Genomic DNA, 54,974 nt, shown 5'->3' with positions numbered 1-54,974 from the left:
TGTGAGACGTATAGAGGACTTGTAAGCAACAGTCGGCTGTTAGGTAATAATTACCTTCAGCAATGAGGGGTTAGCAACTTTTGCTATTTCGTGTATCAATTATTTGTTTCCAGTGTATTTGATGGTAAAACCAATTTGGTTCCAGTGGTAAGACATGTAAGGGACTTGTAAGTATTAATCTGCTGTTAGGCTACAGTGATGAGGGGTTTGCAACTGTGCTAGTTGGTGTACCCGTTTATTTGTTTCCGGTGAACTTGGTGCTATCACGGGAGAGGGACTTATAAGTAAGAATCAGTTCACTTTGGGCTAGAAATTTGTGCAAATTGGTGCACATGGTATTCGATCTCTTTAATTCTGACAGAATTAAGTGTTTACGCAACGGGTACAAACGATAACGTAAGACAATGAGGTAGTTTCGTAATAATTAGTGTCACCTATGGTATTTTAATCCTGAAAAGTTACGGATAGCTTTATAATACCATTTGATTATATAAGATATTGTTCCAAGTTTTCATCCGTCACGATGTCTACGATTAAAAAGGATAAAGTTCAACCTGCTGTAAAGTCAATTTTGTCCCCTATTTCTATATTATTTGTAGTTGTTGTTTTTCCGACGCTGAGGAATAGCCTTTGGTCATGTGATGACTGATCGTGTTCTTGTTTGAACATACCGTTTTAAAAACTTCGATATGCTGACAACTTCATCATATAACCGATAGTGAAGAAACAAGCACAAACGATAACGTAAAACAATGAGATAATTTCGTAATAATTAATAGAATGTCATCTATGGTATTTTGATCCTGAGAAGTTAGGGATAGCTTTATAATACCAACTCGATTATATAAGATATTGTTCCGAGTTTTCATCCGTCACGAGGTCTACGATTGAAAAGGATAAAGTTCAACTGGCTGAAAAGTCAATTTAGTCTCTTCTTTTGATAATATATTGTTGTTGTTTTTTCAACGCTGAGGAATAGCCTTTAATCATGTGATTACTGATCGATAGCGAAGAAACAAAACCAAAGTGTTGCTCTCGCAACACTTTAGTCGGCGAAGCCAGACAAAGGCTGCCGCAATACTTCACGTTGCCCAGGCAACGTAGGTCTAGTTTCTGTTCGTTTTGGGTTTTAAGCATTCTATAATAGTGACTTCTGGTCTTTTTAAGTTTGAATTATTATAGTTTTTATTAATGCTAATCCTAAGTTTAACATGGCCTTTATATTTCTTTGAAAAACTTCTTTTTTCGGTTTTTTTTTATTAATATTACACAGAGATGGATGTTCCATCTTAAAAAATTACTTAATCCTACGACATCTGTACCAACCCTCATACTTAAGCCTGCCAATATCAATATTGCTCCTGCAAATAGCAGTAACTCTCCAAATCACCCATCTAGGGAAAAGAAGTCACGCTTCAAGACTTCAATATCTTTTCGATGCTATTTGGATGCAAGAATCATTCCCTAGGAGTGGAAAAATTCAGTTCTCATTCGTATGGTGAAAAGAATCAAAGAACTTCCGTTGTATATCCCTTATTAGCCAAGTTGTAAAGATCTTTGGCAGTGTTCTCCTAAATTGCTGGATTATTGTATTCAGGGCAGGCATGGGTTGCACTGATTAGCTTTTCACGCTACGACAGATGTTTGAACACAGGTCAAAACATCAGCAAAAAACAACAGCAGTGTTCATATATTTGTCACTATATTTGACGTGGTACTACTCAAGATAAAATACTGCCCAATATCATTCGTCTAATCTAGAAATACTACAAACATACACAAGCCTGCATCCAAGTCAACGGGGAGTCCGAGTCTTAGTTTCGTATTGAATTCAGTATCAGAAAAGGCTCTATTTTCTCCCCAGAGCTTTTCAACTTTGTAATGGACTGGATTTTGAGGAAAGCCATGCAAGACTGTGTTGTAATTAGCATGATCCTGGAATTCAATCTCACCGATGTGCACTACCCAGACGATGACTCGCTACTACACAGTTGTTCCCTGGAAGTGCAAGGCACACTCTAGAGGATATCTCTAGAAGATGCCCTAGAGGAATTGAAGATCATTATCGATATACATTAATAACAAATGCAGCAGTGAAATCAGCACCCTTGTTTCGGTGGCCTCCTCTGTCTTTTCACAACTGTGGGGACCACTCTGGCGAAGGAGAGAGATTAGAATTAAGACAAAAATTCAAGGCCCATGTTCGCTCATCTTCCTATAAGGATGGGAAACATGGCTAATAAAACTACCCAAAACTCAGACTATGAGTTCGCTCAACCAACAGTGCATAAGAAACACACTCAGGCTGAATTTACTTGCTCAAGCCCCAAACGAAATAATAAGTCAAGTTGCAGACAGAAGTTTGACATGGAATTCATGATTCGTCGTTACCATCGCTCCTGGTTCGTTCATGCCTGTCACAACCCTGATAATTCCTCTGTTTGAGGGTGCTTTGTTGCAAACCACTCCCAAGCTAGGAAAAAGACCTAAAAGCCAGTCTAACGATCATATATAACTTCAAATCCATTATTTGGGCCAGAGAACACAGCCCCCGAAAGAACCTCCTCTACTTGCTTGAAATCGTTGCCCCTTTGACCCTTGAACGCACACAATAAAATGCTACCGTCTGCTCCCTTCTAGCACAAGAAGAATCTGAAAAGCTCCTGTCCTAAGATTTGAAGTACAATTACAAGGTAAGTTCTTGCTTCACTTAACCCCCCATGCCTCGTCTAATGCTCCCTCAATATTCCACAAAGATCTCTTAGGCCACTCTAAACACGACAGTTTCTGCTCCTGAGACATTTAGATATGATATTTTAGTAGCCTAGAATAAAATAGTTTCAATTGACTTTGCTCTACCATTTTCTATAAGCCTCCGTTTAGGGTTCACTTACGATATCGTTTACATTTACGAATAAGATCTGCGTTCAACCTCGTTCAACATTACGTTTAAGCCGTGAAAATCTTCTGTTTATTTACATTTTTGTTTCCACTAAGTTACTAATTAATAATTAATACAAACAGGCTTCTTAAAGAGAGGGTGTATTCCTAAAAAATACCTTTTCAAATTCGCAAAAGTCCGAATGTCTTCTTAAAGATTCCAAGTAATTCAGAGCATTTATGTAGTTCAAGGCATACCGATGAAATGCTTGTGAAAGCGATGTTGCCTTGGTAGACTGAAAAAAAAATATGCTCGTTAAAGAATATATTGCAATAAATCATTAATATATTTATATAATTTATAAATTCGCAGGACAAGAAATTCAGAATATAAGTTTGGCCAATAAGCTAGAAACATATATCGCGAATATTCTGTCTGTTTAAACAACAAGACGAGCTAGATTTTACCCTTTGTGACTTATAGCTTGAACAACATCACATCAAAGAAAAAAATATTTTTCTAAGAGCCAAAATGAGCAAATTGTATTCCTACTGGCACGCTGTACTCTTTATGTAATATAATGCCATCTTTACTACCACATACATTTATGCTACTATATATCATTTTATACAATGCCACCTATGCTACCTTATGGTAGCTACCTATGGTATGCTACCGAAACTAGTAATAAGTATCCGCAATATTAGATATTTTAAAAATTCTTAGATATAAAATCATTGAGCTACTGCCTCAATTTTAGACTCAAATTTGACGCAACTTTTCAAACTTTTTGATTTATATTTACAGAAAAACCGTCTTTAGTTTTACCAGATTCCACTTGGGAGGAGGAAAACAGAATAAGGGGGGCAGAATATCCCTCAAACTTATGCCACTGCACTTGCCGTTTCAGGTGTAAAAGCAAATGAAGATTGAACTGCGTAATGTTATATGGGTTTTCCCCAGAATCTCAGAAATAATAAAGAATAAAGAAGCACTAAATTAAATCACAAAGTCTAAGTGCAATTCTCATCCAAGGTTTAAAATACATTAAGACTGAGTTGTTTTTTTGTTTTTTTTTTTTTTTTTTTTTTTTTAGAATCCCAGACATCTTCTGAATAAAAGCATGAATTTCAATATTCCGAGATAAGTACCAAAATTCAATAGAAAAACTAAGTGTCCTTTTCAGTTCAGGTGCAAAGTAAATGAAAATTGAATTACCTTTGAGTAAAGTTTTTCCAGTATCTCTGACACAGGAAGTTCTCCAAAGGGACCAACATTTTCTAGTAAAAGCCGAAGGAACTCCTTACAAAAAGCATAAGTGAATGTGCAGAGTTCATCAAGATTCCCAAATAAGATCTCTGGTTCGGCATACATTATATATCCTTCGACTTGAACATTTTTTAATGGATCCATGAAAACCTAAGACATTGCAAAAACATTTTTAGTGATTAGCAAGCTTAAATAGAGATGAAATTAAGAGGTATATTTATTCAAAAATTATTGAAAATCCACCTTAAAAAAGGATGGAGAATAGACAAAAATAAAAGCAAATAAAAATCAAACAAAAACAAATGAATAGAAAATAAAAAAAAAAGCATCAAACGTAATTAAACTACAGTTAGATCCTGCATTAAATACAGCAAATCACTTTAATTATTAAATATGTTTCAATCATTGCACTAGGAGTAGACCTAATTGGTAACCTGCTTTTTGTTATGTTTTGCAATAACCTAAGAAATAACTAGTAAACATTCTTCGCTTTTCTATTTTTGAACTATTAGTGTGTTTCAAAAGTGCCAAGTGGCATTTGTGACAAGTTAAAAGTGGCAAGTTATAAGTGCCAAGTGGCATATTATAAAAATTTTACAAATTTTACCGGAAAAACAACGTAACATTTTACAAAACGGAAAAACAACTAACAGATTTTAGATTGGTCTGATTTCATGAAGATTTTCCAGAATGAGGTAATGTATAAGATATAAGGGAGGGCTACTGCGCTGGAAAGACTAGCTTGCAGATGAAGGCTGAAAATAAATTTATACGTTATAATAGAAACTCAAGATGCTGAAATTTGACGGTTAAGATAGTCAATGAGAAGCAGCCTCGTGTGCTGTAAGGAGGACCCAATGGGGTGGCCCAAATACACTAAATGATTTTTTGTATCATTAGTGTTTTCTAATGGTGTATTTGTATCAGTAATGATACACTGCTTGATTTTCGAGTTTTACTAGGGGGATGGGTGAGCATTTCCACTTGAACAGAACAATTTTGGACTTCTTCCGGAAACTGAAGCCAATTCCTGAGGTATTCATCTTGGAGGATGCCGGAAATTTCACTTATCCGCTGCAGCATACAAATGAGATTCAAGATGTCATTTGCGTAAAACGATAAGTAGAGACTGATAGATTCCAATGACAAAGAAGAAGGGAAATGGTCGTGAGACTCCAGGACATAATTGTTGAAAAAATTAGGCTAGGAGAGTCTGAGAACCCTCAAAGACAGGTAAAAGCTTTCTCCGAGGAGAGTGAGGTATTTTCTATCTGGTGGGAGGTTGAGATGAATAAATAACGGTGATTAAATATCCCTGTGTGGGAGAATCATATTTGGGTTTAAGCTACGATTGGCAGTCTTAAGAAACATTGCAGAGCGTATAAGTAAAGCAAATCCCCGTGTAACATTGTGAGGAGAAAGAACTATATTCGTCCCCGCTGATTACACGTGCATTTACTACTACAGTAAGTCTTTCAGCATAATCAGTTCTGTGTTTAAATCCAAACTGTGTATAGCAAATTACTTGCACCTCATCTTGAAAAAGATGTTCAAAAAGTTTCCAGAGAGAGATTTCAACAGTCAATTTGGAATGATACATAGAAAAATATTCTATAAAAATTAGGGAAGGGGGTTTGTGTTGGATATATTGTAGAAGGTGTTTAAGTTGTTTTCTTAAATCCAATTTTGTATAATCATATTGAAACGTTCGTCGATGCATTAAAGAGCATTGACTTTTTTTATTTAAGGACATATTCCTCTGCGTCGGGACACGATCACCTCATAGCACCAAAATAGTGTTAAAACCACTTATCTAGCACTAAATCTATTTAACCACTTAATTTCTGCTATTTTTTTTACATTTTATACCGTATTTTTCCAAATAACTTGCTCTTTCCTGAAGACAATTATTTGTACTTATTAATGAAATTATTTGGAAGTTTGTGCTCTTTCATATAAAAAAGATGTTATTTCTCATTGATTTTACTCTAAAATCAAGATAACAGACAAGCAGGTACTTTTTTTGATTACAGTCACTTCTGGCCTCCGATAGTCAGGCAAAGATATCTGTCTGTTTATCAAGTATTACCAACTAAAAATAAAATTTTAACAAAATGAAAAATTTGAATTCTTGATGTCCTGGAATAAAAACAAAAGCCAATCACCCAGGATGAATTTTTTTCAGTTGGAAAATGTCTAACTTTAGAGCAATACGACCAAAATGTGTTACTGTTTTTTCTGATAAAGGCTCTTCACATAGAATGAGTTGTCGTAGAAACCTTGAAAGGAGCTCATTCGATTGGAAATTGAAAGTTCTAGTGTATATTTTAAGAATAAAAATTAATTGGAATTCAATCAAACATGCTGATTGAAAATCAACCCCATCCCCCGTCATTTTTTCAAACAAATCCAATCAAAATGTTGATATTGTCATTTTGTTCAGGACAGTTGAAAGGTCCAGTAATCATGTTTTGAGGGTGACATCCCCCACCATAGCCCTCAGAAAAGGGCCTATGAGTAGTAGCCCATTATTAATATAAGGTTTTTATGGAAAGGGTGGTCGGAGAGGGCTCATTGGATTCGAAACTAGAAGTTCTAGTGCATTTTTAAGAGTCATAAGTGACCAGAAGGCAATTAGCAATCCCCTTTCGTTCTTTTTCACCAAATACTTGTGAAAGAAAGTTTGAGATAGTCATTTTGCTAAAAAAAAAAAATACAAAGATCAAATAAAAAGACCTTTGGGCTTCATATGACCCCCCCCCCCCAGAGGCTAGTGATAAGGGTAATAAGTTATTCCCCGGGTGTATATAAGGTTTTTATGGAAAGGGTGGCCGTATAAACTTTATAAAAGGCTCTTTTGATTTGAAAGTTCTAGTTCTCTTTAAGAATTAAAAGCGATAAAAGGACAACTAGCCCTTCTCTCAAAGCCCTCTTTTTTCTCAAACGCATCTCATCAAAATTTGAGATAGCAATCTTGTTTAAAATAGCTGAAAGAACTTGTAAAACTCAAAATTACCAGAAATAATAGGCGGCGCAATAGTACAGCTAATGTGGACACAATGTATTTCTTATTAATTTTTTTCTATTTTTTCCTTATCAAAGCATACTGAAAGAGTTGTGGTAAAAACTTCGAAAGTAGCACAGTCGATTGTAAAACTGAAAGCTCTACTACTCTTTTTTAAGAATCAAAAGTAATTGACATCTGGAGTTCTGGAATAATAATTGACTCCTTGATTTTACGTTAAGACATACACAAGAAGTACTCTGATTATCAAAAAACTACCAACGGACGCGGAAATGTTTCCCCTCATGCTGACTATACCTGTCCGGAAGGAATTCTCGTTGGAAGGTAAGCCTTAGACTCCCACAAGTAGTTTTTTTTAGCTGTTCAACTTATTTAGTGCTTTCGCCCTAATTTATTCTGTATGGGTGAATTAAATATTTTTTTTATTTTCATTATATTTGCTGTTAACTGGCTGCATTAGAAAAGCCTTACAAAGCGTATTTTGATAAATAACATAGTCTTGAAAAAGCTATTGAGTGAGATTGACATATTATAGACAAAATATGGACATAATTTGGCTGAAAATGACTCATTTTTAAATGTTCTGGGGACATCTTCACGGAGCAGAAAGTAGGCAACCGTGCTGGTGCTTTGATGCCATGGCCCAGTTGCTTTTTGCAATGAATGTTTACCATTTTACCTGTCTATCAATTTGTACTATATAGTATGTAGGATGATAAGGTATACAATTTAAATCACAACGAAATCGAGAATTTTGTTCAGAAAGGAGGGAGGCTTATTAAAAATTAAAGCTTTTTAAGGGGAAGAGGGTACCAACAGAAGGAGCAAGAAGGGGTTTGCCTCTTGTGGACTTTGTCCGAAAGCTTCAAACAGGTTTTTTGTTTGCCTGCATATTTGAGACAAATTCACTAGTCAGAGAAATATATTTTTAGTTTTCTAGGAGAAATAGTCCTCTACTTCCATAATTACAACCGATTTAATAGTCAAATAAATCATTAAGTGAGCAAGGGGTTTGAATCTGTTAAATCCATCCCCTTTTTTGTCCTGGTAGCCCATTGAATATGACAATAAATTCCAAGACTAATTGAAATATTATCATGGGTTGCGAATTCAAATTACCATAGTTTTCTCTCAATTGCTCCTTCTCATTGTAGTTTCAATTGAAGCAGTAATTAAAGCCATCAGCATAGCCGTTGTACCGACAGCACTCCGAGGTCAAATATTTCATATATTTCAAAATTTTGACTTCTTTACTAAATAGAATATATCCTGTACTTAATCAATATTCCAACTTCAAGTCAACGGGAAGTCGAAAATAAAAAGGTATGAAAAAACTACTTGGCATGCATTTTGGTCACGGGTTGGTAGCATCGGCAGGTTATCGAGGACCTCAGGTTTAATTTAGCTTGAATTAGAGTTCTAGCCTAAGACCTTAGTGCAAAATTGTGCTACCACGAAAATATCACTTAATCACGATTTTGAAATTTTGTTATGTTTTAATTTAAACCGCGAGCATTTAGCCTAAGGCGATACAGTTATTGACCACAATGTTTTCTCCCAAGTAATATTGGGCTATAGATATTCACCTTTTGTATCAGGTCATGCTCCTTTTCTAGGATAAACGAATTTTGAAGTAAAGAATATGATAATAATCTATAAATGATAGATTTAGGAACTGAAATCATATTCTACAGTTTAACATGCATTATTGAGCGTCGATTTTTCTCAACATTTCTTTTTGCTAAATTGTTGGTAAAAGTGTTTCTAGAAAAATACAACTAAAATACTTTCAATTAGAACCAGACAGTTAGTACATATGATATGTCAAATGCTGTAAGAAAGCGTTAGATAAATAAAAACAATCTTTCCTCAAACAATTTGTAGTAACGAACTGTAAGTAGAGAGCGGCCCACGCAAATGATAACTGAAAATCTAAAGGCCAAGGAATCTTGATAACAATACATACATCAAAAGTAAGAGCTTTTCATAAGGTTTCCAAATTGTGAAATATATTGAGTTTGAAAACAATCATCCAAAATAATTAGTCTGAGAGCATTTGCATAATTGCTGGAAGCGGAAAGAAACACCCCCAAAAAGTGGAGTACTCTTAATGAAAGCATAATTTAACTTAGATTTTCTAATGGTAGCAAAGAGTGGATTTGAAACTTAAAAGGAACAGAAATCACTGTTTTACAGCTTATACAACATATATCTATAAAGCTACTGCAAACAAGCCAACTGATGACATTTCCCTCCGTTCACAGAAAAAATATAGCACTGAAAAGACAAAACTCACATATCAAGAAACATTAATGCTCTTTTTACAGCGTAAAAACATTTCGAAATGCTTTACATTTACTACAGTGTAAAATTCTATAGTGTTTTGTATTTTCAGTAGAGCTCTATTTCTGCATAGTGATATACCTCCTGTCAAACACTTCGTGGTAATGAACAAGTAAGGAGCGACCCGGCTCAATAGTAACCAAAACTCTAAAAACCGGAATTTTGATATCAATAGTTGCATCAAAAGAATCAAATTTTAATGCTGATTTTAAATATATAAGTTTCATCAAGTTTAGTCTTACCCATCAGAAGTTACGAGCCTGAGAAAATTTGCCTTATTTTAGAAAATAGGAGGAAACACCCCCTAAAAGTCATAGAATCTTAAATCACACCATCAGATTCAGCGTATCAGAGAACCCTACTGTACAAGTTTCAAGCTCCTATCTACAAAAATGTGGAATTTTGTATTTTCTGCCGGAAGACAGATCAAGGATGCGTGTGTTTTTTTGTTTTTTTCAGGAGTGGTCGTATCGACCCAGTGGTGCTAGAATTTTGCGAGAGGGCTCATTTGAACGAAAAGGAAAGGTTCTAGTGCCCTTTTTAAGTTACCAAAAATTGGAGGGCACCTAGGCCCCCTCCCACGCTCATTTTTTCCCAAAGTCGTCGGATCAAAATTCTGAGATAGCTATTTTATTCAGCATAGTCGAAGAACCTTATAACTCTGTCTTTGGGGACGACTTACTCCCCCACAGTCCCCGTGGGAGGGTCCGCAAGTTACAAACTTTGACCACTGTTTGCATATAGTAATGGTTATTGGGAAGTGTAGAGACGTTTTGAGGGGGATTTTTTGGTTGGGTGGAGGGGTTGAGAAGAGAGGGTTATCTAGGGAAAACTTTCCATGGAGGAATTTGTCATAGGGGAAGAAAAGTTCCATGAAGGGGGCACAGGATTTTCTAGCATTATTTAAAAAAAAATATATATGAATTTTGTTTCAACTGAAAGTAAGGAGCAGCATTAAAACTCAAAAAGAACAGAAAATATTACGCATATAGGGGGTTCACCTCCTCCTAATACCTCACTCTTTACGCTAAAGTATTTTTGGTAATTTCAACTATTTATCTTACGGCCTTTGTGATTCAGGGGTCATTCTTAAGGAATTGGGACAAAATTTAAGCTTTAGTGTAAAGAGCAAGGTATTGACGAGTGGTCGAACCCCCTCATATACGTAATAAAAACATAATAATATAGAAGTTCGTTACGTAAGCTAATCCGTAAGTTACGTATATCTTTTACTAATGAAAATGTTCGTAAAAAACTAAAAGTTCTAGTTGCCTTTTTAACTAACCAAAAAATTGGAGGGCAACTGGACCTCCTCCCCCGCTCCTTTTTTCTCAAAATCGTTCGATCAAAACTATGAGAAAGCCGTTTAGCCAAAAAAAAAAATATGCGAATTTTGTTTTAATTATTCATCTGCGGAGAGCATAAATCAAAACATGGATTAACTCAAAAATGTTCAGAAATTAAATAAAAAAACAAGTTTTTTAACTGAAAGTAAGGAGCGACATTAAAACTTAAAACGAACAGAAATTACCCCGTATATGAATGAGGCTGTTCCCTCCTTAACGCCCCGCTCTTTAAGCTAAAGTATTTTACTTTTTTAAAAAGTAGAGTTGAGAGAAAGAGTCAAACTTTAGCGCAAAGAGCGAGGCCTTGAGGAGGCAACAGCGCCTTTCGTATACGGGGTAATTTCTGTTCGTTTTAAGTTTTAATATCGCACATTAATTTCAGTTCAAAAAACCTGTTTTTTAATTTATTCCATAATAATCTGAAGTAATTTTCAATATGAAAATATATGATGGTATTGCTATAATATTACTCTTATCCAGTTTTTATATCTTCTGCTTCAAGCTCAATAGAAGATACACAGACCTCTTTCCTAACAGCTAGTATGCGTTCGATGCCCTATAACGTTTTTTACAAAATAAATGGTTGATTATAATCATTCATTTTTTTTATTGAAGACGAATACAACACCCAAAATTGCCTCTGAAACTGGGAGGCTGTTTAAATTGCGTTTTTATAGTTTTAGGCCCACTGGCTATCTCAAAATTCTTGCTCCATAGCACTTTAACTTTCTTCACGTCATAGCGGTTGTCTTATCAATGTTTAGAAATCGGTAATTGGTTGCGGCATAGTCTCTTTTGCCGATTAAAAAAAGACTTTACCGATGATCTATGACCACTGGTTTGACGAAAACTTATGAAAAAAAGGCATAAGTCTGGTACCTTTCAACTGTGGAAAAAATTACAAAATCTCATATTTTCGTGGATCGCAGTTTGAGACCTCTGTCTTAAGATTGTCAGACCTTTTTTTCAAGTTCATACTTGCTTGTTATGCTTCAAGTTCAAGTTTTGCTTGTGCATAGAGATACATAAAGTTATGCAGCTAAATCACGGATATTCTTTGCTTGATTGCTGTATATCAAGCCTTCAAGAATGATAAATATCCCTGATAAAATAATCCCTGAAAGGCTCAAGATATTCCAACTCATCCACATTAATTTAGATAAATCTGTGCATAAATGTGTATTTCTTTAGGGTCCAGGCATCCCAACTTCCAATCCATCCACAGAAATATCTACTGGTCTCTCCTCTGATAATTGCTGTAAAATTGTACTGTACATTGGGTAAATTGACGACATTTTAAATAAATCAATACAGTCTAACAAGACTTAAAGATAGTAGTCTATAATAGCCGTTCATTTTCTTTTCAAGTGCGTCTTTAAGGACGAATGTATCATCATGCGAAATTATAGAATCTGAAAGTGCGAGGCCAAAAATTAACTTTTAGATAGATCGATGCATTGATTGGTTATTTAAGAACTTTCGCTCGATTTTATAATGCCCTTCTCAGGGCCAATTTTGCTGTCATTCGTATTATTAGTTTTTGGGGAGTTTAACTCTTTTAAACTGCTTTCCAAAGGGTCTGAATTCAGTAATTTTGGTTGAAAAGACTCTCTAGTCCTTATTGACTATACTTCCTCTTTTCTCTTTTCGCTAGTATCTACTTTTTTCAGCAGTTTTTCCCTTTTTAGGAATGAAACTTGTTCACTTCTTTCTCTTTCAATCCGCTTCCTCCAATCTGACCGATTTTTCCTTGATAAAATATTTGGTTTGCTTCGTGTTTCTCATTCACTGATGGAAAAATATGGTTTTGATGGTTTTGTTTCTTCAATTTTATTCTTCTTCCGTTTTTCATTCATATCTTTTAACGTAACTTTAAGGTCATGTAATTTTTTCGAAAGCCTTTTTTTTTATTCCTTGTCCGACTGTCCCCGGGCAAGGACTGTAAGTTATGCAAGTTGCCAACTATTTACATAAATGGTATCTTATTAAGAAAGGGGGAAAGTTTGATACTAGATGGTCTCCCTCCAAAAAGACTTACGGTATTACAGTGGAACTACATCAACAGACAACATGCGCATTCTGACTGTCAAAGGGCGTATTTGCAATACGAAAAGCGATGTTGACAAGGGGGATCATGGAAAACAATCGGAGGGCAGCCCAGCCACCTTGCCTTTTCTAGATCCCCCTTTGACAGTGATAAAACTTATGATGCAACCAGTTTTTCAGAATAGAAAAAAAACTCGATAATTTTGCTTCCGGGGGATGACATGACCCTCCACAGCTCTCGGGACAAGGGTTGTGAATTATGTCATTTGCCCATTGTTTGCAATGAGATTTGTCATTGAGAAAGAAAGGGAATGTCTGATTCTGGGTGGATCCGAAAGGACTATGGGAATTAAGTTGAAACCTTAGGGAATGTTGTGGGAATGATGAATTAAATCAAACGACACTAAGTCTGTCCAGGTTATCAAAAAAGCGTATCTGCAAAATCTTACAGACAGCTTAGGGTATTATTTGAGACATTAAGTGCATGTTAAGAAAAATGTTGAAAAGGAATCGAAGGACACCCAGCCCGCACCCCTCAACATTAATCAAAATTTTTAGAAAACCAGTTATTTGAGAACCTTCGAAAGATTTAATAGTTATAGTTCCGCAGGTAATATGACCCCAAAAAGGGCTGTAATTATGCAATTTGTTCGTTGTTTACATATAGGAATTATTTTTGTGAAATAGGGGAATATTTGATTTTGAGTTAATCCAAAAAGGCTAATGGTATAGTAGGAAAACTTCAGGGAATGTTTACAAGTTATAAAAAGGGTGAATCTGCAATATCCTAGGAGCAGCTAATAGCATCAACTTGAAACTTTCGGGGCTACAAAGACTAATACTATTGCAGCTTCGACTGTGGTTACGACTACTTGTGACTGCAATTATTTGTGACTGTGACTGCGACAACTTGCAACTGTGACTACCAGTGACTGAGATTGTGATTGTTTGCGACAGCAAATTCTTGCAACTGTGAATGCTTGTGACTACAACTGTGACTATGCGACTATGACTGGGACTGCTTGAAATTGCAAACGTGACTATTTGCAAATACAACTACTTGCGACTGGGCCTACCTTTGACTGCGACTATTGGTGACTGCTGCTGGGACTAATTGTGGCCACGACTGCTTATGCTTACATCTACTTAAGACTATGACTCCTCTCAAATAAAACTACTTGCAACTGCGATTGCTTCCGATTCCAACTACTTTTGACAATAATGGCGACTGTTTGCTACTGCGAACACAAGCGAATATGACTGTGAACTGCTTACAGTATCCACTACTAATACTGGTCTGTTACTGGTCAAGGGAAACTGTTAGCTGCCCCCCTACCCCATACCAAACTACTTCCCTGGTGGATAGGGGACACTCCTTAAAAGAAACACCGGACTCCTATATTAACATTATTGCTATTATATTTATGTTGCATGTATTTTCATGTCTCAAATTCAAAGGGAGAAAACTTTTAAATTGTAGAGAAAATTGTAATAAATCTTTTCATTCAGGAGATATTATGGAGCCTTTCCAAGGAAAAACAAAGTTCTACAGTTAGATTTATTTTCTTTGGCTCTGAGCTGGTTACTTCTTTTCCAATACATTTCAGGTGATTTCTGAGCACTCTCACAAATTAGATTTTCTTGGTTCAGACTTTTTTTTTGTATTCGGTGCTTTAACTTTAATAAAAATGCTAATTACAGTTTTATTTTCACGCCAAAAAAAGCAAAAAATAGATTGCCCCTTCCTTACTATAGCAGGGTTTGGAAATATTTATTTTTTACTGCTTTAGCGGTGAAAATCTAAAAATTTAATAAAAAATAGGGTTGGTAATTGCATATTCCAAATCATTAACTTTCATTCATTTTCGTTCGTTTGTTTAAAGTGTTATCTTTGTTTTTCTGTAATGTATGAAAAAAATCAGGAGGAGTGACTGTTTGATGACCCTAGATTGCATTCTCTGGGGTAGCAATGGTCTAGTGAATAAGTAAAATCCTCTTCCTGCAGATATTGGAAACATTATGTAACAATTTAAATAAACATAGCATATCATATTTAAACATTTACCTCAACATCACCCTTAATAATCCTTGACATTTTAAACTTAATATCTTTAGCCATTCCTCAGACACATTAGCCAAACGTGGGACATTGTACATAAACCCTTTTGACTTAGTTCAATGCTAGTAAAAGTAGTAGCAGCAGTTGCAGTAGTGGTAGGAGTAAAAGTCAGACTGTGTAGTTTAGGGCTATTGTTTGTATCAAACTGCTTTTGGAAACGAGCTACAGGTAAAGAGCGCTAGTGCCAATAGTGACTGAAAAATTATAAAACAGTGAATTTCAATTATTTTACTTTATACAAATTTGAGTGTCAGTGAGATTAAGCCAGCCAATAGCGAGCCAGAAAATTATAACGTAGTGCTATAGATACTAGCAAGAAGTCAAGTAAGTCAGTTTTTGTTTTTCGAAGCTCACAAGAGAGTATGGATTTTTTTCCCCGAAGATATTGGACTATATGTCATTATGGAAATTGCATATACTTTCATTACAAGATGACAGTTTTTTATACGTAGTTTTGGTAGATATCCTGTTGTGTTTCAAGGCTTGGGAAACGAGTCAAAATTGTCGGGTAAAGTTTCATTTGACTTTAGGGGAGGAGGGAACAGTAAAGGCAATAGTCCTTTATTTTGTTCCCTGCCGTCTGCCAGGCTACTTAATTATAAATATGTAAATCTAAACAATATAATTTTCACGGGACTCCCAATAAACGAATTTATTAAATTACATGTTTCCCACCACAATTTATTGGCGTAAAGTTACAGTTCAACAAATCCAAAGATACAGTGTCGTTATTAAGTCATTAAATAAAAAAAAAAAGTTTTTTTTAAATGAAAGTAAGGAGCGACATTAAAACTTAAAACGAACAGAAATTACTCCGTATATGAAAGGGGCTTTTCCTCCTCGACACCCCGCTCCTTACGCTAAAGTTTTTTATTGTTTTGAAAAGTAGAGTTGCGAGAAAGAATCCAACTTTAGCGAAAGGAGCGGGGTGTCGAGGAGGAAAAGACCCTTTCATATACGGAGTAATTTCTGTTCGTTTTAAGTTTTAATGTCGCTCCTTACTTTCATTTAAAAAAAACTTTTTTTTTTATTTAATTTCTGAAAGTTTTTGAATTAATGCATGTCTGATTTTTGCTCCCCGTACATAAATTACTAAAATAAAATTTGCATATTAATTCTTTTTTTGGCTAAATGGCTTTCTCTTAGTTTTGATCAGACGATTTTGAGAAATAAGGGGTGGGGAAGGAGGTCTAGTTGCCCTCCAATTTTTCGGTTACTCAAAAAGGCAACTAGATCTTTTAATTTTTAACGAACGCTTTTATTAGTAAAACAAAACGTAACTTAAGAATTAACTTACGTAACAAACGTACATAACTTACGTAACTTACGTTACGTTGTATCCCAATTCTTTAAGAATGACCCCTGAATCAGAAAGGCCGTAGAATAAATAGTTGAAATTATTTAAAAAAATTTTAGCATAAAGAGCGAAGTATTTATCTCCTCCTAAATACCTCGCTCGTTATGCTAAAGTATTTTTAGAACCCTTCATATGCTTAATAATCTCTGTTCGTTTTAAGTTTTAATGCTTCTCCTTACTTTCAATTGAAAAAACTTTTTCATGTTTATATTTTCATTGTTTTTTTATAGTAATGCTAGAAAGTCCTGCGCCCTTTTCATTGAATTTCTCTTCCCCCATGAAATACTCCTCCAAGGAAAGATCCTCCCATATAGCCCCCTCCCCTGAACCCCACACCCAAACCAAAAAAATCCCCCTGATAACGTCGGTACACTTCCCAGTAACCATTACTGTATGTAAACATTGGTCAAAGTTTGTAACTTGCAGCCCCTCCCCCAGGGACTGTGGGGGGTAAGTCATCCCCAAAGACATAGTTATTATGATTTTCGACTATGCGGAACAAAATGGCTATCTCAAAATTTTGATTTGTTGACTTTGGTAAAAAAATGAGCGTGGGAGGGGGCCTAGGTGCCCTCCATTTTTTTGGTCACTTAAAAAGGGAACTAGAACTTTTCATTTCCGTTAGAAAGAGCCCTCTTGCAACACTCTAGGACCACTTGGTCGATACGATGACCCCTGGGAAAAAAAAAACAAAAAACAAATAAACACGCACCCGTGATTTGTCTTCTAGCAAAAAATACGAAATTCCACATTTTTGTAGATTGGACCTTGGAATTTTTTCTATAGGGTTCTCTGATACGCTGAATGCGATGGTGTAATTTTCGTTAAGATCCTATGACTTTTAGGGGGTGTTACCCCCTATTTTCCAAAATAAGGCAAATTTTCTCAGGCTCGTAACTTTTGATGACAAAGACTAAATTTGATGAAATTTATATATTTAAAATCAGCATAAAAATCCGATTCTTTTGATATATCTTTTAGTATCGAAATTCCGTTTTTTAGAGTTTCGTTTACTATTGAGCCGGGTCGCTCCTTACTACAGTTCGTTACCACGAACTGTTTGACTAGTAACATGTAACATGTACACATGTAACAAGTAACATGTAACATGTAACATGTAACATGTAGTTACATGTAACATGTAACTAGTTTTTTTTTATGTAATTTCTGAACGTTTTTGAATTAATGCATGTTTGACTTTGGCTCTCCACACATAAATTATTAAAATGAAATTTGCATATTAATTCCTTTTTTGGCTAAATGGCTTTCTCTTAGTTTTGATCAGACGATTTTGAGAAATAAGGGATGGGAAAGGAGGCCTAGTTGCCATGCAATTTTTCGGTTACATAAAAAGGCAACTATAAATTTTTATTTTTAACGAATTTTTCTATTAGTAAAAAATATACGTAACTTAAGAATTATCTTACGTAACAAACTTTTATATTCTTTAATTTTTATTATGTATATGAGAGGGTTTGTACCCTCGTTAATACCTCGTTCTTTACACTAAATCGCAAGTTTTGTCCCAATTCTTTAAGAATGACCCCTGAATCAGAAAGGTCGTAGAATGAATAGTTGAAATTACTAAAAATACTATAGCATAAAGAGCGAGGTATTTATCTCCTCCTAAATACCTCGCTCTTTATGCTAAAGTATTTTTAGAACCCCTCACATGCGTAATAATCTCTGTTCGTTTTAAGTTTCAATGCTACTCTTTACTTTCAATTGAAAAAAAAATTTTCCATGTTTATTTTTTCTTTGTTTTTTTATAGTAATTTTAGAAAATCCTGCGCCCTTTTCATTAAATTTCTGTTCCCCCACGACACATTTCTCCATGGAAAGATCCTCCCACATAGCCCCCTCCCCTCAACCCCACCCCCAAAACCAAAAAAAAATCCCCTGAAACCGACTGTACACTTCCCAATAACCATTATTATATGTAAACACTGGTCGAAGTTTGTAAGTTGCAGCCCCACCCCCAGGGACTTTGGGGGAGTAACTCATTCCCAAAGACATAGTTATTATGATTTTTGACTATGCGGAACAAAAGGGCTATCTCAAAATTTTGATCTGTTGACTTTGGAGAAAAAATGAGCGTGGGAGGGGGCCTAGTTGCCCTCCAATTTTTTTGGTCACTTAAAAAGGGCACTAGAACTTTTCATTTCCGATAGAATGAGCCCTCTTGCGACATTCTAGGACCACTTGGTCGATACGATGACCCCTGGGAAAAAAAAAAAAAAAACAAACAAATAAACACGCACCCGTGATTTGTCTTCTGGTAAAAAATTCAAAATTCCACATTTTTGTAGATAGGAGCTTGAAACTTCTACAGTAGGGTTCTCTGATACGTTGAATCTGATGGTGTCATTTTCGTTAAGATCCTACGACTTTTTGGGGGCTTTTCCCCCTATTTTCCTAAATAACGCAAATTTTCTCAGGCTCGTAACTTTTGATGGGTAAGATTAAACTTGATGAAACTTATATATTTAAAATCAGCATTAAAATGCGATTCTTTTGATGTAGCTATTGATATTAAAATTCAATTTTTTAGAGTTTTGGTTACTATTGAGCCGGATCGCTCCTTACTACAGTTCGTTACCACGAACTGTTTGAAAAGAATGTATTGTATAGCAATAGCATGGCAATTTCTGCCATTTTGTTGAGCAAAACAATAATTTTAGTCAAAAGAGGGCCAAAACACTTGCATATCAAATGAAGGAGAGGTAATAAAACGGGGTAATAGTGGGAATAAAACGACAAAGCATACTAAGGTAAATGCAACAAAAGTATGGACAGAATTTCCCAAATGACAAAATATAAACATTTTGTGACAAACTGGGTATATTGCAGTCAAAGGCGGATCAAAGGGGTGAGCGTACCCCTTGACGTAGTGGTGAATTTGTAGTTGGCACCGCTTGCTCTGGTTTGAGACGAAAGTTATTTTTTTGTAATTGGTTGGGTTTTAAATAAGTTTTTAATTATTAAGACTGTTTCTTTTTGGATACAAGTTTGAAACAAGGTTTCAGTTACTTTGTGCGGTCTCTGTTAGATTTTACTAATGACACATACCGCCAAAATGTATTTAATTAAATTTGGGTTTATCAAGGGAATCTGTCGGTATTACCACACAAGCCAGCTAGCAGGAAAAGATTTTCATTTTGTAATAACAGGAAGGGAAAAATTTAAATCTTAATTTCTTTAGGCTGTCAAAACGATATTTCAGGATTGTGCTGTCACAACAGGGCTAAAAAGCAAAATATTTACTTTCTTTTACTGTCAAAGATTTGTTTTCGATCTTGATATGGCACTAAGGCTAAGAAATTGATATCATCATTTATTGGCTCTGTGTTTTGGTTTTCTGGGTTTGCTTTTTTTGCGAAGCGGGGTGATTTTTACAACATTGTTGTTTTTTAGAGGATTTGTATAATAGAGAGTAAATGTATGAGAAGTACAAAAATTCTCTATTCATCCTTCAACATTAAAATAAAGACATAAGTCTTTAGAACTTTAATAAATGTTCGTATAAGTATATACTTAAAACTAAGCATATGAGTCGAAATACTCCTTCAAAGGCCGGAGTAATCATTTAACAAGAATACATTTTCGAAAAATTGAGCATAAAAGAAGGCAGATAATTATGTGTTAATTTTTTTTATCTAGCTGTTATAGATTGGTCTCTGAATTCTCAGTTTGAATCAGTGGAATGGCATCGATTTTTTTTCAAACATTTACTAATAAAATTTTGATAAAAAGTGGAAATTCACACAACTTGAGTTAACCACGGAAACAGAATGCAACTGCAGTATTACTTTAGAATTTTTACTTTCTCAATACCAACCAGTCACAAGTATAGTTAGGCTTTTGTTTAGGGGTTGCATATATTTGCCAATAAAATTATCTAAACTACTATATATACTGCTGAGGATTTTTATACTTATTTGGATGCATGCCATCCAATCACATTTCCACGATTAGTTTTTTATAAACCAAAATTTTTAAATGACATTTCTCTTACTTAATGCTAAATCTGAGTCAAATTTCAAATTTGTATTTTTGTGCTCATCAGACCTATCAAGATTATAAACTTTGAATTGAATATCTGAAAATTTCAATATTAAAAAAAAATTAATGAGGAACCTACCACGGTATGAAACCCCGAGAAAATAAATCACCAATCTATACCTGTCAAATACAAAAAAAAACACACACAATTATTTGGTTCTTAAGGAATATTTCGACTCATATACTTTCTTTGAAGCACATACCTGCATGCAACTTTATTACAGTTAATTTTTTTCTGACGATTTTGGTCGTTTTTCGGATATTTTAGGATGAATAAAAGCGTAAATACCAAAGAACAGCTCTAAATTGACAGGACTCTAGACTGACAGGCCTAGCCATTAAAAACATTCACCAAAATATTGAGGTAGACATCAGCCGTGTAATAAATACATATAGCGGGAGTGGAAGTACAGAAACAGACTTTTTCTTATGAAGTTGTTAAGTATGTAATTTAAGTGAAATATATCGAAGATACACTACGTTGTTATTAAAAATGAAATTTAGATTAGTAATTTTTTTAGATTTCGTCAAAGTTGACACTGCTTACTAAAAGACTGTTTTTCAAAAGAAACTGTGATTAGTTCATGCTTTATTGCCTGTACTTAAAACTCTCGTTTTAAATGTCTTCTATGCATTTATCTCTTCATTCTGTTTTTTTTTGTCACACCCCTAAAAGAACTAGTATTTAATGCTTAATATACCTTTTACGATTATACAAGTTGTATCTTTATCCTCATTTCCTACCCTTCATTACTATCATAGTTATTAAGCGATGTCACAAAGTTAGGTGACATGCTAAATGGTTTGACCTTTACAAATTGTCACAAAGAGTGTATGATCCCAAAAGATGGTTCAAGACCAGTTTTTTTTTTACGATAAAAGGCTTAACTCACTCGCTATAGCGGTCAGAAGTGCAAAGGTAAAAAGTTGCAGAAAATATTAAATATTATTTTTTTATGAATGATGAAGAGCTTTTTATTTTTATTTTTATGGCGGGGTGGTTTTTATCACTGACTATTTTTTGTAACAATATTTTTATACCATTTTAGTTTCAACAGATTTATTAGAACTTTAACCCTCACCAGATTTTAGATTAAATTTAAACCATTTCCACTACTTACCTACGACACATAATTGCTGAGGTTCCCTTTAAATTATGGATATTTCTGTGTTCGCAAGATTATCGAAACAACCTATTTTGCCCCCCCCCCCCCCCCCTCCCTAAAGAAAATCCTGGATCCGCCCCTGTGTAAGAGTAAATTAAAATAAAATATATTTTCACTTTTTTGGCAATTATAATCGATTTTACAGCTAAAATGCCTGCGATGTTTTCAAAAGGTATCCAGAGGAGGGAGGGGTTTTTGAGAATGAATGCTCAGGCTATACAGTTAGATTTCAAATAAAAAGTGGAATACCTATAGCTTTATTCAGATGAAGTGAGAGGACGATGGGACAGACAAGCTTTGAAGAAAAAAAATCTTGCCCAAATTTGAGAAAGAGATTGAGAGGAATGCATACCAAAAATATCTGAAACAAGTGCTGAATGGGCTAAAGAAGGAAGTAGATGAAGATGGAAACGTACTGTTGAAATTTGTGCAAGACAAAAAGAGATTGAAAGGAACTGAGAAAAAGAAATACTAGGAACGTACACCAAAAAACATGTTAGACGGACAAACCGACCTTTTAATCCTATTAAAAAAAAAGAAAAATTAAGAATATTATACTGGAAAACTTAAAGATAACGAGTGTCCTTGAGTGGGTAAATAAGATGTCTAAGTTTCAATGACTTAGCATTCTGAAAAAAAGTTTTCTAAGCATGGTACAAACGATCTAAGCAACAAACATACTATTCAGTAACTGTCTCTTAAAGTATCTGAGAAAGAAAGCACCATCATAGGCAGCGCAATAGCGCTGCCTAAGTAAATAGCGATGTTGGCACAATGCACAATTATTTATTGTTATTATTTTTTTTTTGGTTTTAGACCAGGGCGCTTTGGATCGAACGAGTCGTTGTAGAAACTTCAAAAATATCTCATCCGACTGGAAATTAAAAAGGCTAGTACCCTTTTGAATAGTCAAAAGTAATTAAAGGACAACTAACCTCCTCCCACGTCCAAAATTTCCCCAAAACGTCGAATCAAAATTTTAAGACAGCCATTTTGTTGAATGTATTTTAAAAGTCAAGAAATTTTGGCTTTGAGGATGAACCCCCCCCCCCTAAAAGCCCTCAGGGCAAGGGTTGTAAGTTGTGCCCTGGAGGCATATAAAGTTTTATATACAAAGAGCGATCGTATAAACTTCAAGAAGCCTCATTGGATCAGTAATCAGATGTTCTAGTGCTATTTTGAAGATTCAGAGTTTTTGAAGTGTAGCTACACCCCCCCCCCCCCCTCAAACACACACAAACACATTGTAACGTCCCGGAATGCATCCAACATAAATTTTAAGATGACAATTTCATTAGAAATAGTCCAAGGACCATATAATAAGGCTTTTGTGGTAAAAAAAACAAAACAAGACAAAACAGAGCCTGGGGGCAAGGGTTGTATGTTATGCCCCAGGGGCATTCAAGGTTTTTATGGAAGGGATGGTTGTATAAACTTTAGAAGAGTCTCATCTAGTTGAGGATTAAAAGTTATAATTCACTCTTAACAGTCAAAAGTGATGGAGGGCAACTAGCTCCCCCTCCCCGACTATCCTTCTTTTCACCAAACGCATTTGATTTAAAATGTGAGATTTTGCTCAAAATAATCCAGAAAACATATAACAATGCCTCTAGGATTAACATAACCCCCAAGAGTCCTGGTGCAACGGTTTTGAGTTATGCCGTGGGGGTATATAAGGTTTTTAAGGAATGGCTGTTTGTATTAGCTTCAACTGGGGCTTATTTGAAATTGAAAGTTATAGTGCCATTTTAAGAGTCAAAAGTGATTTGAGAGCAGCCAGCTAGCACCCTCTACGCCCATCATTTTCTCAACAAATCGAATCAAAATTTAATGATAGCAATTTCGTTTAGCGTCTTTGAATATTCCGGACATGAGCATAACTTGAAGATCAGAACAAATTTGCACTTACTGAAAATAATTTAAATATTTTCACTGTTATAACTTTAATTAATCAAAAATTAATGAGATTTTAATGAATAAATATAAGCATACGTATATTAAACTGACAATGTACATTCATTTGTATTTTTCAGTAAAGTAAAACTTATGTTCTGGCCTTGAGAAGGCATAGGGGTTGTAAGCCTAATCATGTTAATTTCTTCTCGTTTCGAGTTTGACTCGGTTATTTATTGTAATTAAATAAAAAAAAGGAATTTTTTTTAACTGCAAGTAAGGAGCAACATTAAAATTTAAAACGAACAGAAATTATTCCCTATATGAAAGGGGTTGTCCCCTCCTCAACGCCCCACTCTTTACGCTAAAGTTTGACTCTTTCTCATAACTCTACTTTTTAAAACAATCAAAAGCTTAACCGTAAAGAGCGAGGCGTTGAGGAGCGAGGCATTTTCCTCTCTTTTTCCTCGAATTTTATATCGTAGTATATGTATCCATGGGAGCAAAGGTCCCTCGAGAATCCACGTGTCTTTTCTTTTTCTTCCAATATTGTATGTAGAGTAATAAGAGTAATTTTTTCCGATCAGTTCAACCAATACATGTTTTTTTTTTAATGTTAAGTGAAGTAATTTGAAATGGCGGTATTATTAATGTAACTATTAAAATATAAATTGAAGAAGAACTGCTGAGCGGAGTCCATAAAGAGCTGTCCATGTTAAATTAGGCACAATAGTAAAGATAGAACAAAATGAAAAAGAAAAAACTTATTTTTTTCCCTATTAAAACATTTATGATTGCGAAGACACCTTATTTAACCAATGCATAAGTATTTAATTTGAGAGAGCGCTCAGAAATCAACAAGATTGTTTCCAGTTACGACACTTTACTAATTGTTGATTGTTTTCAAGACTACTGAGATAAATCACGACAGAAATTGAGGCCACTTTTTAGTAGCAGTTATGAGGAAGTTATCCTTAACTATCTTTCTCTTACTTTGTACAGTTTCATTTAGTAGCTTTGATCAGTGCAGCCGTCAATTAAATTGCAAGTTCTCCATAATTTATGTACATATAATTTTTTTTCCCAGAGGTGTAGGGGAAAAAACTTGATCAGTCGGTACGACAGTTTTTGAGATCTCAAGGAAAGAAAAAAACACCAAGTTTTGATATTCTATAGCAACACGAGTACCTATGTTTCTATATTGGATATAAGACTGTTTATTTTCTTCAGGTATATCTTCATCTCGGTTGCACCTGTTTCAAACCCTCTTCTTCTGACGACAGTGCCATGTGTAGGCCTTTAACCTCAATTAATGCCTACTCATATGAGAATTAATTATTTTCCTATAAGTTTAACGACTTCAAAGTATTTAAAATATATTCATATTTTCATCTATCCTATGCAGTAACTTTGCTTCTGAGTTTTTTTTTCTGTTCTATACTTATCAACCATAAATGTGGTAATTTTCAAATTATGAAACAGTGGTAAATTATGAACATTGTTTCGAATTTTGCTAAAACACCTAAAAATATTTATGATAATAGCAAATTTCGTAGTTTTTAGATGGGAGCAGGGTCGTTATTATTTGCAGCATGGGTAATCTCACATGACATTTTTTGGGTCTATCTTTAAGGCTCCAGATTTTCCCCTATATTCTCTAGTTTTTTCCTGTCTTAGGTTTATAGATCAGAAAAACTGGTTCTATTATTTATGCAGAACTTAAGCAATTTGAAGAAAAAAGAGTTTTCGTTCAAACATCAGACTAAATACAATAACTGTAAATAGGGACGGATCTAGAGCAAAATCTTGGCGGAGGCCCATTGTGACAAGGGGGCCAATGAGCAATTTTTTTGGGGGGGGATATGTGATAAAAGTACCAATAATTGACCGAACTGTTCTTAAAAGAGTTAAAAAACGAAAAAAACTAAAAAAAAAACAGGAAAAGAGGGCACCAGAAAAATCTTGGGGGGCAAAGTCCCCTGGATTTGCCAGTAACTGTAAAAACTCACAATTACCAGACAAGTAATTGTTCTTGTGGACAATAGAGTTTAGTTTGGAATGTACCTTGTCAATTTTTACCTTTTCAGGATGCTTTTCTATTATTAATTTATCATAAAGTGGAAATTTTGTCTTAAAGTTGGTCTAATTATGCGTCATCAAAAATAGATTATGTGGATTAGAATCAGAATATCTTTCCTAAGGATTATTCAAAACTTACTATTACAATTTTTAAAACTCAATAATTTTAATGTTCACTTTCTTTCTCTCCGTTAATGTTTTCTCTCGATCTTAACCCCAAAAACAATATTTTGGTTATTTGGAAAGTTTTGATTCTTTTAGCACAGCTCATCTGTCTTTTGGCTGTTTTAACGAAATTGTGTTTCCTCCTTAAAAATCACTCCTATCGACCGAGTTCCACAGAAAGTTGTACAAAGGGTAAAAGTTGTACCTGGTTATAACATCTATTTGGGCGCTATTTAGTTTTATTCCATGAAACATAAGCGAACTAATCCTGTTAGAAGGGTGAGGGCAAAAACTGAAATTACCTCAAGCGCTGGGAAAACCTAAAGGCACCTCTGCCTTGACCGTAACCTCGTTGATTTTCTCGAAAGAAATAAACAAAAACAATATCAAACTGCCCCCAAAACATACTCTAATAAAACTGCGCGATGACCTTTACGCAAAACTCTAATAAGACCTTTTAATATCTCAGTGTCTTCATTGAATGTAAGCGTGTTTCTACTATGTAGTAGGGAAAAAATGACCAAGTTTCAAAATTCTTTTCTGTGAAATCCGTACTAAATAAAAAAAAACAGAACAAAAGGTTAGAAAATTCTGATTTTTTGTTTTCTGTTAGAATTCAAGAATATTTACATTTTTAAGAACCATCAAATGCTCCTGTAGAAAACCGAGTTTAGTTTGGAATAGATCCCATGTTGCTTCTTTCCGCTTAAGAATATTTTTCTCTATATCCGTTTGATGTTCGTAAGACGTTAGTTCTGGAGCAATCGCCGTATTTCTATGAACTACAAGGGATTCGTTACCATGCTGCACTTCCCTGTAAAATTTAAAGGGTGAATTCAAGAATATTAAAAAATCTGAGTTGGATAAAATGTCTAGAATCTATATTAAGTAAGTAAGTAAGGAATTTTTTTGCCCTAGAATTCACGGCAATTAAAACGGAGTATAACAAGAAAAAGAAAAGAAAAAGTCACACTCGGGAACATCACCAAACGTATTTACACATCATGTTTATTGGAAAAACTACTGGCACAGGATGGTTAACCACGGGTTCGCTCTTCCCTTAGCTTTTTCCAGAGAATTCTCGGCGACACAGTTAACACAGACTGTTGGATCGGATATACCATAATTACGCATGATATAGAAGTTATTCATCCATGGAAGAATTCTCAGAAGGAGCTTCGCGAATCGAAAAAACAGAACTCTTAGTTTTGCACTCTGAGCGCACGACAGATATTTCCAAAAAGGTGCTATATACAGTATATGTTGAAGGGCTAAGGCATTATACAGCGACACAAGATATTTACGGCAGAACCGATGTCTGTTACCAAAAACTGACCCGTACAAAATCTGGATTTTCAGTTCTATGTGGCGCACAAGCAGCGTCCCTTTGGGGTGGAGGCTTCGACCGATGAGTAAACCAAGGTAATAAATACTCTCTGATGGTTTCACAACTGAATCGCCAAAAGAAATTTCGTCTTCGCAGTGCACCGAATTGAAAAACAAGACGGCCAATTTTGACACATTAAACGACAAACCTACACTATTGTATTCTATATTCAACACACGAAAATTTTTCGATAGTCGATCAGCGGACCTGTTCAAATTAAGCAAATCGTCAGCACATATCATCAACGAAACATTAATCGTTTTTGAAACACAAGACGTAGCTACTTGGGCTTGCACCGGCAGAACATTATTGTTGTACTAACTCGGAGATACAACCGAACCTTGACTGACTCCTTTACGGAACGGTACAGCAGCGGATTCAACTGGATTTGAGGGCATTTTCATTTGCACTCTAAGGCTATTGTACATGTAATATAATGCTCTTCCAATATACAAATTTAGCCCTTGTTTATACGCTTCCAGAAGCATCTACATGTGCACCGACAAGTCAAAAGTCAGGTTAACATCAAAAGAGCCAATAACTAGGGATCACCCGTTGCCTCAGAATCAGACAAAATAGCAGCAAGGGCGAACAGAGCATCAGCGCAACTGAGCCCTACGTAAAGTCAAACTGGTGGTTTGACATTTGGCAACAGCGTCAAATATTTGACAATAGAAGCATTTCTAGAAGCTTGCATTAAACTAGTGACACAGTAATTGGGCGATAAGAAGAGCATATGTAAGCTGGCTTCCCTTTTTTCAGGATGGGCGTAAGTTGCCCTTTATAGAAAACATTGGGTGCAAAACCAACTACGAATATAATCTGGTAGAATAATGTTAACATTTCATACAAAAGACGAGTACCATTCACAAGGAAAAGTGCACACAAACCGTCAACTCCGCGCGATTTTTTCTTCTTTAGCCTAAAGGTATTTGCGGTTATATTCAAAACAGATACGGTGTAGTCCGGAAAACTCAAGTTTGATAGCACAGATTCAAATTGTACTGTCAATGTCTAGCTAAACTGGGATTAGGGGCACAAAATTCGCTCTTAAAGTAAGCTCGCCGGTCATTCGGATCACCAAGGATGAACTTAGGCGTGTTTGGGCGATCTTTCGTGTGGTATGTCCATGAACGACTTGGATCATTAATTATTCTCTCTTTATCGTCATTTTTTACATTCGTGCGATGCAGCCATGATGACGGCTTTCTCAAACTTACGTTTTCTGTGTACATGGAGACAATTCAACGCACTGAATTTAAGACGACCACTTTCTCTCCACACTGAGAACCAGAACTTAGCATCCTGACATTATTTCACTAGCTCTTAATTCTTCGAGAACTCCTGGATTTTAGTACCTTTACGAATATTCCTAACAGGAGTAGCAGCCTTCTCTGTGGTTTGTAGTGCCTGGGGGATTCCAGCGCAGAAGGCGTTAGCCTTTATTTTAGTTTCCTGGATATTCTTTGGCACGTTGGTTTGTAGTAAACTAAATGGCACGCTGATCATCTGAAGCATCGTGTCAATCACTAACCAATAAAGCGGAAAGTCGGTTTTTGACCAATCTTTTATTTCATGCCACTGTGAATTACTTTTGGCATTTGGGATAGACACATTACCCCACGCTTCAATTGGGATATGGTCGGTGGAGTGACTTCCCATTAGCATGCTCACTGTGCCACTCACGTATGGTTTGCATTAGACATGGTCTATATTTGAGACTGAACCGGCAATGAAGGAGGGGAATTAATGCCGGGCCTTTCTTTTCACTCAATTGGACTATATGTCTTGGCTTTTTCTACAATTAGCCATGACTTGATGCCCACAATTATTCCATTTTAATTCAAAAAATCAAATTTAATGAATTTTATTAATTAATTTCATAAGAAAATCCTCTAATTGTTCACCACGAATGTCTTTAGCAGTTCTTTGGGACCATAATGGGCTTCTAGCATTAAAATCACCACCTACAACTAAGCGAGATATATTTTGTCTAAGATATTCAACTGGTAAGCTAAGGAAATCACTGATGGAGGGTAATATAAAGAGGACACTGTAATTGTTCAGCTCAGTTTTAGAATCTTCATGATGAATATTAGCTTTTATTCCACTTAACTAATATTACTGCACAGTAAAACCTCTTATCAGGGTCAAATTTAGAAAAAAAAAATAATATGTAATATCTGACGCTATGTACGAAATATTTCCGGATTTACTCAAATAGGGTTTTGTAGAAGTACCATATCTGGTTTATAATCATCTAGGGTCTTTTCTAATGTTACCATTGCACTATAAGAATGTTGAAAGTTGACTTGAAGGAAGTTTAAACCACTCTTTGAATGAAAATTATTCATAAGAATATTCAGTATGACTTTGCATTAAATCCTTTATTTTTCTTGCGGTAGGGCATTTATTTATGTCGTACGAGGAATGTCCGGTTCCTGTAAGTCCTTTTGACTGACATGGTCGGCAAGAGGGCCACGAAGATGTGTCTGACACATATGCATGTTCTCCAGTGCAATACAGACAAAGGGTAACTCCTTTGCAATCCCTGGTTTTGTGTCCGCACAAACAGCCTTTATTGCATCTTAATAGGTAAATATAATCTTTACCTATTCGTGCAACATGTATATAATATATATCTATTATTCATCAATATAATATAATCGTATATAATATAACATCGTATATAATATAATTTATTATTCGTGCAACATGAACCCTATTATTCTATTATAACATGAATAGTGTTATGTCATGTTGAAATAGATTCAACATGAATCTATTATTCGTGCAACATGAACCCTAATTTCAGACCAAGTTGGTTTTTCACACATTTACGGATCTTTGGGGAGATTTTAACAGCAGCAAGGGTTTTATTTTCTCCTTTGTAAATAATTATCACTTTTGAATGCTTCTCCCTTAACTTCTAGCCCTGACAAGTCTAAATTTGGATTAAAAAGGACTCTCGTAGGTGTTCTTTTCCATTCGTCCAAGGAATATTTTTAACAATCATTCTAGCATTTTTTTTGGTTGAGTATTTAGGGGTATAGTTCGCCAGCTCTGATTTTTCACAAAAAAATGTGATTGCACTTTGTGCATCTTCTTGAGATGGAAGTTCCAATGTTACTTTTCTATTTCTTCCAGAAGTAGCATTTTTGACAGAGAATTATAAACGTTATCATTTGTCTTTTTGCCTAAATCTTGGACTATTTTCTTTAACTCGCTCTGGGCGATATTCTTATTAACAGTACTTTGATTTTGGCAGAATTTGATGGGTTCAAGGATCACCGTATGTTTTTCTGGGCCTTTCACTTTGATGGCATAAGTGGGAGTGGAATGACCTGGAGCAGAAGAGAAAGAAAAAGAAGACGGCTTGGATTTTAGAGCAATGATTTCTTGTTGTAAATTTAAAATCTCAGAGAGCCTTTCACTTTTTCTTCCAAGCAGTGAAGAATTTTCTTCCAGTTTACTAGAATAAATAGAACATATCTTTTACCGCCAGAAATTCTTTGGTCTATAATTGCATCTTTATGATAATTAAGTAATTTGAAAATACTGTTTTCTTCACGCATATGCAATTTTCCTCACATCCAATTCCAACATTTATAATCTAGATGTAGGAAGGGTTATAGGTCTCTTTATACTTTGGACAGAGCCAAAGGCTATATACAAGTTTTGTGTGTATGTAGTAGCGATACGACGCGTAAAAAATATTTCAGAATATTATTCGGGAAAAAATCTTCTTATAATTTCTTGGAATTAAATAATGTTTTAATTGTTCATCTTCAAAATAAATCAAGGAGCATAAAATACAATCAAATTTACAAGCTAATGTAAGCTATAACACTTATGGAGTATACAATGAAAATAGGTTTATCCTCAGGCTGTTTTATGTTCACCTTTTCACGGATCAAATGAGACTCCCTTTCATGTCCATACAATATCAAATTTTGATGTTGACACTTTGAACATAAAACCAATAATGAATGTCATTTAAAACCAGGTTTGCAAGAAAAATCTGTAATTTGATTTTCCCGTTTAATTTGAACATATAGATTTTAGATCAGCTTAATTATATTTTTAAATTATAGACTATAGGTTTGATTAAGGCTATAGATTTAATTATAGGCTAGCATAGGTTTTAATTATAGGTTTGTATTAGCTAGCAGAAAAGCCTCAAGGTGATAAATACGACTTCGAACATTTTTAATTTCAGATTCAATGCCAGCTTACAGCGAAGCAAAGAATTCAATATTACACTGTATACAAAGGCTGCAAATTAAAAGTCTCATCGTTAAAATATGAAGGAGGGGCTGACTGAGTATGCAGAGCTTCAACACTGGGAAATACGGGGAGAAATAACTACCTTGGTATATATCTTGTATATATACATAAATATATACATACATATATATATATATATATATATATATATATATATATATATATATATATATATTATATATATATATATATATATATATATATATATGTATATATATATATATATATATATATATATGTATATATATGTATATATATGTATATATATATATATATATATATATATATATATATATATATATATATATATATATATATATATATTTATATATATATATATACATATATACATATATATATATATATACATATGCATATACATATATATATATATGTGTATATATATATATATATATATATATATATATATATATATATATATATATATATATATATATATATATATATATATATTTATATATATATATATATATATATATATATATATATATATATATATATATATATATATATATATGTATATATACCACAAAGCTTCTTTTGAATCCCCGTATCCAAATATCCATAAATTAATGAAACTGGATGAAAGAAATACAGATAGGAAAACAGCGCAATTCAGTTTCTACCTGTTTGAAGCTGGAGGTCCGGAGCCACATCCTCTTGCCAAACTCAATGACCTCAAAAGAGGTCGCCTTAACTGTTTTTCACTGTTAGCCCTCGTTATTCCGTGTGTAAATCGTTGATTCAGTCTGCTTGTAAGATCTTCTGTTAAATTACTCGATGATGATTCCATTCTGTCATAATGAAGGTTTGTCCTGTTACTTTGAGATTTCTGGGCTAACATTTCAGCACTCGAATATGGTGTTGGGCCATCGGTTTCTAAAGTAAGTAAAGAATATTAGTTTTGATGAAAAGCGCTCTTGGTGTTTTCACAAAATAAAAAGAGCACTAAAATACCGATATAATGTCTTTCTATAGAGCTTTTTGGTCAATTGAACTTAAATATATTACAATACATTAAAACACATCTAAACAAACAATATAAGGAAAATGTGTGTTCAACATTCTTTTAACATTTATAATACTGGACCATAATACAGTGAAACAAAATCTTGAATTGCTGAGATTCTCAGGAATTAATATTATTATATATTAAATATATAATTTTCATTAGTTCTATCCAGTCATATTGTTTATTACAATGACTTATTTCGGTACTTAGTTTTCATCCATGCTTTGAAAAATAATTTATAATAGCATCTTATAATGTTTAAAGCACAGTGTCCAAAATATTTTAGTTTTCAACGAAATGTAGATTACACGTTAGGCTTTAAAACTGCCACGGTTAGAGAAAGGGAAGTAGCCAAACTCCTGTTTGCATCAACTTTTGCTCGTTTTGTCATTAAAAAATTTCACACAACATCTTTGAATTTCTGCAGCTGGTATAGGCAGTGGTATAGGCAGAAAATGTAAAAACTGAAGAGAAGCAGATTCCTGGCACTTTGCCAAAATTTCAGAACAGCTACTATGTAAACATGTAAATATACATCAAAATCATGACCGTAAATCTTAACACAACGGCTCGTAACTGTCTAAGGAAAGGAGAGGTGACCCTACTTTAATATTGGTTCAATATATCTGCTCAGAAAATCTGCACAGCCTGATTATGCACAAACAAAATGAGGCTCCTAAATAAATATATGGAAGACAAACCTGTTTCCAGGGGAGGGGGTTGAGCCCTCCATTCTAATTTTTTTTCCCGGCTCGTAAAAACGTTAAGAAATACATATAAACATATTTTTGATGCGTTTATAAAGTTTTTTGGTAAATCCCCCTCGATAAATATACCCCTCCTCAGAACAAAATCCTGAATAATTTACCTTTTAGCTTCTATTTAACTCAATTTTGTTGATAGTAGGTTGACATTTAGGTTGTGTTTAAGCAGTCAAAATATTTTCTACATTACTTAATTGATAAAGCAAACACATAATCAAAGAATGAAAACTGGTGATTGTCCAATATAGTTTAGATTTTGCTGAACAAGAATCTATGTCTATCCATAAGGAAAATACAGTTCTAAAGAGAAAGTATGAAGGTGTATATTCCTTGGCTTGGAAAGCCAAACAGTCTTATTTCAGGTGCTATCGTAGTGTACCCTTCCCCCCTCTTTTTCTCTAACAAACTCCCAGAGATCACACTTTGCCTAAAGTTTATCAGAAGAAAAAAAAATGTACAGGCGAAAACACTTTTCCAAAGAACTGCAGCTTAAAACTCAATGTGGAAATTTAATTTTCAAGGTAATTTAAAAGGAGAAAAAATGTAAACAAGTAAGGCTATGCATGCAGTCTTTGCATCTGAACTAATTGAAGTTCCAAAAAGGATAGAAAATAAACAGAGATTTATAAATTGAGTGTTGAAAACTGGTCAAAAACTTTCGAACCAGGCAAAGGATATTGGAAGAACAAGTAAAATCAATAGTTCAAAGATGGATGTACTCTAGTGTAATTAGTATTCGTTGTAGAAAAACGAGGACTTTCACAAACGCTTATGGTATTTTCAATAATACATACCACTGGGCTAAATTTGATCTAAGATTATGCCAAATATGTGAAATGGTGAACCAATGATAAATTTATCCCCCCCCCCCCCCCCCCGCTCTCTTCTCCTGTAATCGGCCAGCTCTCAGGCTCGTTCTTCCTCTAGTAAGTCTTCTGGCCTAACAATCCACATGGAAAATATCTAACCTATATCTACTCTTACCTGGCCACTCTTCTATCACATGTCTTCTTGTTTTCATGGTCAACTTATATTTTTTGTATAAAGGAGAATCAGATCTGTAATTTTTGGTATAATCTGGGGGAAGGGAATGTTTTATTTTTAAATCTAGACAGGAAAATTTGTCACTTTTTCAATCTGGAAATGGAAATACCAAAAAAGATTTTTTTTAGTGAAAATACCGTCCCGCCACCTTCCCTCCTGATTTTCCTTAATTATGGAGTGGAAGGGGGTAAAATCTGGGGGCTAGAACTAAGGTATGTAAAAATAATAAGGTAAGTATTACGCTAGTCAGGGGCAGATCTAAGGCAAAATCTTGGGGGAGGCTCAATGTTCGAAGGGCACCAATGAGCAAAATCTTTTGGGGGGGGGGAGGCAATGTGACAACTGTCCTAATAATTGACCAAATTGACAAATTAATTCGAAGTAAAAGAGTGAAAAAAAATAAAAAGCAGGAAGAGGGCCCCAGAAAAAATCTTTCGTGGGGAGCTGGGCCCGCTGGATCCGCCAGTGAAGCTGGTGCTCCAATTTTTTATCGTAAAACATTAAAAATTGATCCTATTGGGATCATGACGTCTAATATAGGATATCATATTTTGATTGATCATATTTGTTTGTAAAAAGAGTAAAAGTAAATGAGAATGGTGCTTAGGAACATTGGGGTATGTAACACGCTAAATTTGTAATCTCCACATGCTGCAAACGTTACACCATTGATGCTACAAGGACGTAATATGCAAGGTTGGACATGGTTGTGTGATTTATCCTACAGGACCCTAAAAGGAGTAAATTAAGGGATAAAATATGGTATGTAAAAGCAATGGGGTATATAATATGCTTGTATTGCAGTCTTCTCAGCCAATAAATGCTAAAATATTGACAATACAGGCCATGATGCGCCTTATAAAAATGAATGAATTTGGTGTTTCTTAGAGTTCAAGGGGCAAAAAAGGGTGTAAAATGTTCAGATGACCAAGCTGTTTGAACTAGGAATAAATGAGAACGTGACGAAGAGATGTTGCGTAACGAAAAGAACGATCCAACAGTCTGTGATAGTGAACTGTTAATAATGGTTCGCTTGGTCCATTGGCAACCAAAAGTCTATAAAAAGAAATTTGATAGCACTTATTAGATCGAAAGAATTGGCTTTTTATGCTGATTTCAAATATATAAGATTCCTTATTTAATGCTACCAATCAAAATCTAAGAGCCAGAAAAAATTGAGCTGATTTTCCAAAGAGGGAGAAACACCCCCTAAAGTCAGGTGATATTAATGAATATCATATTATCAGATTAAGCATGTTGTAGAATCCTACTGTAGAAGTTTTAAGCTGCTATCTGCAAGCGTTTGGAATTTTTTGTTTTTTTACCAGAAGGAAGATCACTGATTATTTTTCTCTTCGAGGGTGATCACCAACCAATGGCCATAAAAGATTGAAGAAGCCTCATTTGAACATTTCAACAAGGGTTCACTGAAAGTTCTAGTGCCCATTTTAAGTGATCAAAATTATTATCCCATGGGAAAGTGATGTTTTCTGGAATTTTTGTGGGCACCTAACTATGGTTCTCTCCCAAAGAGGACCAAGTTGCTGTTGACTGAAAATACTGAGAAAGCCAATCAATTTAAAAGTATCGAAAAAAACTACATACTGAGCTTCTTGGTTGCAGAAGAAATATTCACGCATTGTGGCGCACACATTCCTAGGTTATTTTGAAAAAGGGGGTCTATCACCTTTTCAGGGCGTACAGTGTATTTTAATGCTCTAATATTCTACTTATAACTGAGCTTTCTGGTAAATATAGAATGAGCTTTGGAGAAGGGGGGACTTGATATCTAATCACTCTAGATTCACAGAAAAAATTCAGTATATGCCTTTATTCTCGGTTTTATTTGGGGAGGGGAGATAATAGTGCCCGTCCCATTGCGGTAATCTTATTCTATGTATTATAAAATGCGACATTAACATACCTAACGGAACAGAGGTGGAAAAAAAAGGTAGGGCATGGTGAGACTTGCCAGGAAATTACTTGGGAGAGGGGAAAGTCAAATGCTACTAGGAGCTTTTTCAGCGAATTAAATATATTTCTCTTCCCCTTTTATACACAATGTTTCAATGTATTTAAAGATATATGCACAATGTGTTTAACTTTAGAGAACCCTATCCAGAAATCGCGATGGAGACAACCATGTAGAGGATCAAAATTCACGCAGAACATCCCTCCATATAAACAATAATACGCTAGCTCTTTCACTCCATCCAAAACTATGTAGTAAACGTATTATTAAGGACTTGTCCAACGAAATTACCGTCCATTGACGAGTTCGACTAGATATTCAAATTTTATTTAAATTTAGGTATAATCGAGAATTTTGATTCTTAAGCAGAAAAACTGAAAAAAATAAACTTTACCAGTCAATTTACAATTTTCGAGAATTACCATTCAACAGAAGAAAATTGGAAGTAGGGTTTATGACACGGGTAGCCTAGACCATTAGTGGAAGAAAGATACGGAATAAAAATGGTCAAACCTCAAGAAATTGCAACATAATTTTCTTTTACACCAAAATGTTCAAAAAACCAGCTTAATCGCATAATATAATCCCCCCAAATTCCCCTTGCACCAGTATCCCAAGTTTGCCCTTGAAGGGGAAAAATGAGGGGGAAAATCCAACTTTTGTGTTCATAAGTATTTTTGAGTTTAAATAGTCGTTTCCTATCAAATCAAACAAGCCAAATCCAAATCTGAATTCAGATTCTCCTTTTTACCGTACCCTAATGCCTATTTCCACCCTTAAAGGGTGGGGGGGGGCAAAGCTTGAAATTAAGAGGTTGGTGCATTATTTGGCCGTTTCCTGTGGAATTAATGGCGGTGAATTCGAAAATGAAGTTAAAAACTTGATTTTACGTGGTCAAATACCTAATCTTACCTAAATCAGCTGTGAAAGTTGACCTACGTGAGCTAGTTATTTTAATCATTTGTCGGTTGATTCACCATTTCCTATCAAGCTAGGAATGGCGCTTTAGAATATGAGTTTCGAACAGTTTAATTTCAAACCAGCATTCCAGACTCCCCCTACAGTTTTCGGTTTCCATTCCTTAGTGTCATTCTTTAGGTGATCTAGTCACTGCAGCTATCTACCATAGTACTTGCTAGATGATTGGCGTGTTCAAGGCTACATACGAGGTTTGTATCGTTTTATTTACTTTCGCAAAGAAAAGGGAAAATAATAAACTGGGATCCGCGAGCGTTGATTAGAAGAATTTAGTGAGATAGTGTTTAGGATTATGCTTCTAATTTTGGAAAAGAGCGGATATTCATTTCTGCTTTTCAACTTCATTTCTGCAATGCCATCTGCTGTGCATCATTTAAGCTAAATTTGTTCTTCTAGGTGGCGATGGGTTGAATTCCGATTGGATTGTGCCTAGATTGACCGAACAAAGAAGTTGTATGAAATAATCAGTCCTTTTTTTAAAGAGTCAATGAAGAGAACATGGTCTTCCCGATTTGCCAAAGCAGCATCGAACTCGGTGAAAATACTGCCATATTATCCGAGAAAGGAGCCGATACCGTGAATAACGCAAGCAAAGAAAGAGCTAGTAGCATAGCTGTGGCGAAAGAGCTAGTAGCATAGCTGGAAATGGAAATGAAGTCCACACTGCATGTCGTCATAACCTCTGCGACAGACGTCTGATCGACAGACAAAGGAACGCCCAAAGGAAACTTGAGCCGAAAGAACCGGTTGCAGCCCCCCGATCAGATTTTCAGCTTCACACTTTGATTTTTCAAAGAACTGCCTATTCTGTGGTCAGGCAGTGAAATTATGCAAGAGCACAAGTCGTGAATTCGCTGAAGCTTATACAGTATGAACTCATAGCTTCGAGTACACGATTAGTGAAATGTGCAAGAGTAGTAACGATCTGTGGGCCATGATAGTGTTTGGTCGGATAAAATCAAAGGCTTCTGACCTGCATGCTGCCGTTTATCATCAAATATGTTCAGTGAACTTCAGGACAGGAAAAGAGATTCTACAAAATTCTGTGGTCAAGAAGAAGTGAGTGACGTCCCTCCACCAAAGAAACGAAGGGAAGACCGTGCGATAGTGCAAGGAAAGCCGCTCAAGAAGATGCTCGTCGGTGCTATGTCAACAGTAAAGAACCTGTACCTCTGACGATCATTTTCAGAAAGATGGCTCATATTCTCTCTGAAACTGACTGTGATAGTTTGGCCTACAGCTTTCGTCAAGCCAAGGATTTGCTAGTCAGTGAGTATGGCGAACAAGCGGTTGTGTTCGATTCAAATGGGAAAGAGACACTCGTAACATTTAGAGATACGGTTGACAGGGTATTACGAGAATTTCACCAAGAGGAAAAAGCAGATAGTGAAAACGGAGAAAGAGATCAGCTCATCAAAGTCGTTGGAAAGATAATAAGAAGTGAAATCAAATCCATTACGACAAGGAAGGATTCTTACGAATTTCTTAACGAAATATCGTGAGTACAGAAGTGTTTGAACTTTGTGTGCCCATCTCTTTGTCTACTGCTTTCGTCGATATGGGTCAACACGCCTCGTCTAATATCTTCTATCAGACATACTATAATGCAGGCATGCAGACCACGAGGTTTAATGTCTCCTTAACAAATAGGACTGGCTTTGCAGCAGAATACGTTTCATGGAATGAGACTTATTAGAATGTTTATACCTGAGTTGCCGGCAATGGAGCTTTCAGTGCCAAGAAAAGAAGTAAGTGGAGATGAGATGAAGTCAATCGCCACCGTGCCGTTCTAAACCTACCGAAAACCCGCTAAGTCGCAACCAAGGACTTTTGTTTGCTTGAACAAGAGTGGTAACACTCATGACAATGAATGGGAATTTGAAACGCTCTGGCGCATCTCTGACTTTTTCAAAAGCTCATAAATGAGCTGGTCAGCCTTTATGTGGTCAATACACCAAAAGCTACCTTATCCGTGAAATTCGAATATTTGTTTTTCGCCAATGATTGATCACAACCCAAGCGATATCTCCTGTTTATTCTACACTTTGCATACCAGCAAGCGCGCTAGTCGAGCTGAAAAAACTCTAGTCATTACCTTTGACCGACCGCTTTACTAGAAGGTGAAGTGTATCGTCGATGCAGAGCCTGCAATAAGTGCTTTAAGAAATGCTATTATTGTCCTAGGGGGATTTCACACACGCATGAGTTTCCTAGGAGCCATTGGTTTCCTTATGGCTGACTCGGGACTTTTGGAAATCCTAAGTCAAGTATACGCACCACTGTGCGTAGTGCGTAACACTGTGCGTAGTACCTTACAAGGAACAGCTGTCCCTCGTGCTGTGCAAGGCCATGGTCTGTTGGAGGTAGCCCTTTATGCGAACGTTTTATCATCAGAAGTGGATGGCAGAGCGTTTGATGGCAATGACATGCTACCAGAACGCCCTGAAAAGGCAAAAAAGGTGTACGAGTCGCTCCTTGAAGGAGATACCATCGACGAAGCGCAGATGTCGGAGGCAGCAGAGCTTATCTCTGAAATAGTTCAAAGTGTAAAAGAACGATTGTCTGAGTCCAGAACTGCCCGTCTTTGGTTTCAGTATCTGGACCTACTTGGAATCCTGAGAAAGAACCTGAGAGCTGAACGAAGTGGCAACCTTGAGATTTATCTTCAGTCGTTGTTGGAAATGCTTCCTTACTTTGCTGTTTCCGGACACAATCTTTACCCGAAGTCTTCTTGGTTGTTCGTGCAGTCCATGTTTCAGTTGAGGAAAGACAACCCAGAGCATTACAGAATGTTACAGGAGTACCTGTTCATCTGAAGAACTGACAACTACTGAGCGGCACTTTCCCTTGATTTGGTGATTAAAGAGACGTTAATGAGAAGTATGAAAACGAGTGGCGGTCTGACGAGAGGTAGAGGCATGACTGAATTGCAGCAGACAATTTGGACATCTGCTTTGCCTACTTTGGTTTTCGTTAACGAACGCATGCAGAACCTGACTGACCTCGTGCAGTTGACTGTTGAAAATCACGCAGAAGCGATATATTCGAGGAGAGCTAGAGATCTGGCGGACATCGAAAAGATAGTTCGATACATTGAGCCCCTAGAACCCTTCAGGCAGGACTCACAGCTGTTGAGCGTGGTTACTGGTGTCTGCCCTCCATCATCTGTAAACGCAGATGATGCCAAATCTGTAGGAGAAACCATTCTGAAGGATATGGAAGCGAAAGACATTGACAAATATGTTTTCAGGAAGAAGGAGAAAGCTGTAACTACGGCTGAGAAGTCATCCGTGGTGATAGATAGCGAGAGGGTAATGGTCGACCCAGGTCCAATCTTCCAACGTCTAACCGCAGTGGGTAGCACTAGTGGTTCTGACTAGAACGAGGTTCTGTCGTTCGAGCTCTGTAGTTTTCCACCATCGCTCTTTAGTTCGTTCGAGGTGATGAGGACAGCCGACAAAGCCTCTCCAACAAATGCACTGATGAAAATTGAGGGGCTCGATGGTCCAATGACATTACCAATGTCATAGACAGTCTTGGACGGTGGCTGGCTAGTCCACAAAACTACATGAACTGTCGGATCTGCATGCTCTGAAGTGGCAGGATCTTACGTAGATTATGTCACAGGACATTTTGGCCAGGCAGCGGTTGTTTCGGACTCTTACGCTGATACACCGACGAAGAAAAACTGCACACAACTAAAGAGAACCAAAGGCTTGTCGTGTCTAACGATTCAATTCTCTCCTAACATGAAGATTGTCAAAAGTAAGGAGAAATTTCTGAGAAATCACAAAAACAAACAACGCTTCATCAACCTACTTGCTGAGAGGCTGGCGAACTCAGGATGCAAATTTCTACACGCTCAGGATGATGCCGATGTCTTAGTTGTACAAACTGCAGTCAGTTGCGCTGAAACTTCGTCGACCACTTTGATTGGGAATGATACCGACCTATTAGTCCTTCTGCTGTACCATGCCAAGCTTGATGCATGTGATATCTTTATGCAGACAGACACACATGGAAATAACCAACGATCGTACGACATAAAAAGGATCAAGAGCGAACTAGGAACCGAAGCAGCAGAAAATCTACTCATTTGCCACGCAATGTCTGGCTGCGATACAACATCTAGACTTCACGGCGTAGGGACATCAGCAGTGGTTTCCTTGTCACTTAAAGATGGGTTTTCTAAAGATGCTTGCAAGGCCTTCATGACACAAGGATCCAACCACCAGGAGATTGCCGAAACTGGAGAAAAGCTTTCCTCTACAAAGGGAAAAGCAATAAGAAGACCCTGAAGGATATTTGGGTGCGAGTATTTACAATGCGGATTGCAAGTGCAAATGCTTTCGTTCAGGCAGAGTGGCTTCCGCCGACTTTGGATGCCGCAAAGTACCACTTTTACAGGTACTATTTGCAAATAATGAAGTGGCAAGACGTGTCCGATTCGCTAAAGCCCGAAAAGTGGGATTGGCACCTCTCTTCGTCACGGAATATGTATCTTCCCATAATGACGGATGCTTCACCGGTACCGGAGAACCTGCTGAAGATAGTGTGGTGCCATTGCACTAGCGGGTGCGATTCACTCAGATGCAGCTGCCGTCGGAACGCTTTGCCCTGCAGCTTTGCCTGCGGGAAGTGTAAAGAGGCGTTATGTGATAACGCTGCAGCAAGACAGGATGAGGATGACAGCGAAGACGAGCAGGAAGAAGAATTAGCTTTAGGTTGTGCTTTAAAATCAAAATATTCTTGTGATTAACTTACCTCAATTCTAAACGTTCCTTTTATAACTGATTGATCTGAAGTTTTGATCTCGATTAAAGAAGTAGTTTTTCAAGATTTTATACTTAGTAACCCCTCATATTACAGGCCCCTTAGAGGTGGTAACAAGGTAAATAGTAAAAAAAACCTGCTTTTTCATCTCATATCTGGCAATACGGTACTGTATTTGATATAAAATGATCCTTTAGCCACAGGAATTCAGCAAATAATGACCTGCGTACTTTACCCCCCCCCCACCATTCCGTGAAGGTGAAAATTTATCCTGGGGTACGGAAATTGATTTCTAATGTTGGATTAGGATTTGCCATGCTTGATTTGATAGACGACGTCCACTTAAACCCAAATATACGTCCAAATAGAAATTCTGATTTCCCCACTTATTTCCCCCGTTCAAGGGGGGGGGGGTCTCAGGTAGTTGTGCAAGGGGGATTCGGAGGGATTTTTGTATGTGATTAAGTTGATTTTTCTGAACATTTTAGTGTAAAAAAATTATGTTGCAGTGTCCCCGGGGTCAAACTGTATTTTTCCTCCATTACATATCTTTGTTTGGCCTGGGCATGATTTTAAAACGGCAAGAAATTAAATAAAAAAAAGAATTTTTTGTAATGAAAGTAAGGGCTTTCATTGAATCTTAATACGAACAGAAATTGGTGCGTATTTGAGGGTTCTCCCTATTCCTCAATCCCTCGCTTTTTGCGCTGAAGTTCCATTTTTTGTTCCAATTCTTTGATAACAACTGCTGAAACACGAGAGCCACCAACTTGGAATAAGAAGCTTTTTCTTAAAAAAAAACTAAAATACTTTTGCGTGACGAGCGAGGGATTGATCACGAAGACAGCCCCCTCGTTTACGAAGCAATTTGTTTCGGTTTTAAATTTCAAAGATGCTCCTAATTTGCAGTTAAAAAATAAACGTTTTTATATTTAATCAAATTTATGCTTATCTAAGTGGTATTATTAGAAAAGATTGTAAATGCAGTAAAGATATAAAAAGCTTTGAAGAATAGGACGATGCGTCAGCAAATCAATATTAGAATATTAAAACCTACAGCGACAACAGTGGTCCAGGGTTCTGAACCGAGGGCCTTTCGGGAGACAGAAGAAGATTTGTTAGATGTTTTCCAGAGGCATTGTCTACGAATAATTTTGGGTACCATCTGACCTCAAAAAGAAAGTTGTACGAAAAATGTCTATATATCCCACTCATTAGGGCTATAATGGGAGAACGGTTGAAATGGCTAGGATATGTTTTGTAGATGATGCGTGATAGATTGCCAAAAAAATCCTTTTGGTCATACCTCTAGGAGGAAACTCTGTCCCAAGTGGGCTGGAAAGAATCTTGAGATGGAAAGAAATCAGAAACTCTGGGGAGTTGTAAAGAATAACGTTTCGGAAAGATTGGGACGGAGGAGAACTGCGGCACAGCCGTGTTGGCTTTAAGTGACTTGGTGCTGCAGTGAGTTGATGGTAGTAGTAGTAGTAGTAGCTTGTGGAAGAGCGGGTCATTGGACACCTATACTCCCCCTACCCTAAACTAAGCATTTCATGATTTTTATTACATTTTCCTGTACAGACAATAGAGTTCACTTATCTTTTTACGTTTCTTTTGTTTTCGCCCCAACAACAAAAAAAAAATCGAAACAAGTGGAATTATTCGTCTGCGAACTTTATATTAAATTTTTTAATATTTTCTTATAACTGACCTTATTCTTTACGCCATTTAAAATTGTGCATAATGTCGACCCCCCATTTTTCGGAACATGACTCCACCAAATTGTTGATATACATTCACCAGTTTTGTAATTCAAACATGAAAAAAAACATTGAAAAAACTTACCATTTCGATCTTCTGAAGGACTAGAATCACATAAACTCGCTTCACTTCCTGATGTTGGAAGTCTTGACGGATAATTAGCTTTTCTATGACAAGAAAAACAGTGCGAAGACGATGATACATTTTGTGATGGTTCAGAATACTCATTATCCCTTTCTGGTACAGAATATTGTCTCATCGAGTTTTTGAGCATCAACCTACTGGTAGCTCTGTGCATAGGTTTCGTATAAGTCTGAAATGAAAACAAGTTTAGTCATAATGAGAATTTAGCTGGCCACATCAAAATTATAATAGCTAAGGATCGCCATTGTCCTATCAATAACCAACTGACGATACTCCCCGTTTAATACCCTTTATTTCTCCTTTGAAGGTTGAAAGAAAATCGGGAAACTAAGAAAAAAAGTGTCAGCCCTCTGAATATTCTTGTTTTCTCCTTGTTTTGTGCTATCGGTGATTTCTTTTGAATGCTCTTGTCTGTCCTTCCAGTGAGAATACCGAGTCTGGGAAATTTCTACAAATATGAAAGCGGGATTAAAAAATAAGGATAAAAACCTGGTTTTGAATTCGCTTACCCTATGTTTCTCAATCCTGTATTCTCGAAAAGATATGAAAGATTCCTTGCAGATAGGCCAAAGGAGCAGATCCCACCTTTTATTGAGCTGAGGCAATTCAGGAACCTCAATCAACTTCAACCTTGTTTATCTCATCAACGTCATTGAAAACACTCTTGGAAAGCCTAATACTTGGCTTTGCTTCCGTTAGTCTTCAAATAGCGTTTGATGTTTAAAACTTGTAACTGTATTCAATACTAATCCTTTAATTTTGAAATGGGTTGCCTCGTTCTAGTCAAATAGATCACAATTAGTTAAATATCTAAATCATTATTACGATCTTTTTTTTTTTTTTTACCGACAATGGAATACTGTACCTTGGTGTTCCAAGATACGAGCCTTCTTTTTTTGTAGTTATTGTTAATAACATGGATAAGGAATTCATAGAGGGATGAAAATTTTTAACGATCATTGAAACCTGCTATAGAAATTTAATAAGCAACCCTATGATTTTCCTTAATAAGTGTTCGCGAGACGCCTCGGAGATGGATATGGGAGTAATCCCTTCTAAATCCATAACGATACCAATTTGTTCTCTAAGATCCCCACCCTATCTCATAAATCGTATCCCCTCTGAAATTTCAGTTTCGCCCTTTAAATTACACGGCGTTACACCTTTTCAGAAAGTTCATGGTAACGAACTGTAGTAAGGAGCGACCAGGCTCAATAGTAGCCTCATTTTCCCGTCATTTTTCAATACGTCATTTTTTCTAATTTTTCAGTATTAACCCCCCCCCCCCCTCCTATAGAGCGGATCCGTTCCAATTATGTAAATCAAGTAACTAAGACTTCTGCTTATTTTTCCCACCAAGTTTCATCCTGATCCCTCCAATCTAAGCGTTTTCCATGACTTTAGGTTCCCCCACCCAAAACTCCCACCAGATCCAGTCGGGATTTAAAATAAAAGCTTTGAGACACGATATCCTTCTAAATATCAATTTCATTGAGATCCGATCACCCGTGCGTAAGTTAAAAGTACCTCATTTTTTCTAATTTTTTAGAATTACCCCCCCCCCCCCCCAACTACCCCAAAGAGAGCGGATCCGTTCGGGTTATTTCAATCATGTATCTAGGACTTGTTTTATTTTTCACACCTATTTTCATCCCGATCCCTCCACTCTAAGTGTTTTCCAAGATCTTAGGTTTCCCCTCCCAACTCCCCCCCCAATGGTACCAGATCCGGTCAAGATTTAAAATAAGAGCTCTGAGACATGATATCCTTCTAAATATCAAATTTCATTGAGTTTCGATCACCCGTTCGTAAGTTAAATATACCTCATTTTTCTAATTTTTCAGAATTACCCCCCCCCCCCCCCCAACTACCCTAAAGAGACCGGATGCGTTCCAGATATGTCAGTCATGTATCTAGGACTTGGGCGTATTTTTTCATCAAGTTTCATCCCAATCCGTCCACTCTAAGTGTTTTCCAAGATTTTAGGTTTCCCCCTCCCAACTCTCCCACCAATATCACCAGATCCGGTCGGAATTTAAAATAAGAGCTCTGAGACACGATATCTTTCTAAATATAAAATTTCATTGAGATCCGATCACCCGTTCGTAAATTAAAAATACCTCATTTTTCTAATTTTTCAGAATTACCCCCCCCCCCCCCCCCAACTACTCCAAAGAGAGTGGATCCGTTCCGGTTATGTCAATCATTTATCTGCGACTTTTGTTTATTTTTCCCACAAGTTTCATCCCGATCCCTCCACTCTAAGTGTTTTCCAAGATTTTAGGTTTCCCCCTCCCAAATCCCCCCCCCCAATGTTACCAGATCCGGTCGGGATTTAAAATAACAGCTCTGAGACACGATATCCTTTCAAACATCAAATTTCATTAAGATCTGATCAACCGTTCTTAAGTTAAAAATACTTCAATTTTTCTATTTTTTTCCAAATTAACGGGCCCCTCACTCCCCCATCAGATGGTCAAATCGGGAAAATGACTATTTCTAATTTAATCTGGTCCTGTCCCTGATAAGCCCGCCAAATTTTATCGTCCTAGCTTACCTGGAAGTGCCTAAAGTAGCAAAACCAATTTTATCGCCATTATCTAAAGTGTTTGGAAAGATTTTAAAAGAAAGGATTTCTAGCTATTAAGATAAAAAAAATTTCTTTACCAAATTTCTTTATCAATTTGGATCTAGAGCAAACCGTGCGACAGAACACGCAGTTGTAGCTCTTTCATTAGAAATAAATGATTGTTTAGATGATGATTTCCTTGTGGCTACTGTTTTCTATGATATAAAAAAAGCATTTGACACTTTAAATCATGAAATTCTTCTTAACAAAATCATAAATTCCGGCATAAGAGGGAAAGGATTACGAATTATTAAGTCATACCTGTACGGACGCAAAAACACAGTAGATGCCGGTGGAAAAATGAATAATCTAAAAAGTCTTATTGATATTGGTGTCCCCCCAAGGCTCAGTATTAGGTCGACTTTTATTTTTGATTTATATTAACGATCTTCCACGAGGTTTGCAGGAGATATTAGCCATGTAATTTTATTTGCAGATGATACAGCTATAACAATTAAAGCTAGGGATTCATCGATATTGATCGAAAATCTGACTATAAGTGTTACCTCAGTAAATCGATGGTTTGTTTCCAGTAATCTAGTACCAAATTTTACAAAAACTAATTTTATGGTTTTTGGTCGTTCAAAACGTGCCACTCGAGAGATTTCTTGTCAGGAGCTTCAGGTTGGTGACCAAAAAATTTGTAGGGTCCAATCATATCGTTATTTAGGAGTTTTTCTTGATCCCCTTTTGTCATTTCATAATCATATTGAGTATTTAAGATTAAAACTTGCTCAAAATATTGGGTCGATGTATCGTGTGAAGAATATTTTTCCTTTTACCATTTTAAAAATGGTTTACCACTCTCTAATTACTTCTTATTTGAATTACTGCTCAGTCATATATCTTAATACATTTTGGAAGCACATAAAACCCTTACAGGTACTACAAAATAGGGCAATAAGAATACTTAGAAGTTTCTTACATCGACCTTCAAAACTTGAAAATGTTTCGGAAACTAAAACATTATTCCTCTTCTTAAATTTGTTAGATTTAAATGATAAACGAGCATTAAATACTTCCATATGGCATTTTTCAAATCCAAAAGTCTAAAAATTATTCCTGTGACAAATCTGTGTTAATTTTACTTCCTCGTTCGGATTGTCGGAGGTCTGGGATGTACCGAATTCCTTTTGTAAGTTCTGAAAGGTCAAGGTTTTCGATGAGGTACCGAATACCCTTTATTGCTAACAATAATAAGCTGAATGATAAAATTCTGTTTGATCCATCCCAAAAATCTCAACTAAATTTAAAAAAGTAAATATTAAAGATTGTTTGCTAAAATTTTGATTATTCACCATTGATGATGGAAAATCAAATTATTTGATCTTCTTATTTGTGTGTTTTGTTTTTGTGTCCCTGTGTCTGGGATGGCCTCCCACGCCCCTCCTGCCCGATATTTATTTATTTACTTATCCCGTTTACTTCTCTTTTATAATTTTTTTTTCTATTTTGTTTGTCTTTTGCCGTGTTAAATTTTGGAACCATTATTACGATCAGATGTTGATGTTTTTTCTATATTTTTGCAGTGTCCCAGCCTTAAGAGCTCTGCTCTCTGTTGGGGCATAATATTGTTTTTGTATGATTTAAGCTGAATAAAGAGAAAGTTGAAGTTGAAGTTAAGACAAAGCGAGATCTTTTAGAAAGCGGAAAGTTTGAATAAGTAAGCATACACATAATGTAAAACCTAAAAGAAATGGCTTAAGACTTCAGAGCCCAATTCTGCAGTGCTAATCTCAGTGCCATCTTCCCTTGGGAAGTGTATTGGGGGTTTGGAATTCAGCAACCCTTGTCCTTTTACATACCCTGTGCGAACCCCATAGACTATGGATGGATGACATGTTTTTTGTGTGACTTTTACTTATATTTTTTTAGTTTATACACATTTTATGCAAACTATGGCTCATTTGTCTCTAGCGTAGCAATCTATGACATGTTATATGTTATCGTTATACACGTATAACGTGTTTAAGCTACACGTTACAATACAATACACGTTATAAGGTATATATTATCTTTAGTAGCTCATGAGCCAAACGGTCATTTTTTAATTTTTGTGGCAATTGTATTAACCAAGTGACATGGATAAAGGATATCATGTCTCAAAGCTATTATTTTAAATCCCGATCAGATCTGGTGACATTGGTGGGATTTGGGAGGGGGAAACCTAAAATCTTGGAAAACACTTAGAGTGGAGGGATTGGGATGAAACTTGATGGGAAAAATAAGCACAAGTCCTAGATACATGATTGACATAACCGGAACGGATCTGGTCTCTTTGGGGTAGTTGGGAGGGGGGGTTAATTCTGAAAAATTAGAAAAAATGAGGTATTTTTAACTGACGAACGGGTGATCGGATCTCAATGCAATTTGATATTTAGAAGGATATCGTGTCTCAGAGCTCTTATTTTAAATCCCGACTGGATCTGGTGACATTGGGGGGGATTGGGAGGGGGAAGCCTAGAATTAGGAAAACACTTAGAGTGGAGGAATCGGGATGAATCTTGATGGGAAAATAAACCCAAGTCCTAGATACATGATCGACATAACCGGAACGGATCTGCTCTCTTTGGGGTAGTTGGGAGGGGGGGGGGGGGGTCAATTCTGTAAAATTAGAAAAAAACGAGGTATTTTAACTTACGAACGGGTGATCGGATCTCAATGAAATTTGATATTTAGAAGGACATCGTGTCTTAAAGCGCTTATTTTGAATCCCGACCAGATCTGGTGACACTGGGGGATTTTGGGGTGGGGGAACCTAAATAACTTCGAAGACCTAGATAACTTCGAAGACCACACTGCCTTTCCATGACGAAAGTAAAACAGTTCAAAATAGGGATGATACCTTTTTATTGACAGTGAAATATAAAATTATTTAAGGTGGATCTCCGAGGTTTGAAGCCAATGCTATTTTCCTATAGCAGTGAAATGCGTATTAACAGCAGACACGAGCAGATTCTTTGATGAAAAAATTATTGTGGCTTCATTGAAAGCTTTAACATGAATAGGCCGAACAAATTCGCATTTTTATTCTTTAGAGCTTCATAAAAAATTAATTAGTGGGGACACCTCTAATTTTTAAAAGTAGTAATAAAATTACTTTTAGAAGATGTAGAGAATTGTAAAGTAGCCTCTCAATTTGCCAAACGATTTCAAAATTTTTGGCCGGGAATTTTTTTTTTTATTATCATCAGTTTCCTTTAAAATTTGCTAATTAAGATATCCTTCCTTTACTATTTAAAAGAGTTGTACTAATTATACAGCCTTGATTTTTGTTTCATTTTGTAGATCTTATACTGATTAATAATCCCAAAGATTCTTAAGTTTGTAGTTATAAGAGATGATTTTTAGCAATAATTCTTAGTATTCAAGATTTTCTCCTTTCTCATTGGCTTAAGCACTCCTTAAGGGGTTTGCCAGAATATCATTAAGAATGTTGACATCTCCTTATTATTACGACCAGATTTAAAAGGAAGTTGAAAACATGTATAATTGGCAACAACACCTTGAGGCAATATCATTTTTAACACCTCATACGAATGGGAATTTGTTAGGTTACACAGCTGTTACAAAGCAGATAAAATTATTGGCCTTTAAAAGTAAAGAAACACCGATTGTAGGCCTATAAAATGTATGAACATTATTTTTAAAAAGAACATCATTCTTAAAAACATATCATTTTAAACATTATTGGCCTTTAAAAGTAAAGAAACACCGATTGTAGACCTATAAAATGTATGAACATTATTTTTAAAAAGAACATCATTCTTAAAAACATATCATTTTAAACATTATTGGCCTTTAAAAGTAAAGAAACACCGATTGTAGACCTATAAAATGTATGAACATTATTTTTAAAAAGAACATCATTCTTAAAAACATATCATTTTAAACATTATTGGCCTTTAAAAGTAAAGAAACACCGATTGTAGACCTATAAAATGTATGAACATTATTTTTAAAAAGAACATTATTCTTAAAAACAAATCATTTTAAACATTATTGGCCTTTAAAAGTAAAGAAACACCGATTGTAGACCTATAAAATGTATGAACGTTATTTTTAAAAAGAACATTATTCTTAAAAAGAACATTATTCTTAAAAACACATCATTTTAAACATTATTGGCCTTGAAAAGTAAAGAAACACCGATTGTACGCCTATAAAGTGTATGTACTTTATTTTTAAAAAGAACAATATTCTTAAAGACACATTATTTTAAACATTATTGGCCTTTAAAAGTAAAGAAACACTGATTGTAGGCCTTTAAAATGTATGAACATTATTTTTAAAAAGAACATTATTCTTAAAAACAAATCATTTTAAACATTATTGGCCTTTAAAAGTAAAGAAACACCGATTGTAGACCTATAAAATGTATGAACGTTATTTTTAAAAAGAACATTATTCTTAAAAAGAACATTATTCTTAAAAACACATCATTTTAAACATTATTGGCCTTGAAAAGTAAAGAAACACCGATTGTACGCCTATAAAGTGTATGTACTTTATTTTTAAAAAGAACAATATTCTTAGAAACATTATTTTAAACATTATTGGCCTTTAAAAGTAAAGAAACACTGATTGTAGGCCTTTAAAATGTATGAACATTATTTTTAAAAAGAACATTATTCTTAAAAACAAATCATTTTAAACATAATTGGCCTTTAAAAGTAAAGAAACACCGATTGTAGACCTATAAAATGTATGAACGTTATTTTTAAAAAGAACATTATTCTTAAAAAGAACATTATTCTTAAAAACACATCATTTTAAACATTATTGGCCTTGAAAAGTAAAGAAACACCGATTGTACGCCTATAAAGTGTATGTACTTTATTTTTAAAAAGAACAATATTCTTAAAGACACATTATTTTAAACATTATTGGCCTTTAAAAGTAAAGAAACACTGATTGTAGGCCTTTAAAATGTATGAACATTATTTTTAAAAAGAACATTATTCTTAAAAACAAATCATTTTAAACATTATTGGCCTTTAAAAGTAAAGAAACACCGATTGTAGACCTATAAAATGTATGAACGTTATTTTTAAAAAGAACATTATTCTTAAAAAGAACATTATTCTTAAAAACACATCATTTTAAACATTATTGGCCTTGAAAAGTAAAGAAACACCGATTGTACGCCTATAAAGTGTATGTACTTTATTTTTAAAAAGAACAATATTCTTAGAAACATTATTTTAAACATTATTGGCCTTTAAAAGTAAAGAAACACTGATTGTAGGCCTATAAAATGTATGAATATTATTTTAAAAAAGAACGTTATTCTTTAAAACACATTATTTTAAACATTATTGGCTCTTAAAAGTAAAGAAACGCCTATAAAATATACGAACATTATTTTTTTTTATCTAAAGTTGTAGGATATTCGTCCATTTTAGTTCCACGGGATCTCATTTTATTCCCAATAGTGCCGTATCTTAGAATATTTTGGTTTTTCCCCCAACATCTCATATAGTTGACGATTTATAGGCTCGTTCATAAATGACTGATTACCCCGGTTTAGAACCGCGGTAATCATATACTTTGCTTTACGGAGTTAAAGTCATATGTTCCTGAAGGTACATAATAAACATTGGGCAATCTTGCCCTGGGGTCATAAATACAGGTAAGGGAGGAAGGAAACCTCTTAGGGGTATTTAATAAATTTTTGAATCTACTTATATTTATATAATATTCGTCAAAAACAAGAGCTAAGAGGTCATATGGCACTTGTGACGAGCTCAAGAGGAGCCAAGAGCCAAGAGCTCATGTGATATGAGCTCTAGTAAAATTCTAAGAATCAATAGCTTGCTTTAAGAGAAAAATCAAAGGCTTAATGCCGGTCGGGATTTAAAACAAGAGCTCTGAGACACGAGGTCCTTCTAAATATCAAAATTCATTAAGATCCGATCGCCCATTTGTAAGTTAAAAATACCTCAATTTTTCTAATTTTTCCTCTCCCTTCAGCCCCCAAGATGGTCAAATCGGGGAAAACAACTGTAAAGAGTCAATTAGTGCAGCTCCCTGACATGCCTACCAATTTTCATCGTCCTAGCGCGTCCGGAAGCGCCAAAATCACCAAAGCACTGAACCACACCACCTAAGTCCCCCAAGGAAAGCGGATCCAGTCCGGTTACTTATCTACGGCGTTTATAAGCGTTTTCCAAGTTTTCTGGTTTCCCCCTCCAACTCCCCCCCCAATGTCAATAGATCTGGTCGGTATTTAAAAGAAGAGCTTTGAGACATGAGTTTTTTTTAATTATCAGATTTTAGTAAGATCCGGTCACCCATTCTTAAGTTAAAAACACTTCAATTTTTCTAATTTTTCCAAATTAACAACTTCCAGCTCCCCCAAAGAGAACGGATCCATACCAATAATGTCAATCTCGTATCTAAAGCTGGTGCTTATTCTTCCCATAAAGTTTCATTCTGATCTCTCCACTCTAAGCGTTTTCCAAGGTTTCCGGTTTCCAAGGTTTCTGTTTTTCCCTGCAACCTTCTATATCCTTGGATCCAATTCGAATTGAAAATGGATTATCTGAGACATAAGATTCTTCTATATATTAAGTTTCATTAAGATCCTATCACCCATTTGTAAGATACCTTGATTTTCACGTTTTCCAAGAATTCCGGTTTCCCCCTCCAGCTCCCTTCAATGTCATCGGATCTGGCCGGGATTTAAAATGAGAGTTTTAAAGCACAAGATCCTTCTAGATATCAAATTTCATTAAGATCTGAACACCCGTTCGGAAGTTACAAATACCTCATTTTTTTAATTTTACCGAATTACTCCCCCCCCCCCCACTCCACCAAAGAGAGCAGATCCGAGCCGGTTATGTCAGTCACCTATCTTGGACGTGTGCTTATTCGTTCCACCAAGTTTCATCCTGATCTCTCCGCTTTAAGCGTTTTCCAATATTCCCCCCCCCCCCTAATGACACTGGATCTGGTAGGGATTTAAAATGGGAGATCTGGGTTTCGAGGTCCTTCTAAATATGAAATTTCATTAAGGTACGATCGCTCTTTCATAAGTTAAAACACCTAATTTTGTGTGTTTTTTTTAGAATTAACCCTCCCCCCTCCCCCCAACTCCCCTAAATAGAGCAGATCCGTTCCGGCTATGTCAATCCCGTTTCTAGGACTTGTGCTTATTTTTACCATCCAGTTTCATCACGACCCCTATACTCTAAGCGTTTTCTGAGACATGCTATCCTTGGAAATATCAAATTTCAATAAGGTCCAATCTCTCCTTCGTAAGTTGAAAATACCTTATTTTTTTATTTTTCAGAATTAACCCTCCTCCTCCCAACTCTCCCGAAGAGAGCAGATCCGTTCCAGTTGCGTCAATCTCATATCTAGGACTTACGATGGTTTTTACCACCAAGTTTCATTCCGATCCCCCCACTCTATGCGTTTCCCATAATTTTTGGTTCCCCCTTCCAGTTTCCCCCCAATATCACCGGATCCGTTTGGAATTTAAAATAAGAGCTATGAGACACGATATCCTTCCAAACATCAAATTTCATTGATATCTGATGACTCTTTCCTAAGTTAAAAATACCTCATTTTTTCTAATTTGTCGGAATTAACCCTTCCCCCCCAACTCCCCCAAAAAGAGTGAATCCGTCCAGTTACGTCAATCACGTATCTACGATATTTGCTTATTCTACCCACCAAGTTTTATCCCGATATCTTCACTCTAATCATTTTCCAAGATTTTTGGTTTTCCCCTCCGCCTCTGGCCACTGTCACCAGATCTTGTCAGGGTTTGTAACAAGAGTGCTGAAGCACAAGATCCTTCGAAATATAAAGTTTCATTAAGATCTTATCACCCGTCCATAAATTACAAATACCTCATTTTTCTAATTTTGCCAAGTTACCCTCCCCCCAACTCTCCCAAAGAGTGCGGATCTGGTCCAGTTACGGCGGTTACGTATCTTGGATGTGTGCTTATTCTTCCCACCAAATTTCATCCTGACCTCTTCACTCTGAGCGTTTTCCAAGATTTCTGGTCCCACCCCCACAACTCCCCCCAATGAAACTGGATTCAGTCAGATCTAAAATAAAAGATCTGAGTTGCAAGATCCTTCTAAATATGAGATTTCATTAAGATTCGATCACTCCTTCGTAACTTAAAAATACCTCATTTTTTCGAATTAACCGTCCCTCCACTCCCCCCTACAGACGGTCGAGTCGGATAAATGATTATTTCTAATTTAATCTTGTCAGGTACAGATTTTTCTCATTTTTCACAATTAACCCCCCTCCCTACTTCTCCAAAGAGAGCGGACCCATTCCGAATATGTCAATCACGTATCTAGGATTTGTTCTCATTTTTTCCACCAAGTTTCAAACCGGTCTTTTTTTCTGAATTAACCGTCTCCCCACTCCCCACAGATGATAGAATTGGGAAAACGACTATTTCTAATTTAATCTAGTCTGGTT

At 35.7% G+C, this 54,974-nt stretch overlaps 1 protein-coding gene across 1 annotated transcript; it reads right to left on the bottom strand.

Annotated features, from left to right (window-relative positions):
* Nucleotides 1–1,571: 1,571 nt before the first annotated feature.
* On the bottom strand, nucleotides 1,572–47,220 carry LOC136035761 (uncharacterized). Its single transcript, XM_065717730.1, has 7 exons — nucleotides 47,113–47,220; nucleotides 43,835–44,063; nucleotides 32,073–32,325; nucleotides 26,382–26,565; nucleotides 4,100–4,300; nucleotides 3,060–3,176; nucleotides 1,572–1,631 (listed from the first exon to the last, which is right to left on the bottom strand). The coding sequence occupies exons 1-7, from the start codon at nucleotides 47,218–47,220 to the stop codon at nucleotides 1,572–1,574; spliced, it is 1,152 nt and encodes a 383-aa protein (XP_065573802.1).
* Nucleotides 47,221–54,974: the final 7,754 nt, after the last annotated feature.

The sequence above is a fragment of the Artemia franciscana genome, chromosome 14 (assembly GCF_032884065.1).
Source record: "Artemia franciscana chromosome 14, ASM3288406v1, whole genome shotgun sequence".
Classification (NCBI taxonomy): domain Eukaryota; kingdom Metazoa; phylum Arthropoda; class Branchiopoda; order Anostraca; family Artemiidae; genus Artemia; species Artemia franciscana.
The sequence above is the reverse complement of the archived record's forward strand: the minus strand, read 5'-3'. Positions and strand labels throughout refer to the sequence as shown.

Excerpts from the sequence above, each read along its gene's own strand:
- LOC136035761 (XM_065717730.1), bottom strand. The coding sequence starts at position 47,220 with ATGACAAAAGGGGATCAAGAAAAACTCCTAAATAACGATATGATTGGA. Across the intron at positions 3,177-4,099 it reads TGGAAAAACTTTACTCAAAG|TCTACCAAGGCAACATCGCT; the intron begins GTAATTCAATTT and ends TTTTTTTTTCAG. Across the intron at positions 1,632-3,059 it reads ACTTTTGCGAATTTGAAAAG|CGTGAAAAGCTAATCAGTGC; the intron begins GTATTTTTTAGG and ends CATCTGTCGTAG.